Here is a 72089-nt window from a genome sequence, read left to right on the forward strand (position 1 = left end):
TGTCGTCGTCTCTTTACAGTAACGCTTGTGACCTTTAGATGATGAAGCACTGAGAAGCGCAGTGCTGACATGTCTCTCTGTCTTGGGAACATGTGGTAGGATGTTTCTTTGGCCCTCCTCAGTGCAAGGATGCATGGAAGAGGCTTGGGGCAAAGCAAAGGCCACTATTTATCTCTCTTACACCCACTCAGAGATTTAAAAAGGCTTCGGTTTTGCACAGAGCAAAACTTCCGACTGCTTACATTTTTCCACCGTAGCCTCAAGAGTCATGGAAAGCAAAACAATACAATTTGTCACGATTCGATTTGGGTTAAACGAGCAGATATCCTCGAGAATACCGTCGGAACATCCGTGCTGAAACTCTCCCTGTTTGCTGAGAATGTCAGCTTGTGTCTTCTGTCCTTGAAGTGATGTAGGAGAAGCAACGTGCCGACAGCTACAAGAACACTTTTATTACCTTCTCTTTCCCCCAGAGTGTTTTTCTTCTTTTCTTGAAGCGAGCGGTACGGTTTTACACGCCCAAACAAACCTGAGGTTACCTCGTCTTTACCAGACAAATCCCTGCTAGCACCCTGCTTTCCCCTCTGCCCCTGCACTTCCTTTTAGCACAGGAACACCGGAGTGCACTTTCGCCGTCTGACACGCTTGTTTATTTAAAGCCAGATCTGCATGCTCTAACTTATTCATGCCGTGTTTCATATTTCAGCGACTTGCCTGGAAAATTGAATGCCCTCTTTTCCTTTCTAAAACGCAGGATCATCGCTGAAGGAGAAAGCAGGCTTTCCTTTAGATGAATAACGGTTTATTTCCATGATTACTGAGCCGGCTGCGATCGAGCGTCAAACGTGTGTGTAAATAAAAAAAAAAAAAGAAAAGAAAAGAAAGAGGGAAAAAAAAACAATTAATCACTCAGACGTTGTATATTTCGTGCTCAGATGGTAACAGATGCCTTTTTTTCTATATTATAAATACAGTCCATATTGTACATTTCCTCAGGATGAAATCTGAATGATTCAATTGATTATTTCCTGCCTGTGTGATATGTGCTTCTAATATTTAACATTAAAAACGTCCCTTTCGTCGTAGCCTTGTAACGATTACGGTTTGTTTCTGGGTGCTGCGTGATGGATATGTTCTCCTCACCGCACAGACACCCAGGTGATGAAGAGAGATAAATTACAGGAACCAGTGTTTTAGCTGAGTATAGATGCTGAGTCTGTGTTGACCTTGTGTCGAACTGGGTACTGATACTCCTACTGTTCCTCATCTGAGGGCCAGGTTCTGTGTCTTGAGCTTTATCGACATGTCCTCCGGCCCTGTGTGCGTGTGTGTGTGTGTGTGTGTGTGTGTGTGTGTGTGTGTGTGTGGACTACCTGAAAGACTCAGTGTCTCACCGCAGGGGTTGTTTTTCAAAGGCCTCAGAGCAGCAATCTGCACTTCCTAACCCATTCTGCCACCAGCACACCATCTCTAATGTCACGTTCTACATCGACACAACAATTAAACCGTAGAATTTTCCCTCTTTACATTATTCTGTACATTTATGTACATTTTCTGCCTCGCCCCGCCTCAGCAACAGACCCTCGAATAGTATAAATCGAATGATACAGGGCTGAAAAAAAAAAAAAATTATCTCATTTTTTATTGTGCTATCTATCTATCTATCTATCTATCTATCTATCTATCTATCTATCTATCTATCTATCTATCTATCTATCTATCTATCATAGCAGTCTGAAAATTTCCGGATTTTAAAGCGAGATAACTTAACAATTTTGTTTTGTCACTTTTCATGTAGTGCTTGAAATAAAATAAAACAAAAAACCTTCGCTTTTAAATTAACTTCAGTCCGTGTTAATTTAACTCGGACGAAAGAAGTTTCTGAAAAGCCGTCGCAGTTTGCCACACGGAAACATGCGAATCGCTAAAGTTTGTCAGCCTGTGAGAGTTTTAAGTCATCTGACTCAGCGATGCTAAATATAGGTCATCTGTCTCTCAGTGAAACTGGATACTCTATGAAATGAATCCTCTTTCTTTCTGAGGTGGGGAAATGAAATGTCACCAGGAAAGAAAGCCTTGATAGGAACGCAGCACGGCACAGGAGTCGCTGGTCGTAAAATGGGCCGTGAAGGTCTACAATAAATTCCCTGCCTGCAGGCTCTGATCCATCAGGATGCTTTGTGCCTTCAGCCTCACTGTAACATTCTTCTCAAGTTTGCAAAGAAAACCATTAGACCTATTGTTATGGGCTGTATATTACTGAATTGTAGCTGCTTGTGCAGTAACGCATACACAATAACGCTCAACGAGTAAGCCGTAATAGCGCCGTAGATTATTTCCAACATGTTTATCGTCCAGTCCCTGAGTAGAAGAAACTAATGGCGAACTTATTACTATGCATTAGCAGCTTACATCTATACCCCGAAGCATTTCTAAAATGATCTCTGATTAGTCTTTGTCTAATAATGAAAGTTCATTCAGCTTTGACGTTACCTGAGACTCTGATTAGCGTCCTGCTGTATCATTAAGGGGTCATTAAGCAGTCTCGAGCTGAGCCGTAAATATGCAATGCACACTTTGTATGCTACAATTAAGTTCATTTGTCCTTGTTCATTTGTTTGCATCGCACAGGATAAAAACAAAAAACAAAACAAAACAAAAAAAAACGAGGGAACGGTCAAGGTGGAAATTTGAAGAAAAATGAAGGCGCGGCGATGTGCATGATGAAGAACACCCAGCTGCTGTGCTTCATTTCAATGTGAGAAAATCTTCTGCGCAGTCTCTCAGCAGACGAGCGAATGTGGGAAGTAGCTAATGTGCTGGCATTACCTCTATTGTGTAATGAGTTGATGCATCATTCGGAGGAGAGGTGGCTGGAACGGTTCTGTGAAAATGTATGTAGTGTTGAAAAGGGAGCCTTGCAAATGGTGTGGAATTGCTAGATTTTCTCTTCTTCTTCTTCTTCTTCTTTTTTTTTTCTTGAGGTGATGCATAAGATTAAGATTTTAAAACTTATTAAATTTTGCTACGATTTTGCACCTCAAGTCCATTTTTTCCCATAATACCAGTACACGCTTATTATATTACACAAAAATAGAACAAATACCTCAGAAATGATTTAAATAAGTAATTTCGATATAAATAACTGACACCCATGTGATATATCATACCGTGTAAGAAGTAAATATCGCTTTATTTCTAGTCTTTTTTCTACAATTTCGATCCACTTCATGATCCTTTTGACGTGTGATGTGATGTGTAAAGATGACAAGAAGACGTCAGAACGACCAGCAGCGAGGAGACGGAGATTATTAAAGCCTGAGCTGCATTGTAGTTTTGCGAGTGTCCTCAATATAGAGTCTGTGACAGAAAATATTGCCTCTCTCATTCATCAGCTATCTCTCGCACTAAGCTTGTGCAATCCCTCTCAGCTTGTCATAAAAATGTTCCCAACTTACCTGAGAGCCCAGGGGGACTTAATAGCACATAGACTATAATAGCATGCAAATGGGATACACACACACACACACACTAACAGACACACATTTACACACTTAGACACGAATTTGGGACAAGATAGCCATGACCCACAGAGGTCTTCTTTCTGAGTAAAGTATCTGGGGATTCGGTATTCTCTCCAGCCGGAGCTTAATTAGCCTGTCTGTGTGCCGGGAGAAGTGTTCTGCGGTTGACCTTTCCTAAAGGTAAGCGGTCGACGCGTGTTCAACAGAGCCACAGGAAAATGAGCAGCGGAGGGGAGGAAGCTGACAAGTCTGTCTTGGGCATGCCAGTGCACCCACAGCTCACACAGAGCCTGACTAAATAGTGTGATGGAGAGAAAGATATTTCCAAAAGGGCATCTATCCGGATTATTATCCGAACAAGGACACATCCGTAAAAGTGAAGCTTCATACGTCAGTTGTGCCTGCCTTCATCTCCACCATCTGTCACTCCAGGCCATAGATATGGGCTGGAAATTGCAATAGACATTTTAAACAAAGTTCATTTGTCTCTTGTTCTTCATAATATATGTTACAGCAAGCAGTGTTGTAGTAATGCAACCTTTTTTTAAACATTTTTTTATTTATTGTTCTTTTTCATGATTGATAAAGGGGGGCACGGTGGCTTAGTGGTTAGCACGTTAGCCTCACACCTCCAGGGTTGGGGGTTCGATTCCCGCCTCCGCCTTGTGTGTGTGTGGAGTTTGCATGTTCTCCCCGTGCCTCGGGGGTTTCCTCCGGGTACTCCGGTTTCCTCCCCCGGTCCAAAGACATGCATGGTAGGTTGATTGGCATCTCTGGAAAATTGTCCGCAGTGTGTGATTGCGTGAGTGAATGAGTGTGTGTGTGTGTGCCCTGTGATGGGTTGGCACTCCGTTCAGGGTGTATCCTGCCTTGATGCCCGATGACACCTGAGATAGTCACAGGCTCCCCGTGACCCGAGGTAGTTTGGATAAAGCGGAAGAAAATGAATGAATGAATGAATGATAAACTAAAAATTCAGCTATTCCTATTAGACTTCAATTCAACTGCTTAAAGCAACCAAAGCATATATTTCTTATATATAATTATTAAGAAGCCAGAAAACAATGAAGACAGTGAAATAAAATCAGTGCATCTGTGACATATTCTTTTGCAATCAATTGAAATACGTTCATTGCATTGTTGCATGTTTAAAAATAAATAAATAAATAAATAACCACTTTAAATGCAAATACTTCACCAAATCAACTCTACACCTTTTATCTGCTTACTTGTTCTAAGACTAAAAATGTATTCTGAATTAGATCAAGCTCCATTTGCATAAATAAATAAATATCACTTTTTGTACATCCTTGTCTAAAGGTCTTGTAGTATCTTGTCTTGAATCCTCAATCCTGAATGAAAAGGTTTGTGGATTGTTATTAAGGACATAAAGCAGTAAATAATTTTAGCTTGATTAAACCTTATGCTAAACATTCCAGAATCATTATAATCCATCTAATTATAATCCACTTTCTTTTTTATGAATAAAACACCGCGAGTTTATCTTTCCGTCAGAAGATCGTCCATCTTGTGATAGACTGGCAGGTACTGATAACAGGGGTTGGTCGGTGATCTGATTCTAACGCTGTCTGATGTTCATGATATGAGAGCAGGGGTATTGAGCGCAGTGTTAACAGGTTAAACTCTGGAATTGTGTTATAAAGTTATTCATATAGCTCAGATGATGTTTGTGCTGCCTTTTTGGATGGCGCACTTAAATTTGGATAAAAGCGTTTACCCAATAAACACATGTACGTGTGTGTGTGTGTGTGTGTGTGTGTGTGTGAATGTCCATTTTCTGTTCTGTCTTCTTAAATGTGCAGAATTTCCAACTCGACTCCTGACACTGCTGCCTGCCTGTACTCGCTTTTCAGCTCGCGGCTCTGGCCTTGTGGTGTCGAGGTGTTGGCCGTCGGCGGCTCGGTGACCTGAATACACAACAGCTTTTGAGAACTCAATTCTCCAGTCATTCGGTTTTAGATTTGTTGCCTTGTGTCTGTGTTTGTGCTGACAGTCCTGTTCTGGCCTGTAAGTGCTACTTAAAGAAAACGTAATATTCTTATGGAAACGTAGAGAAAGACCCTAAACCCATGAAGATTCACTGAAGCTTGGAATGAATTTCCTTATGATTGGATTTCAACCTTTTCCGCTCTGCTTGATTTCTATTATGTGCGCAGGCTAAGCTAACACGTGTTAGTCATCGTTTAGCGAGGATATTTGACCAAATTAGCAGTTAAGGTCAACGATATTATGAGTAGCTTAATATGTTATCGTGTCCTAACTTAATGCACAAATCAGATATTCTGCTGCATCAAGATTTAAGATCAGGTTTGAAGTTTTATAATGTTACAAAACAACAATTAGCATCTAATTTAAAACATTAAACACATCTCAGCAGCCTGTATAACGTGTTTAAGCTCTTCTTTATAAAATGAAATCCACTGGATATCTAGACTTCTGTAAAGCTGCTTTGTAACAATGAGTTTTCAGGCACTGCTCAACTGGTCCCACCATCTCTCAGGTTAAGAGGTAGGTACTCATCGAGACTCTTCATTGTTCTGGCAATGAAGTGGTGGAATGAACTTTCCCTAGATGTCAGAACAGCCGAGTCACATTTACCCCTTTTCCACCAAAAAGAACCGGGTGCTGGTTCAGAGCTAGCACTGGTGCTGGTTCAAAGTTGGTTCCACTGGCGAACCTTCTAAGAACCGGTTTGCCTTTCCATTGGCTAGAGAGCCGTCACAGAGCCGAGTCTGTCACTGTATACGTGTCATGTTACACAGCAATGTTAGCGCAGCAGCGGCAAACACATGAAGCCCTGAAGAAGTCTTGCTTCCATCATACCCAATAAACCTGAGTTTGGTCAAACATGTCGTAGTTAAAGTCCTTAATTTCGCTAGTTGAAACAACTGCTGTGCAGCCGTCATCCAGGTACCTCACGTATGCAAACATTCTGATTCCCAGTGATCAGCAGATTCGTCGTGTCGAAGTGGAAGCTTTTTATTTACCCCAAAACAAAATCCTAATTACGGTGGCAAAAACAAGATGATCTGGAACACGTGCACTTATACTAAATTCGATAAACACTGTAAGGTATATAATGTAGTCGAAAACATTGCGATATTTATTTTAGGAAAGTGCAGGAACTACATTTACCTTCGTGAACATAGTTGCTTTAAAGGTTGCATAGCAACGCGGATGCTGGGTAATATCTCTTCACGTTACCCTAAAAAAACAAACAAACAACTTAACTACCTCTTAATTGAGACAAAATGGATTATATCTATATATATCTTTCAAAAACCATCATTCTGTATGATTTACATGCTGCTTCCCTCATGGAGCCCGAGAAGTCAGCATTTGTTGGTATTACTATATTTAATTTGTGGAGACATTTTAATCTCTAACAAACTATTTTTAAATGTTTTTATTCTTTGTTATTCAAACCTTTTGAGCTTTGTTATTTCAGTTCTTTATTCAAAAGAGGGAGCAAAAGAAATAACACACTTATAATTAAATATGAAAATTGTCCCTAGTGTGTGATTGTGTGAGTGAATGAGAGTGTGTGTGTGTGTGCCCTGCGATGGGTTGGCACTCCGTCCAGGGTGTATCCTGCCTTGATGCCCGATGACGCCTGAGATAGGCACAGGCTCCCCGTGACCCGAGGTAGTTCGGATAAGCGGTAGAAGATGAGTGAGTAAGTAATTAAATATAATCCAATATACTGTGTTTTAATCTTATATTAATGTGTTACATAGAAACATACACAAGCAAAAATAAAGCTTGTTCCCATGAAGCTCATTCCAGCAAGATCATACTGGTTAACCAGCTACACCAGCCCCGTTTTGCTTGATAACACCATGACTATGCTGGCCACCCAGCTATACCAGCATTATACCAGCACTATACCAGCACTGACCAGCACTATACCAGCACTATAACCAGCACTATAACCAGCACTATACCAGCACTATACCAGCACTGACCAGCACTATACCAGCACTATAACCAGCACTATACCAGCACTGACCAGCACTATACCAGCACTATACCAGCACTGACCAGCACTATACCAGCATGAACCAGTAAAAACTAGCCTGGACCAGCATGGAATTCATGCTGGTTTATGCTGGATTTTTCAGCAGGGTTGGCTCCGATTGGCTAACCGCTATATGAGGATATGAGCGCATGACTATTCATTCACCCAGCGCAATAAGTAGCCTAGGCTAGAGGAAATTTGTTTACAATCACCTTGAATTGCGGCAGAATGGCTTCTTCACAAGCCCGTTGACATTCAGCCATCCTTGCTGTATAGGAAACTCACTGAGCTACACGAATTCTGGGCACGCGGTCTCAAGTGGGAGAGCTCATGAATAGTAATGAGCTCAGTCACTCTGACGTCACACTGACCAGCTTTTCCAACTGACCTGATTTCTCCACTTATTTCTTTTAAGTGGCTAGAACTGACCGGGGAGGTAGCAGTTCGTTTTCACATTCACGCCACAACACAAACACATATGGACCTAACACATATCAAAAAATACAAGTAAAAACGGTTTTGTGTGGAAGCTCACCTGGCAGCAGTTTATCAGAGAACTACTCACCCCAAATGACTTCGGTGCCGTCCATAGTGCACTAGTTGCTAGACCACTCTGGAGAATTCAGCCACATGCAGGATATTATTACAGTAATACACCTTTTCCCCCTTTGCTTTATGTAGAGGAAGATGGGAAGGAAAAAGCCATCAGAGGTGTCAGCATTTCAGACCGATCGTTGCAGTGGAAATAAGCCGAGCATTTCTCTGGTCTTAATGTAAATGTTCGGTTTAACCTGTAAGATTAAAATACTTTATTTTGTCTCATGTACATTACAGCACAGTGAAATTCTTTCTTCACATATCCCAACTTTGGAGGTTGGGGTCAGAGCACAGGGTCAGCCATGATACAGCATCACTGGAGCAGAGAGGGTTAAGAGCCTTGTTCAAGGGCCCAACAGTGACAGATTGGCAGTGCTGGGGATTGAACCCCTGATCCTCTGATCAACCAACCAGAGGCTAAAGGATGTACAGTACGAGGACTGATTGCATTTGGAGAAACAGCTCTACTCTGATCTGCTCCTGAACGTGAGCTCTGCTCTGCTCTCTGTTTCATTTACAGCCAAAGCACGTTCAAAATAATTGACAGGCAGCAACAACCACCTGCTTGCAAAGAACTTCCTTAATTGGTTAATACAGATTACAGACCCCGGAGCAGTCAGAGAGAGTTTCAATATCAAACCGTGCACTTCAGTGATTTAGCTATCGAGAAGTAGGGACAGTTCAAATTCTGAAGGCGCTCGGGTCGAATTACAGGTGTATCGCAGCTTTAAGATTAATTGCTACCTCACTGCTGCGTCTCTGTCTGTGCGTTTTAAATTGTGTTTCTCTATCACTACACGATGACGTTCACGTGCTGATCTTCATCAAAGCCGCACTGCCCCATTGTGCTGCGGCTTTAATAGCTCATACTTCATTAGCGTTTCATGAGACCTGTCAGACCGATACGGCTAATCGACGCCAAGCAAAAGGGAGTACGAGCCGGCTTCTGGATCACACGCTCTTATCAGACAATTTTACCAGCGCTAGTGCTTTATAACGTTTTGTTTATTCATCTATTGTAGTTTGTTTGTAGCTCAAAATGTCATATCAGAGCGTCTATTCACGCTCAGAGGCTCGTAGAAGGTGGAAGCTTTTTGCCAGCTTGGTTTTCAGCACATAATGAGAAATCTGTTGCATGTTATAAATCATGTGCTCCTCTCATTATCTTTTGGTTTCTGGCCTCAGGAAGAGGAAGAGGAAGGTAAAAAAAAAAACAGAGCAACCAAACACTGGCCTACAGCTGTGCTGATGGCTAACGGCTGTGCGTTGAAAATTAGCGTAATGGAGGTATGGAGCAAAAAAAAGGAACAGTCTCAACCACTCTTACTGTAGGTGCGTCTTAATCCCTTAGTACGCTGAGTCGTTAACCCCACAGATATCAGAAGGATGTTTCCAGATGTTTCCAGACGTTATTCTAATTAATGAATAACTAACTAATGAACCGGTGATGAATTAACTCACCTTATTTGTCTCATTTAACCAACATACCCAGAGTCAAATAGCAGACAGTGGTGTTCAGGTGAAAATTCAGCTTTTTTTTTTTTTTTTTAATCAATTTTTTAACAAGGATGGATAAATATGAAATGAAAACAGACATTATTCAGACTCTCTGCTCATTAAGTGAGACAGCATGGTGACACTGGCTCAGCCCCTCGCCGTATAGCAGTCAGAGCTCGCAATACTCCAACTGCTTCAGGACACCAATTTGGCCCTGACCAGGAAGAGATGTAGCGGCGAAGCAGCCGTCGTGCATGAAACCTGAATGCTAATTGAGAGTTATCACTTCAGGGTTGATATATGTAGCTCCCACTCACATTTATGTAGGACAACAGATATCAAAAAAATAATGTTTGAAACGCAAAGAATCGTCACGTTTTAATACTTTTCTGGTTTTTAAATTGAAACGAAATGAAATCTGTTGAAATTCTGCGTCAGTGTGTTAGACTGCAGTTTAAACCTGGTGTATTTCTGCTGTTTGTTTGAGACTCACAAAGGTTAGACTATTCATGTGAGGTTTTCACAAACGAAGCTGGGCCATAAATAAACTCCAGCGAATGCTATAACTGGATGATTCCTCAAGGACTGGATTCTACCTCTGTCTCGCATGCTGGCTACATACTGCTTTAACTTTTCCCTCATTAACACATTTCACAGAGATACGGGGTTATGGTGTGAAGATCCACCACTTTGCCCCTATCAGCTCTGGCACTGTCTTTCGTGTGTGCGTGTGTGTGTGTGTGTGTTTTTATATCTTGATCTTGGTAGCGATCTTGTGCAGATATTTGGCTGCTCTTCTCTGTGTTTTTGTTGCTAAAACAGCAGCATTTATTCACCATATACATTTTTAAAAACATGGTTACTGAGCTTAAATTTAGGGCTCAGTTTAGGTTTAGGCATTGCGTTATTTACCAACATAAACGGATTAACTCGCGATCAGTAGTGGTTCATCCAACCAGCCATTTAAACAGTTAATCTTCATAAAATCCTGGTTCTATTCCACAGAAATACTAATGAACTCTTTTGAGTTGTCTGTGATTTTGAAAAAAAAAGTTGCAATTCAACATTATACACAAGGTGAGGTTTCATTGATATGCTCGCCTTTTTAATTGGTAATGTCATTTAGCTCCATAGAGTTATTAATGGGGAAATTGTGGCTTAATGGTTTCCTCCAGGGTCGAGGGTTCAAATTCCTGTTTCTGCTTCGTGTGTGTGTGTGTGTGTGTGTGTGTGTGTGTGTGGGTGTGTGTGTGAAGTTTGCATGTCCTCCATGTGCTTCAGGGGTTTCCTCCTGGTTCTCCAGTTTCCTCCCCCAGTTCAAATACATGTGTTGTAGGCTGACTGGCATCTTTAAATTTTCCGTAGAGAGTGTATAGGTGTGTGTGTGGGGACAATCCATCCAGGGTGATCCTCTGCCTTGAGCCCCGAGTCCCCAGGACCAGGTTCCCAACGACTATAAACAGGACCATTAATGACAGGGTGCCAGGGTAGTAATCAGAATTAAATCTAATCAATTTCCTTTTCCTTTTCCAGTGGGCAATTATTTCAGGTGTTTCGTGTTGTTTTTGGGATGAATTTGGTCCTTAAGTTTTGCTGGAACTTGTCAACCCTGGTTAATGATATCACCTCGAACACAGTTGACGGTATGTCAAGAGCAGTGCAGCCAGGTATAACGATCTTGGATAACAATCGGTTACAGTTACATGAACATTAATAAATATGTGCAAAAGAAAAAAAAAAGGTGCTATGCTTTTAGCTTTAAATGTCATGTTTTAAAGCTGTGGGAAGAGGTGCGATGTGATTTTAACATGCCAGCTGTATTCCGTGTTTAGTGTGAGAGTGTCGATGCATGTTACGGCCAGAATGTGTGGCTTTATGACCTGTAGATTTTCTGGCGGATCATTACTTTGGCCAGAGCAGGACATCAAGGGGTCAATGTCAGCCTCTGTGTGGCACATGAGAAACAAACTCCAGTAGTTTCACGCGATCAAAGCAGCTGTCTCAGAGAGCATTGTGTTTCTGTGATTAGATGCAAGCTTTTTTATTTCTTTATTTTTTTGGATAAACCAGAGCATAATGATGGAAAACAGAAAAGAGAACGCCTTGAAAAGGAGCAGGCCTTGAGCCACAACTGAAGCACCTTTTAAACACCGATGTGAATAAAACACCAGGGTACTTAGGTCTAGATATTCAATTACATGAGGAGTTGATTTGCTTGCAGTGTTGCTAAGCACACACACATACTGTACCAGATTACTACTGATTCGTGCTTCCTGTCCTTTATGCTGAAACATCAAATATAATTTTAAAAACAAAAGTTAAATGAATGAAAAAACAGACAAATGAACAATAATCACCCAGAGAGCTGAAACATATAAATGGGGAACATCGATAGACACCAATTACTAATAAACTAAGCTCATCAAATTTATAGTCTATTATTTACTAAATTGATAAAGATAAATATTGATAACGTTTAAATACGATTAAGTGCAGTCCTAATACTGTATATGTCTAATCTGCCTTTTTTAGGGTTGGATTACAGCTAATACTGAATGTAGTAGTTCATGCGCTCAAAAAAGCATATTAATATCTACTATTTGCTGTGATTCAGTGTAAAATATGAAAAGCTGCCTTCTATCTATACTGGAGTTTTCATTAACATCAAATCTATTAAAGTGCAAAATTTTCCCCAAACATTATTCATTTCAGATCATGGTCATTTTGATGTGTATTACTGACTTAATATGTTTCAATAATGTAAATAATAATAATAAATGGCTAATAGTACAACACAAATGATATCCAACCTTTTTTTTCTATTGAATGAATTGAGCTGTAGGCTCATTTCTATGTACTATTAGTTTTCCTCTCAGATGCTACGCTGCTGTAGATGTGGCATACTTCATCTAAAGTAAGCCAGCCATCATAGAGTAACACAAGAGTGTGCCTCAGCAGCACTGGTGTAAGTGCTGCGGACTGATAATAACATTAGTCTAGTGGAACTGATGCTGGATCTTACTCTAAACACAGCTAATTGAATGCATGGCCAATTTGCGGTTTAGTTGTCCAACATGCATCAAGAGGATCTTTATGTAGACAAAAAATTGTACTGAAGTTAAAACCTTAAAAAAGGGCATGTATACTGCTGCACTGGCAAAAGCAGAAGCACAAGGTTGAAATAAATGCCTCTGGTAAAAGACACTGATTATCTCAGTAGTGGAAAGTCTTAAAGATAAAGGCTGATCAGTTAGCCATTAAACTAAATATTATGATCTGACAGAACAGTTGGTAAAATGTACCTTGCATAAGTATTATGTCTATTTTAAAGCCTAAGGCAATGTGGAAATGTTGAAGTGGGTCGAATACTTACGCAAGGAACTCTATTACACTACAGTGAAGCAAAAAGAAACAAAGCAGTGAAGTGCAGTGGACCATTGGGATTGTTGACACACATGATCACACATGAGAAGTTTGCTGATGTAAATGCCAGTGCTGGGAGTCTTGTAAAGACCCACTGAGTCACCAGCAGCTAATACAGTGAAGACCTTTGGCAGACAGGGAGACAGGGTCAGGAGACATCACCAAGTTTGATGTACCAAAACCAACACAACCAAGGTAATAACAACCAAGGAACTAGTTCAGCTAATGCGGAACAGATGCAGCACAGAAGAAGTTGTATACATACAGAAAATTGATTGTGATATTGTTTTTTTTTTTTTTTTTTTAGACAGGGATGTGACAAATTATGTTTGGTGCATGATTGGTGGTTATTATTGGATAGGAGATGGCCTGAAAATACCAGGTGCCGTAGAAAGAAAGAATGCTTGCTTAGACTATTGAAATTGCCAACTATTCAAACCAGGAATTGCTTATGGCCATGTCACTCTGAGTATGCCTGATCTCGTCTGATCTGATCTTGGAAGATAAGCAGACTTGGCCCTCATTAGTACCTGGATGAGAATCGCCTGGGAATACCAGGTGCTGTACGATTGTCAGTTAGGCTTTTATTTGTTTTTGTGTTTGAATTCTGTCATGAAAACATCCAATTATGGGCAGCTGTATGAATTGCTGCTCTGGACACTGTAGAGCCTCAAACAGGCTATGCAACCAGTGTGTTTATAACCCCTGCTTCACCTTTACCTGATGCTATTGTTACTGGCAGACCTTCTGTTACCACTGCACTACAGATTGGACCTGTGGTGCCAGATGAATGGGTCACTGTGGTACAGCAGTTCATACACCATGAAATTCTGGCTTTGTCTAATGGGAGTGATCCCAGCAAACTGGCATGTACGCAAGGGGTGAGTGAATGTTTTCCATCCGCCGGTATGCAGGTTATTAGAAACTTTTCTCATTATGTGTGAAATACTCTTCTTTCATCATTCACTGTTCTGGTTTTTATTTGCAGAGTTGGATAGAAGAATTTCTTTCTGGCTCTATAAGTGTATGTGGCAGCATTGTCTGTACACAGTTGACAGACTGCTGGTTTGAGACTAGTAGAGCATTAATTAGTAAAAACTTTTTCTAAAAGTAGAGTGTCTTCGATGATCCCACAGAGGATCTTCATTCTAAAGTTTCTGTACAAGTTTCCATATTTACCAATAGAAGATACAGGTATAAAATGTCCTTTGACGAACAAAGCTTTTTTGATGCTATCACCATGGCTTACACTGGAGATTGGACATCAACTCAGTCAGACAATATCTGAATCCAGCATCTTTGCTAAATATGTTGGTGATCTGGTATATTACTAAACCTGCTATTTCTGTCATTCTTCCTATCTGTTGTTTGAAAATGTACGAGTAGTACGTCTCAAACGATACAGGTCAGAGTCAGGCGACCTGGGTCACTCGAATTGATACGGTGCCCGTAAATCCTGGTGAACGGCAGCCATTCACTCACTTACAGAACCAAGGTTATCTACAGTATGAAACCTTCCATTATCATGGAGAGATGGATAACAACCGTAGCTTGTTGCTTGTTGATCTTGATCATTTTATTTAGTCACATAGACTGTTTAAAAGATCTAAATACCTATAAAAAGGCTGCACACAATGCAGTACTTTGAAATTATTTAAGAATCTCCTGTATATGGTTGTGCAGTTGACGAGGCATTTTCCACGTCATTTCGGTTGATGTAGCCCAATAAGGCGAAAGGTTGAAGTTGTTCCTGAGATGCTCAAAGTTCATGACATTTATAACATGGCCTGTTTGTTTCTCGGTATTTACTTTGAAGGTTAAACTGGCCTGTAGAGGTAATTACATTGTTGCCTCCCAGATGATCATATCAAATCGATGGAAGACCTTTTATGAGGACTCAGAGAGATCCAAGGCTCAGTCTGTAGCACTGCTAATTAATATCAGCGTCTTATTCGATTCCTCATGCTCCGAAGCATTACAGAAACTTAACAGCATCTCATGACTGGTCAACATTCGAGTTTAATAGTGATCTATTAGAGGAACGGTTTACGCAGAGAGGATGGTTTATGCAAGGCCGGTCTTCTGTACAAAGACTGGCATAACTAGAGAATAAATTGGATGGTCCTTTGGGATTCTATTACTAACTGAAAAAGGAAAAAAAAAAACAGCTCTTAGAATCTTGCCAGTTATTCCACAAGGGTGTGACAGGGGTATCAGTCTTCTTTGAAGATCACATCTGTTATCAGATGCAAAACATCTGCTGATGGCATGCGGTTTCAGATATCTGCTGAGAGAAAAAGTTACATACACATTAAAAAAAAAAGATGTAATTCCACACAAGAAAGTCAAACATGATCACGGTGTGCCGTTTCCCATCGCCGGAATAATAAAACCACGAATCAATCAGCTTCTCTGGTAAGAACAGCCTTAAAGAAAAATCGTGTTGAAGCTGTGTTTAATTTGTTTTCCATTTCACATTTTTAATAACACACTGCAGTCCTATGCTGTATGGGCTTCAGTTTCATAACGAGATGAAGTATTTTAAATAGTAACAGGAGGACAGTGAACAGACACAGTGCTGTGCATTACAAGTACTTAGAAACCGAATGACAGCTTCTCAGTTATTCTCTTGATTTAATGAGCAAGTGTCAATCCTAAATGTAGTAAAGGATTTCAAGTGGATGGCACAGTGTCCTGAGCTACAGTATAGAATAGCTATGGATTTTGCCTGTGTAGAATCATTCAGTAAGCTTATAAGCTAGTTTTTATATCTTAAGAGCATTTGGTCTTCGTTTGTTTAAGGTGTCCTTTGAGGTTTTCTGTTTTCATTCTCTCCTTCTGTCAGTGATCTTATCTGGCTGACAGATCTGATCCAATGACTCATTCATCATTTAAGAAATGATACCATGTCAGTCCCATCTGAAGTCATGTCCTACCATTTCATAAAATTTCACATTGAAAGGTCTATAAAAGTCATGCAACTGCTCGATGACCTCCTGGTCGATTTGCACATGCGTCCTGCCCTTGGACTTGCCAAGGCACCGAGGAGTGCTGCTGCTCTCAGGCTTCTTTAAACATGGGAAGCCTTTTGTTCGGTTAAAATAGAAGTGCTTGTCTGTGATGATGCGTTTCAGTCCCAAGAAGTCTTGCACGCGGCCCAGTTCGCCTGCCGGGTCTGTGATGAGCCGTTCACCGCTTACAAAGTGGATCTGGGAGAGTCGGAAGTACTGCAGCCAGTTCTCTAGGTGCAGGATGTACATGCCTATGCGGATGGCATTCCACGAAGTGTCCACCAATCCCTGGCTTCTGTTCTTGAAGGCGAGCTCCTCGAAGCTGGGGATGTCTGGTTTTTTGGACAGTGTCTGAGTGTAGTCAGAGATGGCTCGTGTCACCGGATTTCGCACCACCACGATGAGCTTGGTGTCTTGGGACATTGTGGCTATGCGGCGTGGAGCCTCGTGTGTTACAAAGTAGCTGGGTGTTTTCTCCATGGTGATTTGGCTGTCCAGTGTTCGTGGCATTAGGCCTCTAGAGAGGAAAAGAAAGAAATGACACTGGTGAAAGACCTGGATGTTCCTGGTTATTAACTGGTATTTCTATCTTTGTATCTTTGAGGTATGTAGGATATGTGACAAAATAAATGAATAAACAAACAAATAATATAATAATAGCTGATAAAACTACACTTTATTCATAAACACACTATATTCATATCATATTCATATACATATCATAAGTCAGTGGATTGAATTATTATGCTGTATTTTTTATATTTTTACTATTTTTTCCTCTGCTCTGTACAAATTCCATTTTTGACTCTATTTTAATTCACTCACTCATTTTCTACCGCTTATCCGAACTACCTCGGGTCACGTGGAGCCTGTGCCTATCTCAGGCGTCATCGGGCATCAAGGCAGGATACACCCTGGACGGAGTGCCAACCCATCACAGGGCACACACACACACACACACACACTCTCATTCACTCACACAATCACACACTACGGACAATTTTCCAGAGATGCCAATCAACCTACCATGCATGTCTTTGGACCGAGGGAGGAAACCGGAGTACCCGGAGGAAACCCCCGAGGCACGGGGAGAACATGCAAACTCCACACACACAAGGTGGAGGTGGGAATCGAACCCCCAACCCTGGATTGTGTGAGGCGAACGTGCTAACCACTAAGCCACCGTGCCCCCCACTCTATTTTAATTTTGACTTTATTTTTTATGAAGTCATAAAAAGCATTTACCTACTATGACTAATACAATTTGATTTTAACCATTAAAATGACATCTACAGTAAGCAATTTTTCATATTCTGTGCTTCTTTACTTCCTATTTTACACTAAGCAGTAGAATATACAGTTAAAACACACAGCCAAACGATTGTTATCTCAGAACGAGATGTCTGCTTTGGTTGCTTATCTGAAAAAAATCTATTTCAACCACTCAAAATGGAAAGAAAGCAGAAAATCCAGCAAGATCCTCTAACATGTCCGAGTCTCGTGTTTCACGAAGCCAAAGAACGATGCACTATGCAGAATATGTAATTACTCCAGCCAATTTTCCTGATGAAGAAGTAAAAATAACACTGGCCTTTGGGCTTTATTTATAGAAGAAAAAAAAAATCAAGAGGATAAAAGAAAACAGCCAGTGCACATAGGTGCAAGACTCCGTGAAAAATTGAGATTCTGTTACAGTCACAAAATCAGTGCACATACCCAAACACACACACAGAAGCTTTTAATACTTTCAGCCAATATTTCCAGTCCCTTATCTCCCCAGTGTGTTTGATGCTGAAGGGCATGGGGAAATTATCAAATCTCAGCCACATCCTGCACTCTTAGTCATAAATCACCATCACCTGCATTACAGATGCACAATACCGAGAGAGGCTTTGGGAAATCTAGGACACTTGAAATAGGTCATTATTATCACAAAGTTTTCCAGTAGAAAACCATCAAATCCTTTAAACTTCAAAGTTGTAGAAACATGAACTGGTGAACTACAGAAAGGGAGAATTTTTTTATTCTTCCTTTTTTTTTTTTAAAAAAACAAAACAAAACAAAAACAGTATAATAATCAGGACTGTGCCATGCAGGTTTTCTGTATTAGTATTAATCTGAAAATTGAGGTATATTTTTTATCCCCTGCTCAACATTTCCCTCACAATTGGATAACATTGTTTTCAACAATATTGATTTTAGATATGTCTCAAAAAAGGTTTTCCACACTGCTCTTAACACCAGCTTATTGCGGCTCTAAACCCCAGGTTATGGTGTCTCTAAACCCCACCCTTAATCACAGATTATGGTGTCTCTAAACCCCACCCTTAATCACATGTTATGGTGTCTCTAAACCCCACCCTTAATCACATGTTATGGTGTCTCTAAACCCCACCCTTAATTACATGTTATGGTGTCTCTAAACCCCACCCTTAATCACATGTTATGGTGTCTCTAAACCCCGCTTTAAACCACGGGTTATTGTTTCTCTAAACCCCACCCTTTACCCCAGGTTATGGTGGCTCTAAACCCCACCCTTTACCCCAGGTTATGGTGGCTCTAAACCCTGTCCTTTACCCCAGGTTATGGTGGCTCTAAACCCTGCCCTTTACACCAGGTTATGGTGGCTCTAAATCCCACCCTTTACCCCAGGTTATGGTGGCTCTAAACCCTGCCCTTTACCCCAGGTTATGATGGCTCTAAACCCGGCCTTTAACCCCCGGTGATGGTGGCTCTAAACCCCACCCTTTACCCCAGGTTATGGTGGCTCTAAACCGCACCCTTTACCCCAGGTTATGGTGGCTCTAAACCCCACCCTTTACCCCAGGTTATGGTGGCTCTAAACCGCACCCTTTACCCCAGGTTATGGTGGCTCTAAATCCCACCCTTTACCCCAGGTTATGGTGGCTCTAAACCCCACCCTTTACCCCAGGTTATGGTGGCTCTAAATCCCACCCTTTACCCCAGGTTATGGTGGCTCTAAATCCCACCCTTTACCCCGGGTTATGGTGGCTCTAAACCCGACAAATGTCTGGTCGACTACACGACAAATTTCAAAATAACAAAAAAAAATGAGAAAGAAACTACTTTAGGATATTTTTCATAATACTGAAATACTAAAACAGAGCAGTGTGTAAGATGTTTTATTAAAGCGTAAAAAAAAAAAAAGCCAGGAAAGAATCTAACACTGGTGTAAGAGCTGTCCCAGATGGCACACTCCCGGCTTCGTGGACCTGGTTTGTTCATGCCCAGGAAGCCGCAGGATGTCCCGTTTCTCATTTACGGATCCTAAAGGATTCTCACACGCACCCTTTGAGATGCCTGAATCAAAGCAGACTCACAGCGGTCTCTTACCCTGAACCCCTTGCGATTACTACAGAGCACCAATCACTCTGAAAGGGTTTGTTAAGAGAAAGGAGCACTGCCAGGTTTTTCAAATGAGAGAACAGACTCCTCAATAAAGACTGTCTACAGTTCATATGTTTCTTCATTAAGAATTACAAATAACATAAAAACAAACCAACAAAGATCATCAATTTAAACTGAGGATGTACTAAATGAATGTTGATAATTAGCGATAATTAGTGTTGATAATTAAATAAGGAAAATCTCTAACATAACACGACCGATACGCTACGCTTCAAATCATACACTTGCCATGAGCTACTGTAATTGTCTATACAAATTCATCAAACAAAAAAACATTTAATTTACAATGAAAATAAAATAAAATGGAAATAAAATATACAACGAGAATATAAAGTAATATTATTCTGTCAAGTTGAACCTGATTAATGAATTGAACGAGCGCTGAACACAGTGAAACTGCACCTGACAAACGTTGATGAAAATTATTTCATAGTAAGAAGGTGAAAGAGACCAAAGCAAAACAAGTCATAAATTCTGAATTTCTTTTGGAAAACAAATACAATAGATTTTACATTTAAGTCATACACCTTTATCCAGAGCGACTTACATTTATCTCATTTATACAGCTGAGCAATTGAGGGATAAGGACCTTGCTCAGGGGCCCCAGTAGCCCCAGCACGGTGGCCCTGGGATTCAAACTCAAGACCTTTCAATCAGTAGTCTAACACCTTAACCACTTCCCACATAATAGAGTCCCACAATAGAGTTACTTCCATCTACACCTTTAACAGTCGGTTATTCTTAACTTGCATCCAAACTGGTCCCAAATACCACGGACTGAAATGTGTCCTTGTGTCAGTGGAGGGTGTTGAGTCATTAACCCACTGAGAGTGTAGGATATTTCTATTTTTTCTGTTTCCGTGTTATTATGTCTGTTAATGCTGCTACAGAAATCCTTGCTACTAAAATAGTCCAAACGCTAGATTGATGATCATTACATAATCAGAGAATGTTTCTTTTAGATTTGCATTAACAGTAGGTTTTTCTCATGTTTATGCTAATAGTTGAGTATACGCTGAGTTTATGCTTTATTATTGGGACATAGATAAAGATGTATCCTGATAAGAAAGTGCATCCTGTCAGTTTTCAGTATTTACCCTTTACAGTTTGTTATTGATGGCATAATCTTTTCTGAACGACCGAATATTTTTTTAAGAGTAACTAAGGGTTATCAGCTACTTAGACCTGACCTTGATGTCTTTATAATAGAACAGGGCTTACCTAATCACAGCTAATCCTTTATTCGTTTCCTCTAACGTGCACACACACCAACGACTAAAGGTGTAGCGACACACAAAAATCACAATACGCAAATGTGGTGTCTCACCGATATAAAAAAGAGAATATAAGAAATGCCTGAACATGTTCATTAGGTTTTCATTATTAAACAATTTAACCATTCAGCAAGATACAAGTACAATATTGATAGAGTTTGTGTGCTGCAAAGCAAATGTTGAGCTTAGATGTACAACAGAATAAACCACAGATAAGTTTTAGCTAACATTAGCTCTCTAGCTAAGTGTTACTCTCTGAACGGTGAAGCTTTTTATTTCCGGTCCTGACGTTAGCTAGTTGTGCTGTCAAAGTCACGTAGCTCTTTGTAGAGATTGAATCCTGTTTCTCTGTCATCGAGAAGTGTCTCATATCTGCAGCTATGAACTTCGCAAAATTGTGCTGGATTGAATTAGCGAGGAAAGGCTGTCATACAGCAGAGAGAGAGAGGCTGCTCTGCGTGTGTGTGTGTGTGTGTGTGTGTGTGTGTGTGTGTGTGTGTGTTGAGTTGTGTTTTCTAGTTTTAGACCCAGACACAGAAGGAAGATGTCAGACATGTTTGTGATGTAATGCTGCCTTCAAGTCCTGTCATAATTACGAAATGAGTGTACGGCACCTAAAGAGAAGCTCGTATTTGTCCACGAAACCCGACTTTTCTGAGACAGAGGCGCCGATAACAAGAAATCTACAGCTGACAGGCAGATATAAAGTGTCAATATTACATGGCATGTTAGTAAACATTAGTATAGATTACCAGTGTATAAACCCTCTTGTTGTTGATGATAACTAAATAAGACATTTTCTTATGCCGTCTATTTTTTCCGACAAAAAACACATGAACACAGATCATTTACACACAAACTCCTGGGGAGAAAACCAATACTCACTATTATAACTTACTAGTAAGCCACAAAGCCCCCTTTTTACATCATACTGTCAGACCAGACCCATTCATGTCTAATTTACAGAACACACCACCACGGCCTACAAACATGGTCGTCCCCGAACTACACACTCCAGTCACACACACATACTGAACACACATTTACTGTACACACATTTATCTCTCAGTTTGTCCTGTTTATCTGTTCTTACCAGCTTGTATTTTTATATTTTTTTTGTCATGCTAGCTACCTACTGTAGCTACCCAATATTATCTCAGTCCCTCCTCTTTTGCTACCTAGTCTCCTCTTAAAATACTTAAAAATACTCATTTACAATCTTCACAATCACAACTTTTCCCATCTGAATAAACCTGTTTGACGCAGGCTAGATTCTCGGTAAAGAATGAATGAATAATAGATATATTAGAAAATTAAATCAAACAGTTTAACAAATAACTTAGTTTATATACAGTGACCTCACCATAAATGTGATTAGGTAAAAAACCCAGCCACTTATATGTGGTTTCACGGGTCCAGAATTAAACCTCACACCTTCTCAATACTACTATAAAAAAAATCATATGAGCTGAATATGAAAAAATGAGAAAGAGCCACGTGTAAGGCGGACATTTCCACGTCCTCCTTGCTGCAGTCAGGAGCTTGTTGCTGTTTTTTCTCCACCAGCTCACCTGTAGCCTCTCCTGATTCAAGCTACTTTTCAGAAGGTCTTTGGTATTGATTAAGTTGAAATCGTTGTCCCAATTTGTTATGTAATATAAGTGGAATTTAATGATGAATAGCCTACTTTTCTATGTAGCCTGTTTAATGTATTGTTCGATACAGATATATTGAACTCAGATCCTGGTATTGAACAAACTTTGAAAAAAAAAAGACCACAAAAAGATGAAATATAACTGCAAGGGGTCACATATTATTCATGCTATTTTGTCATATTTTAATTGCCGTTTCATCTTGTTGATCCGTTTACGATTTATTGAAGTAGATAAGAGCCTGGTCTTGGATGAGTGAAAATAAGTGCCTGGGAACGTTGCCAAGATGGCCGCCGAGTGAACAGAAGGACTTTGGTACAAACGGTGTTAGAATTGTTTCTTCCACAAGGAAAAAGTGTTTAGCATGTTTCTACCAGACAGTGCTTTCAAGGCTCTGAATGATACACACAGCAGTGTTAGCCTTGCTGAATTGAAATATATATTTTTATTCCCCTGGAAGCCACTGATATAATATCATATAATTGCCAGTCCTTCCATTGCAGGCTCTGAAGTGTCATTTGCACATGTTAAGATAAGTTTTATTGCTATAGGTCAGTGTATGCTAAGGGATATTTCTACCATTAGCGAAAATAATATAGATTAATATTTTACTGACTGCCTCATGGCAATGAAAGTCCATGTTAAAGAATAAGTTCAAGCATCCATCAGTTGTGAGTCATTCCCAGTTTTTAATAGGCTTTCCTTGGATGGGAATACTATAATTTACCTCCACGGTCCACAGAAATATCGATCCGTTTAGCTTGATTTATGAACAGTGTTCTGCTGGCCAGGTTGTCTCAGTTAGCCTTACCAGCTCAAGGCCAGGGGCAACAATTAATCTTGTAGACAATGGAGCAGTAGCTCTTCCCCAAACAGCTTAACGGCATCTTTAAATACATGCCACTAATCATAACTTTATGTTGATAGAAAACACAATAAAGTAGCACGATCACTCCGGTCTGTTTGGCTCCGAGTGCAGCGTAATTGTAAGTTTGAATGATAGTTTTATTTCTCGACAGCAGCTCCTATAGCTCAAAACTCATATCGGTCATGTTGTTTGTAATAAATCTTAATGAACTGATTGTGTTGAAAGAGATAAATCCTCATTATAATCACGTTGCCAGATAGCACACAAACCCTACTGGGTAATATTCATATATGTCTTAATCATGCATGTTGGGGGAAAGTCCATAAGCTAAAGGGTGGATTTGATGATCTCTGAGATATAGATACATTTTTTTAGGTACCTGCCTCTATCTCTGAATGAAAGACCCACCTGCCTGCTCATGTGCACCTGCTGGTGAACAGAAAGGTAGAAAATATCTTGATATATATAAAAATGATCTATAATAGATAACATAATTAAAGAAAAAATATATTTTTTGTCATGTCCAAAAAAATGAAACATCATATCAGAACACCAAAATAGGTAAATACAATAGCCTGGTTGCATAAGTATGTAAACTCTTAAACTAATACTATATTAAAGCAGCTTTTGATTAAACCACTCAGATTCTATCAGCATGGAGCATCTTGACTGGACAGCCAATTACAGGTCACTAGATCCAGAGGTGGGAGTAAGTCACACGTGTGCAAGTCACAAGTAAGTCTCAAGTCATGAATGTCAAGTCAAAGTCAAGTCGAGTCTTTTTTCAATATTTGTCAAGCAAGTCTCAAGTCTCAAATTTGCGACTTAAGTCTGACTCGAGTCGAGTCCCCCATCTCTGAGTCATTTAACTCAAGTCTGAGTCAAGTCTCAAGTCATGAATGTCAAGTCAACGTCGAGTCTTTATTTGTCAAGCAAGTCTCAAGTCTCAAATTTGTGACTTAAGTCTGACTCGAGTCAAGTCATATGACTCGAGTCCCCCATCTCTGACTAGATCAGATTTGTATCGGTGGTTTTGTGGTTATCCAGTTTACATGTTCTTCTTGTGCTTCAGGAAGTTCCTCCTGGTTCTCTGTTTTTTTCTCCAGTCCAAAGACACATGCTGTAAGCTGACTAGCATCTCTAAATTGCACTTAGTGTGTTCCATGCCTTGTACCCAGAGTCCCCTGGGATAGAATCCAAGTTCCCTCCAACCCCGTATAAGAAAATATAAATATAAAAATAAGTAAATAAGAATGTGTGGAAGGATGAATGGCTGTAATTACAAAGTACTATGTGTAATGCTGATACATGTACAGTGTCGCTTGAAAGTTTTTGAACCCTTTAGAAATTTCTATATTTCTGCCTAAATAAGACCCAAAACATCATCAGATTTTCACAAAATCCTAGAAGAAGACAAAGTGAACACAATCAAACAAACCAGACAAACATATTATACTTCTTCATTTAATTATTGAGAAAAATGATCCAGCTTTCCATACAGTATCTGTGACTGGCAAAAGTATGTGAACCTTTCAGTTCAGTATTTGTTGTGAGCCCTCGTGCAGCAATAACTGCATGTACAGTTTCTGGTAACATTTGATCAGTCCTGCACAACAGCTTGGAAGAATTTTATCTCATTCCTCGGTACAGAACAGTTTTAACACTGGGATTTTGAACTTACTTGCTTCAGGTCTGTCCACCATTTTTCTTATAGATTAAGGACAGGACTTTGACTTGAGTATTCTAAAACATTATCACAGGTCACTCGATCATTCAGAAACATTGATAGTCTTTTAGTTAAGCCGTTCCCTTGTTGATTTGTATCAGTGATTTTCCTTTTCCTTTTCAGTTTAATAGCAGACCTCCATCCATGTTGCTAAATTTTCCCAGTTCTGGCTGAGGAAAAGCAGCCATAAAGCATGATGCTAACACCACCATGCTGCACTGTGTGTATGGTGTCCTTTAGGTCATGTTTTTTTTTTTTTTTTTTGCACCAAACCTACCTTCTGATGGGATTATTATACCTTTTAGATTTAGCTATACCTTACACAACATTTCTTTTGGATTAAGGTCAGGACTTTAATGAAAAGTCTTTGTTCCTCTTTAATCATTCTTTGGTAAACAAACTTGGGTGCTTGTGGTCGTTGTCCTGGTGTATGACCCATTTTTTTTTTGAGATTCAGTTGGACAGATGTCTTGCCATTTTCATTTAGAGAATTCAATCACTGGCATGATTCTGAATTCATTGTTCCATCAATGATGGCAAACTGGCCTGGCCCAGATGCAGCAATACAGGCCCAAAGCATAATACTACCATCACCATGATTCACAGATGGTATAAGATTCTTATGCTGAAATACAATATTCTCCTTTCTCCAAAAATAACACCTCATTTAAACCAAAACATTTTATTTTGGTTTGTTTTCATACCTCCACAAATTATTTTTCCAATAGTCCTTGATCTTTAGCAAACTTCATGGGCAGCAATGTTCTTTTTGTAGAGTAGTGGCTTTCTCCTCATAAATCTGCCTTGTACATCAAGGATGTTCAGTGTTCACCTTATAACAGACTCATGAACATTAACATCATCCAAAGTAAAAGAGGCCTTTAGTTTCTTTGAAGTTACCTTAGGTTCCTTTCTGACCCCACAGACTCTTACATTTCTTGCTTTTTGAGTGATCTTTGTTGGTTGAACACTTCTGAGTAGTGTTGCAATGGTCTTAAATTTTCTCCATTTGTACAGAATGTGTCTGATTATAGATTTGTAGAGTTCAAACTCTTTAGAGATGATTTTGTAACCTTTTCCAGCCCAAAAAGTAACAATAACCTTTCTGAAGTCCTCAGAAATCTCCCTTGTTTATACCATGATCCAATACCACAAACACACGCATTGAACAACAGACTTTAATATATCTCTGTTCTTTAAATAAATCAGGACACTCACAGAGACCTGATTGTCATCCCATTGACTGAAATCAGATGGACTCTAATTTAACCTTTAAATTAAACACTAATCCTAGAGGTTTTCATACTTTTGCCTCTCACAGATATATAATATAAAAATGAGTATAATGTAAGTATGATATATTTTTCTGATTTGTTTGATTGGGTTCACTTTTTCTTTTTTTCTGCAGACTTGTATGAAACTCTGATGAACTTTTTAAAGGGTTCACGAACCTTCAAGTGACATTGAAATGCAATGGTTCAAATTTTTGTTACCATTTTTTTTTTTTAGCAAAACAATTAATCAATTAATTAAAAACAATTAATTTAATATTAATTAGCAAATCATTACACTGTAGTCAACATTATTACATTATGAACTTTATTACAATAAGTAGTGATTATTCAGGAATTACTGTGCTAAGGCTTTATTTCTTACTGCTAAGTTAATTAAACATGTGAAATGAACTGTTCTGAACTATTATACAGTAAGATCTGACAAGAGATTTATACGCCCACTTCATACTGCTCCTGCTACAATGCTGGGAGATGGTGAGTTTATTTTGTGTTTTTTAAAGGCAGCATGTACATGGGGGATGTGGTAGCCTTATGCTTAATGTGTTGGACAACCGAATGGAAGGTTGTGAGTTCAAACCTCAGGCTTTCTAATCTGACAATTCCTTATGCCTTAATTGCTCAGTTGTTTATTCATTCATTCATTCATTTTCTACCGTTTAGCTGAACTACCTCAGGTCACAGGGAGCCTGTGCCTATCTCAGGCGTCATCGGGCATCAAGGCAGGATACACCCTGGACGGAGTGCCAACCCATCGCAGGGCACACACACACTCATTCTCTCACACAATCACACACTACGGACAATTTTCCAGAGATGCCAATCAACCTACCATGCATGTCTCCCTTTGTTTCAACTCACAAGTAGACAAGACATGGATTACATATACAAAACACTAGATATTTTTGTCAGTCTTCTCTGAATCATCTTTAGACAGAATGATATACGAGTCCTGAGTTAAAAGTAGACTGGCTATGAATTATCAATGGTTTAATTCTCAGTGGTTTACTGACCAGTCTAAACAATTAAAACAATCCTAAAGGAACACTGAAAAGTCCAATGATGTTAATAAGCTGCTAAGTTTAAAAAGAGAGGATCAATTTTCTATTAAATAGCCTCCAGTTTTCAATTTGTTCACCATCTTAAACAGTCATAGACGCATATAATTGATTACTTTCATTAAAAAGGAGAACTGAGATTTATCATCACCCTGCTGTGTCCTTATCGTTTGTCTCCTTGCTCAAAGACACAGGCTAGCGGAGTAGTCCATTGATTTTGATCGCCTTTTATCCAAAACTACCAAGACAAACAATTTGAAGAGCCAAACACCGTTTCCTGCACCGACCCGTCACTGTTCAACATCGCTAACCTTCTAACGATCAACATCTGTTCCGGTCTCATCTGTGCACATCTGTTTAACTGAATTTGATTGGATTCTAAGAAAGACGTTGAATGACTATATCTCTTTTACAGCTCTGATTAAATCCTGGAAAAGACGTTAAAGCGGAGGAAAACAAAATATCATCGGAGTTGAGTGGATTCGAAAAGCAAAGTGGTTTTAAAAAAACTTCTATACGGTTTTATTACATTCCTCTTCTCTCTTCTAAGAAAGACTGTTCTTTAACAAGACTCACGATGGTACAGTGTACAGGCTGAAAAGAAGACACCATTAAAATATATTCTGCTCTTTTCACTTCATTCACATCAGAGGAAGTGTTTGGTCGTAACTCGATCAAAAAGAAATTGTGTAGTCTAGAAATTAATAATAATTCATTATTAATAATTATAATAATTAAAAAAACTCAATTAGCTCATCACAAAACTACACAAGACACAGCACCCAAACCTTTTTATCTTTATCCTGAAGTTGGTATTCCATTGCAGTGGGATGGATTAAACCTTAATTGAATTTCCACCCTTCTTCAACAAGTTACAATTACTATAAACCAAGGCTGTCATATCAGAAATTGGCATTCTTCATGATAAATTCCTGCCAAACAATTACTTCTGAGACCACAGACCACACACTGTATCCCTGCAACCCCCAGAAACGGGGATTCCTGATGGACGCTATCAGTGGATTTCTCTTGATAGAGATTGGCATTTCAATTCATCCAAAGGCTTACTCGGTTTATTACTTCAGACCCATCTACCTTCTTAATGTAATGAGAACTGACACCAGGCCATGGTTTAATATTACATCTGAAACATACAGAGTTGTTAATTGTTTGCCGTTTATACGCCCTTGTTTTCTCCGCTACCTTTTTTAGTTACGATAGATGGCTTGAGGAGAGCTGGACCTCTGTGTTAAGTAGATATTAATAAATGAAATAGATGGCTGGTATCCCTGTCCAGAGGAACATCCGTACACCTGCTCATTTATGCAGATGTCCAATTACCAATCATGGATAAAAAGAACAAAATCCTGCAAATATAGTTTACAAGCTAACTAGCTAGCTCGTGTCCTGTGTCTTCATAATTTTGTGCTGCTGCAACATGTTAATGTACAGGAGTACAAGTGTTCCTAAAAAAAATGGACAGTGACTATGTCATAAGTCCATGCGTCCTTCAGTTTGTTGTCATAATTTTGTATCTATGTGTCACGACATCCGCTGTCTCACCTCCGCACCGCCAGAGGGAGCCATCACCCGTGTCACTCAGATCACTTCTGGCATTTACAGATATTAAACCATGTGCGCACGACACAATGACTCGAAGTATTGCCCATGTTTCCCCATGCATACAGTACCAAGCCATTCTATAGTTCGGTTTTGCCACTGTGATTTTGACCCTTGTTACGTTTTTCTGTTTTTTTGTGCTGCCGTTTTTTTTTTGTTTGCTTTGCTAATTATCTTTTCCGGTAATTTGACGTCCTTCCTGTTCTTCTCAACTCTACATTGTTCTGCAGTTTTGGATTCTGTTGTACTAATCTCTTGAATGAATTCAAACCAAACCAATGCGTCATTACACTATATCGGGGCGGCCAACCCGCGGCTCCCGAGCCGCATGCGTCTCTTTGCCCAGTTTCATGCGGCTCTTACGTTCATATCGAAGTTTGTATTTGTGTCTTTTTAATATTCGTGTTCGCTTCGCTTGAGTTCAATACGGTATTTTTGTCAAATGCAAATGTGAGCGGGATGAAAATACCTCAAAATTTCCCAGCCCAAGTTTTCTCAAAATGGCAGGGGAAAAAAGGTGATGTTCATGTGTGCCCATGTGTATGATGCGGCTCTTTGCGGTAACACAGTAAAAAATGTGGATCTTGCTCTCTGACTGGTTGGACAACACTGCACTATATGAACTGCAAGCTGGATGAGTCTTTTACGCCAGATAGAATAAATAAGAAAGTAACTGAAACATGTTTCATTTATTGTATTGACATGATTTAGACTAAATTACATTACCGCATCAGGCAAAATGTCATGCACTAATTCTCAAGCCCTTTGTAATCATGCTGACAAGAGAGAACTTGAAACTGTGCAGGGCGGTCGATCCTCAGGACTGCAGTAAGGAAACCTGAGCTGAAAGAACTAGGGCTGTCCCACTAATGTAAAGTTTGAGTGCACAAAGTTCTACTCGCTCTGTCTAGCTTTAGTGGTGAGTGCTGCACAATGGGTGGCACACAAAACACACACCTTTTCCAAATCTCTTCCCAGTACTCGGGTTTGACAGACTGTGCTGTTCTTGCATTTTTCATACATAGAGTGCATATTAAAAAAAATTTCTTTGTGATGTGAAAAAAATTAAACCAAGATCACGCATGTTAGATCTCTACCCACCATTAATGTGATAGAACCAACCAATTCATGCGACAAACAAAAATGTTTGAGGGAAAAGAAAATAACCTACAATATACAATAAGCTGTTGCACAAGTTTGCACATAATACAACACTCATTTCGGCTCCAGAGTCTACCAATTAACACATCCTAATTTAGCTATTTTATTTCACTGCTCTTTATACAACGCTCTTGATCTCTAAATCTGTGACGGGATCTCATGCACACCCTCATCAATAGCAATCTTCAAGTCATTCCACAGATTTTCAGTAGGATTTAGATCTAATCTCTGACTGGACCATTCCACAATGTTGAACTTCTTCTGAAGCTGTTCCTTTGTTGACCTTCTTCTTCTTTCGGCTTTTCCCTTCAGGGGTCGCCACAGCGAATCATCTCTCTCCACCTAACCCTATCTTCTGCATCCTCAACACTTGCACCCACTAGCTTCAAATCCTCATTAATTACATCCATACTTACTGACAACTCGCATGGTTAGATTTGGCAATGTTTTATGCCGGATGCCCTTCCTGACGCAACCCTCTCTATTTATCCGGGCTTGGGACCGGCACAGAAGTCACTGGACTGTGACCCCCATGGCTAGATTCTGTTCCTTTGTTGACCGAAGTGTCATATATAAGACAGGGTGTGCACGCAGGTGACCTCATTATTACAGGATGGCATCATGAAAATATCCAGGTTGAGACAAAAAAACAGTATCATTAGCTATTACGCTGACAAACAGTAAGTGCTGTTAGATCAGAAAAACAGTGATAGAGTGAGAATGTAATTGAGGATCAAAATAGTACCAAAATTAGCAGAGACACATCTCTGTTAGCACTTCAAATTAACACAGAATGTGTTCAGAAGCATCGCTTTTGGATAAATACATACCCTTGTAAAAGTAGGCTGATTAAAAAAAAATCATATCCAAGTATACAATAGTTCTTTTGTGTGTGTGTTAAAAAACACACTCGTTGTATTGCTGGTATTTACAATAGACAGGCTTTCACTTAAAGATGAATACTAGGGTGAATCTGTGTCTTTCAGCAATTAAAGCAAAATTCTTTAGTGATTTAACGATCAGAATTAAACGAAGGAATTGCGATGACAGAAGCTAAAGTGTATGAAGTGTTGTGGGGTTTCGTTTTTGGCAATTTAAAGGGTATAGGATACAATGTGGTATCTGTACATGATAAAAAGGCTAGCAATGCCTTCCCAAAGAGAAAAGAGTGAAGGCTGATCCAAAGCCAAGATTCCAGGTGCCATGGAGTTTTTTTTTTGCAATCTATAAAATAACGGATGCTATAGATGTATAAAAATACACTCACCATGCCAGAAGAGACGTTTTTATTTCTATAATGTTGATTTATGACAATGCACATTACTGCAGTCAATAGGCACTATTCGGCTTTATCCGTATGGTGTACTTGTGTTCCTTTTTGTGTAATAAATGAGAAAAAGAAATGATAGATAGCTGTGTGATGTCTGTATTTACAGAGACTTTTCTGGAAAGTCTATGAATGTTTGCAAAAGTAGCTATCCAGGTAGACTGCATAGTGCCATGTATGGACAGGTGATATGGATACAGATGCATTAATTAACAACCATAGGTAATGGTCAGGCAACCACAATACTGAGGAAAGCCATAGTACACAAAACGGAAATAGAACTAGATCCATAACCAGAGTAGCACTACACAAGACAAATAGCTGGGTAAACCCTGCTGAAAATTCCAGCATATACCAGCATGAATTCCATGCCGGTCCAGGCTGGTTTTTACTGGTTCATGCTGGTATAGTGCTGGTATAATGCTGGTATAGTGCTGTTATAGTGCTGGTATAGTGCTGGTATAGTGCTGGTATAGTGCTGGTATAGCTGGGTGGCCAGCATAGTCATGGTGTTATCAAGTAAAACGGGGCTGGTGTAGCTGGTTAACCAGTATGATCTTGCTGGAATGAGCTTCATGGGAACAACCTTTATTTTTGCTTGTGTATGTTTCTATGTAACACATTAATATAAGATTAAAACATAATATATTGGAATATATTTAATTCTAAGTGTGTTATTTCTTTTGCTCCCTCTTTTGAATAAAGAACTGAAAAAAAAAACAAAGCTCAAAAAGCTTTGAATAACTAAGAATAAAAACATTTAAAAATCGTTCATTAGAGATTAAAGTGTCTCTACAAATTAAATATAGTAATACCAACAAATGCTGACTTCCCGGTCTCCATGAGGGAAGCAGCATGTAAATCATACAGAATGATGGTTTTTGAAATATATATATATATATATATATATATATATATATATATATATATATATATATATATATATATAATCCATTTGTCTCAATTAAGAGGTAGTTAAGTTGTTTGTTTGTTTTTTTAGTAAAGCGGTAATGTGAAGAGATATTACCCAGCATCAGCGTTGCTATGCAACCTTTAAAGCAACTATGTTCACGAAGGTAAATGTAGTTCCTGCACTTTCCTAAAATAAATATCGCAATGTTTTCGACTACTTTATATACCTTACAGTGTTTATCGAATTTAGTATAAGTGCACGTGTTACAGATCATCTTGTTTTTGCCACCGTAATTAGGATTGTTTTGGGGTAAATAAAAAGCTTCCGCTTCGACACGACGAATCTGCTGATCACTGGGAATCAGAATGTTGGCATACGTGAGGTACCTGGATGACGGCTGCACAGCAGTTGTTTCAACTATCGATATTAAGGACTTTAACTACGACATGTTTGACCAAACTCAGGTTTATTGGGTACGATGGAAGCAAGACTTCTTCAGGGCACAAATACTGAAGCTTAAAGGTATGTAACTTAAGCAGTAGCTGTTTTATCGTAACTCGTTCACTGCACAATATAAACAAATGAGTGATATATAGTTTTGTTTCTTATTTTGTTTCTATTATTTTTCAGAGAATAAAGAAGATATAGAGCAGAAGTTGTCTACAGGCAAACGACTCCGGGTAGCACCTCTTAAAGCACATGGTCATCTCCACCACAAACTACTCGTTCCTCACTAAAAGAGAGAGTGAGAGGCTAAGACCAAAAATGTGTGTTGTAAAGGTTATATTGTGTAACGTTATTTGTGCACGTGTGTATATTACAGTGTGATGGCAAATGTCATTGTGCAATAAATATTTTAAACAAACTTATATATATGTAAATGATAGGAATATCCAGAATGTTTTTCTTTATTAAAAAGTGAATTACAATTCTCTAGAAAATTGTCTTGGTATTTATTTAACTATGAATATGCACTAAGAAATGTGAAATGTAACAAATGGGTTTTGTTGTGGTCTTGCTGGGATTATACTAGCATCCACCATCCCAGGCTGGTCGGCCAGCAAACCACCATCCCAGGCTGGTCGGCCAGCACACCAGCATCCCAGGCTGGTCGGCCAGAACACCAGCATCCCAGGCTGGTCGGCCAGCACACCAGCATCCCAGGCTGGTCGGCCAGAACACCAGCATCCCAGCAACCAGCACCTAATGCTGGACCAGCATACTGTACCACCATCCCAAGCTGGTCCCAGCATGCAAAACATACCTTATGCTGGACCAGCAATGCTGGTTTTTTAGCAGGGAAGACAGGTAAACACTGAACAACACTTTGCCAGGAGCAAAGGAACACGAGTGTAAAATGTCCAAGCAAAACACGAACGGCAATGCTGAAGCTTGAGGAGCCAGGGAACAGACATGGAGTCTGGAGATGATGTACTGCCCCAGGCAAGGGCAGGATGTGGGAGGCAGCAATGTCATTGTCATGCAGGAGGAGGACTAAGTTAGTAACTGTAAGAGACTTTTGGAGGCCACGCCAAAGGCAGGAAGGAGCAATGCTGAGGAGGCCTCATTCTCATGTAGTAACTTGTGCTACTTGAGGCCAACTGGGTTTGGTTGGGTTTTTACACCCCGTACCCCAAAATGTCTCAAGGGAGCTAAATCCTCAGCAGCCAAAACACTCTTTTTGAGTATGGGTCTCCCATAGTGACCAGGATTGGTAGAAATGAATCAGCACTACTCCAACTCCTCAGGCTTGGGGTTGACTGGGCTTTCCAATTAAAAATTTGCAGTAAAACAGAAATTCATCTGGAACAAATTTAGTGCTGGGGTCCATGAAGATAATTCGAGGGACATGGTTCAAGCCGAATGCTGGCATGATCAGCTTGGATATAAGCTGCTCTTGCCTTCCTGCTGCATTCATGGCAGTAGTTTAATATTCTGTCATCTATAGAGAGGTGAGACAGAGTTCATAGGTCAGGAGATCAACAAACAGCAATATTAAGGAAATCCAAAGTACACAAAACAGGAAACAGATCCAAAACCGGAGTACTAGTACACACAACGTATGGCCTTAATAAAGACTGGTGTGTAGACACTGAGCGATACTTTGCCACGATCAGGTGCAAGTAATTGAGTCATTTGGAAAAGACCACCAATGATAGGACAAAGTTGGAAATAAGACATGAAAACAGAGGAGCACTCTGTACCTCTGTGGGCTGCTCTGAATGATTACCACTTTAGCAGACAGCGTTTGGCACAAGGAGGAAATTCCTGACACATAGCTTGAATCGGGATAAAACAGTACTTGGAAAAAGACAAGGGATTTAAAGAGCACAGCCTTTTAAAGCTTCCTCCAAGTTCTGGTGTAGTATTAGCTTTAGCCTGGCAGACAGATTTTATGTCAAATCTCTAAAGCCTTGTTACGAGTATGTTTGCATTTCCTCTTTAATACAGTTCAGTATATGGATGACTTTTGTCTCGCATTTGTTTAGATCGTTCTTACACCGTTCATTCAAACATGTACACAGATATTGCACCTTGAACCAGAGGTTAACCTTAGCATATTTGTATAATGCATACTTATAGGCTTAGCAATTCTGTACTACTTACAGGCTGAATAGCAAAAAAGATAACCAGTTTCTCAACAGAATTAATCTGTCCTAATGAATGCATTTTATGATGAGGTAAAGGTCTGGACAGTCATGTTGACGATGCTAGAAATCTGATTGTTATTTAAAAACAATGAAAGCATCAATCATGGTCAGTTAGCAGAGATACACTGAGACTTTAACAAAGTCCTCCTTTTCCTATAGGAGAGCAGATGCTACTAATTAACTAGGCAGCCCAGAGCCCAACATTATCATAAACTAAAGGCTCAGACGATTATGCAAACACGGGCTACATGCTGCCTTCAAGCTGCTGTTCACATATCCAGACTTGATCAATAAATCTTCATCCTGCATCAAGTCTCATCAGAATTCTATACAGATTAATAGACCGTTCTAATAAATTGATTTTTCAAGGAGTCTTACATAAGCATACAAACCTGCTTGTGTTTTAAACCTGTTCTTGTAGTAATAAATGCAGCTCTCATACATCCAAGAGCCTCTGCCTCATGTTTCTGCCTCTGTCACGGAGCAGCAGCTCGTTAAATACACAAAGGATACGACAGAATGATTGTGCCTGAGTCTACCTGAAACGAGCCTGGACCTGACAAATCATGAACATGTGGAGGGGAAAAAAAACGGTGAAATGCTCTAATAAACAAGGTCTGAAATAATCCTGCAGCCAGTGAACAAACTAATTACTAATTGCAGACCACACTCCCCTAGACTGATAAAGAGGAATGGCTTAATTTTGGCTCCTCTGGAATACATTAGCTCATTAATATTTCATTCACTCACATTTTCTTCTGGGAGGATGTCTGACCATTAATCACCAGCCACTGAGCCACAGTGGGAAAAAGAAGCCAACAATAGTGAATTCAGAGTCATTCAGACAGCTCATAGGTGAGCTTTAATATGAACATAAATAAAATGTCATTCCAACAATAAGAAGACATTTAACATGCATTAAACACCATACTATTTTCTATGTTGAGTCTGTATAACACATTTATTGAGGTTACTTTAACTGTCTGAAAACAATAAACACAACCAACCAACCAACCAACCTCCCTAAAGGTTTGTGCACCCCTGACCATCACACCTATCTCATTCCAGACCTGCTGTTATAATCAGCTCCACTCTTCTCTTCTCTTCTGTTGTTCTGTGACGTCTTTCCACTAGATGCTGTAGTGTCTGTGTGGATTTGTGTTCATTCAGCTACAAGAGCATTAGTGAGATCAGACACTGATGGTGTAAGAGTGAGAAGGTCTGGGGTTCAGTCGGTGTTCAGTGGGGTTGAGTCAGAGTCAGGGCTCAGTGCAGGACACTTGAGATCTTCTACTCCAACCTTCACACACCATGTCTTCATGGAGCTCTGTGCTTTGTGTACATCCATGACATCCAGAAAAGGTAAGTTGTCATAGCAAAGCGTACAAAGACATTCTATACAATTGTATGCTTTCATATTTGTGGCAACATTTTTTGGTAAGAACCTCATATGTGTATGATGGTCAAGTGGTCACATATTTTTGGCATTGAAAATCAAAGTTATTGATGATTCACTCATTCTGTTAAAGTCAATGTGGATCCAGAGCTTATCCCTGAGCCGGGAATACATCCAGGATGAGGCTCAAATTCAATACAGAAAGCCATGAACACACATTCACACCTAGAGGCAATTTAGTGTATCCTATTCATCTACATACTTGTTTTGAGAGGTGAGGAAACCAGAGCACTCTGAAATATGGAGACAGTAACCTGAACTCAGGATTGAGCTGGAGCTGTGATGTGGAAATGCTGCTTCGAACGACGGTGAAGGAATGATGAATGAACTCAAATCTAATCTAAACTCATTTCAGTGAACGTTTCTTCTTCCCTTTTTGCAGCATTATGCATCTAGAGTAAAAGCAATACATTTCCCATACGTTAAAACAGGAACAGCTTGCGGTTATTTACGTAGCTGTAATATTAACCTTTTACTCTTCTGAAGAAGAGGAATAAAATGAAGTGTGAAGTGAAGTGAAGTGTTTTGCCTTTAATGTAGACAGCAGTATTTCATTCTGCACCTTTCTACACAATTAAAAGTATTTCTAATGGTTGATCTTAACTGCTTTGAAACCATCGACTTCTGTCTTACTGATTTCCGAAAAAACTATATTAATGCCATCCATCATCACCATCATCATCAGCATCATCCTCCACAGTCCTGTCTGTGTAAATAATATATCACATTATATTCAGATGATAGAAGGTCACTAGATTTTTAATGACGTGTATGGATTATATTTTCACTGAAACCCAAAATGAATCCAAAAAACAATGGTTTCATTGCTCTTCCAATTAGATTAGAGTTTTACTGCAGCTTCCACCAAAAGTGTCTGCACTGACAAACCGAGTGATCTGAGCCTTCTTTATACTTCACTGTGAAACATTTCCCTTTGCATTGAAGCTCCACTTTAACTCAGAAGAGAGAAGGATCCCTGGGTTTTTATCTCAAAGAGACTCTTCAGTATAGACTATAAAATCCTAGAGGTCTTCAACTTGTCAGCCCGCAAACTCATTTGTGCTGCAGCGGAAATGTCTTTTTTTTTTGCTCTTTGGTGCTGCTGCGATATTTTTGGTATCATTTACTTCAGCTATGGTCCCAGAGAGGGGAAGCTCTGGAAGAGATGGTGTCTACCGGATGATGGATGGAATACCGCGTAGGTTGCACTCATACAGTCATTTTTCAAAGAAATGGGTGCTTGTACAATAACACGTCATGACTCAGGCTTACAGCATATTGAGATAAGAGTTCTTTAGAGAATTAGAGTTGTATGATTTGTAATGTAAGTATGCCATCTAGACTTTTTCCCTCAAACCAGTGTGTAACCAGTGCTGCTGTAAAAATATACAAATATACAAAATTTTTCATTCATGAAAAAATACAATACCATAATAATTATAATAGCACTGATACACTCACTCATTTTCTACCGCTTATCCGAACTACCTCGGGTCACGGGGAGCCTGTGCCTATCTCAGGCGTCATCGGGCATCAAGGCAGGATACACCCTGGACGGAGTGCCAACCCAACACAGGGCACACACACACTCTCATTCACTCACACAATCACACACTACGGACAATTTTTCCAGAGATGCCAATCAACCTACCATGCATGTCTTTGGACCGGGGGAGGAAACCGGAGTACCCGGAGAAAACCCCCGAGGCACTGGGAGAACATGCAAACTCCACACACACAAGGTGGAGGCGGGAATCGAACCCCCAACCCTGGAGGTGTGAGGGGAATGTGCTAACCACTAAGACACCGTGCCCCCAGCACTGATACAGATATTTACTTCTTCTATATTATTTATTCTTCCTTTTTTCTTTTAATCAGATAAACCTCTATGCTTGACTTTTCTTCAGCTTTTTTAGGCAAAAAAGTCAAACTTTGTTGTGCTTTGAAGATCTTGAAAACCTGAAATCTGAAAAGCTCCTCTGAATATTTTGAAGTTAGCTTGGACTGATTTATGCCTCCTCTACTAAAAAGGTTTCCTTGCTAACATAATATCCAAATAACTAGTGTTGTAATGTTGGTAGGATGTACAGTATCTGGTATTGTCACTGTAACCAGCAGATGACCTGGTTCGATGTTGAAGCTGATCCAGAAAGGGTTGAGGTCACAACAAGGTCAAAATCTGTCAACCATGAAGCCTTGAATCTCTATGAGTAACTGAAGTTTGCTTAGGAAGCTTGTGCAAGTCTCAAGTACGTCTCATGTCATGAATGTCAAGTCAGAGTCAAGTCAAGTCTTTTTTTTATCATTTGTCAAACAAGTCTCAAGTCTCAAATTTTCGACTTAAGTCTGACTCGAGTCAAGTCATATGACTCGAGTCCCCTATCTCTGGGACTCATCATTATTAAGTTGAATATGAACTATTGAATATCTGAGATTTCTGAAATGTTTTTATTGTGAGATTATTATAAACCAACTATTTGATTATTCTCCTGTTTTAGATACTGCTACACATGTCAACCATTAATAATAAAACATTTCAACTTAAATTTTCATTTATTGGAATTTAAGAACAGCTCAGGTTGATAAGTTTTTAAAAAATAAACACACAGCAACAAAAATACAATCATTTATTACTAACAAATAATTATTATTTCACCAAGCTATGTAGTTCTTAAGGAACATTTAGCGGTATGGTTGCCAAGCAACACAATGCAGCTCTTTATACTCGGTTATACTCCAGTCCAGTAGGTGGCGTTAATGCACCTTTCAGCATGACATCCAATTCTTTTATCTTCCTCTTCTATACTGTCGATCTCTTTCGTCCACATTTAGCTGACCGAGTAAATCCAAATCCATAATAAAATCGTACATTTTAAACCATTTATTTATCTCAGTAATGTTGAGGTAATGAGGTCACAGATGTGGGACGTGTAAAGAGTCGTTTACAACGAACACGGCTCAGCCAATCAGAATCAAGGACAGGAATCATCCTTTTTATATAATTAGTGAAAAAGAGTAAAAATAAGCTTAATGACCTTAGTCTAGCTCATAAAAAAACAATATTTAGTATAAAGAATCGAGTGGTAGCTGATTCCCTAAACATACAGTGCCTTGTGAAGGTATTCAACCCTCATAAGAATCGTCTGGATGACAAATGGATAACATAATATTTTGTGCTGTCGTATTTTCTTTTAAAACACTGATTTATTCATGGGGGCACGGTGGCTTAGTGGTTAGCACGTTCGCCTCACACCTCCAGGGTTGGGGGTTCGATTCCCGCCTCCACCTTGTGTGTGTGGAGTTTGCATGTTCTCCTCGTGCCTCGGGGGTAAAGACATGCAAAGACATGCATGGTAGGTTGATTAGCATCTCTGGAAAATTGTCCGTAGTATGAGAGTGTGTGTGTGTGTGCCCTGTGATGGGTTGGCACTCCGTCCAGGGTGTATCCTGCCTTGATGCCCGATGACGTCTGAGATAGGCACAGGCTCCCCGTGACCCAAGGTAGTTCGGATAAGTGGTAGAAGATGAATGAATGAATGAATGATTTATTCATAGTGACAACTGATTGGTGTTTGGTTTTATGTAAGAAAATAAGTCTGTGATAAACAGATTATAATCAACCCTTGTGCTGTGGAAGTTTCAAGATTACACACATATACACAAATATGGTCCTAATGAGGACACAATTGTCTTCTACCTTTGAATCATTAACAAAGTTCACCTTTACTGGATTAAAGACCAAGTCAAGAACTGTTGGTCTGAATCGGTGTGAAAATGAAAACCGCACAGCATTCTAGGAAAATTACAGAGAAACTTATAGACATGCATAAAACACATGACATGGCCAAAAGTATGAGGAATCCTGAACATCTCACCCAGATGTGGTTTTACCCCAAACTGTTATCACCTGCGAAGGTTGGAGTAGAAGATCTGGAGTGTCCTGCACTGAGCCCTGACTCTGACTCAACCCCACTGAACACCGACTGAACCCCAGACCTCCTCACTCTTACACCATCAGTGTCTGATCTCACTAATGCTCTTGTAGCTGAATGAACACAAATCCACACAGACTCGCTCCAACATCTAGTGGAAAGACCTCACAGAACAGAAGCTGATTATAACAGTAAAAAGGGATTAATCTGTATTAAGACACATGGTTTTCATTGCAGATACCAAAAGTTTGATGTTCAAGTGTTACTTTAGTATAGTAAGGAGACTAAGGAGGCAGAAGCTACAGTGAAGCCAACAATCACATTGAAGGCTCTACAGAGTTCAGGGGTTGATTTCAAAGGCTCTTCCTACAACTGGCTTATATGTGAGAGTGTCAAGAAAGAAGCCATTACTGTGGACACAAATCTGGAGAACATCTGGAGTTACAGATTATACCTATGGTATAAGGTTTTGTGGTTACATGAGAGCTTTTTGGCCAAAATTCAAAAAAACTATGTGTGGCACAAACATAACACTTTCCATTCGTCAGTAAACACCGTTCCAGCAGTGAAACATGGGGGTGGCAGCATCATGCTGTGGGGATGATTTTCCTCAGCAGGGACTGAGCATTTTGTTAAAATTGAAAGGAGAATGGATGAAACAATAAACAGGGAAATAATACAAGACAATTTGATGACTCAGTCTAAAAAGTTAAAAACTCAGTTAAAAAAATAAAGCTTGGAAAAATTTCATATAAGATTCTGTAAGGGTCATGAAACCAACCTGAAGAAACTGGAGCAAGTCTGCCCGGACTTATGGGCAGGAACATCTCTAACAGACTTAAAGGTGTTAACGTAGTAGTTTATTATTATTATTATTATTATTATTATTATTATCTGTTCAGTTGGTTTTAGGACAGACGGTGACTCGAGGAGTGTCTTCCAGGTGACTACATTATTATTGTATCCTTCACGTCAATACAACATTACAAAAGAAACATGATGAAAGTCAACAGAAACTCAGAAGACAGTAGACCCAGTTGTGAACTTTCTGAGAGACATTTCAAAAGAAATCTACCTTTAAAAAAAAATTCTGAAACCTTTATATCACATCAAGAGATACGATCCACGTGAGCGGCAGAGCCACACAGAGCAGGTCGTAGCTAAACCAAGCCAGAGTCTACAGCCTTCCTCTCAACACAATTCAAGGAGCATATGAAGATGACAATCTTGTTAGGTTGGTACGTGTCCTCCGGGCATCGGGTTCATCACTGTTACTGTGTATGTGTTACTGTGTGTGTGTGTGTGTTTGTCGCTTCTTCTTCTGTGTTGTAGTTCTGCTCACTCGGTATGGCTCTGATTCGAGAGCCTTTGCATCTGAAAGCTTTTCTGAAAGTCTCTTCACTTCTCTGTGACAGACAGAAGAGACGTTTACGACTCACTTCATGCAAGTCTCTCAGTGCAGTTTAGTGAACTTCAGTTAAAACTGAACAATCGCTACATGAAGGTGTTTTACTACCTAACAACATCGCTGTATTATTACTATATCACTGCGGTGTTATTTCCAGGGAATGTACTGTAATGCCAGAAACTACACCAATTAAATTTACACCTACAACCATGTTCGTGTGGAGAAAAATACCGGTTGCCAGACCAACACAAATCTCATCTTTACAAACTACACACTAAAAAAACAACTCACACACTTTAACACATGCTCCCACATTCAGCAATGCCAAACGATTCCAAACGAGCTAATCTGATGAATGTTCTATTTCGAATTTATATCCTAAACTGCTATGTTCTGGTAAATAAAGTCGATTTGTTAAATGTGCTACACAAATAAAACTGAATTGAACTGAACGCAAATAAATTGCTTTTATTTATTTTTCTGGTCACGCACCACAAACCTCGAGAAACATGAAAGATCACTACACTAAAATCCACAGCGTTGTAAAAGCCAACAAAAACTGGAACGCTATCTGACTCACATCTGTGCTAATTGCGCAATATATCATTGAAGAAATTAATCTGGAAAATGGCAAAAATCTGGAGCCAAATTCCAGAAAAGGTTCTTTTAATGTGAATTAAGTGAGAATAAGAGAGAAAAATCTTCTGTGACTCTGAACACCAAATACATCATGTCAGGAAAATAATTAGTATTATTTTTATTAATTTAATAGCATCTCATCTCAGGGGTCCTCACCAAGGCTGAGTTCAAACAGAATCGACTTAAACATCAGCGTTTCTTCTCATTCGTCTTCATTTGTGAATTCACGTTGGCTCGACGTCTTTTTAAAATCTTCATGAAATGTCGAACAACATCATTACATCAGTTACTGAAATCCTGACTGAATAATCTGCACATAAACGTCACTAACTCGCTGCTATGATATGATTTAAAGGCTGAAGTTTAAATGCTCCGACGTGTAAAGTGTGACGGTCAATACACAATACACGTGTGTATTTGATGATGTGGCAGAACAGAACAGAAAGACGTTCGTCAAAATCTAGTGCTGTAAACTAGAGACTGAAGAAAAGTGAGAGACAACAACAACAACAACAACAACAACAAAAGAGTCTCATTAGTTAACTGTGTCTCTTATAGGCACCGGGGCAGGTGTGTAGTGATGGTGGGATCTGGGAAGGGTTTGATACAGTAAGTCTGTGTGTGTGTGTGTGTGTGTGTGTGTGGGTGTGTGTGTGTGTGGGTGTGTGTGTGTGTGTGTGTGTGTGTGTGTGTGACTGCCTCAGGAAAAAGCTGTTGTGAAGGCTGGTGGCGGCAGCATGGATTCTCCTGTACAGTCTACAAGATGGTGGGAGTGTAAGTAAGCGAGATAAATAAATAAATAAACAAACAAACAAATAAATAAATAAAGAGAAACCTTGTACTGTTTTCTTTGCTGTACTAAATGTTATGTAACTGATTTTTAGTCCTTGTTATTCTTAGTCCAAGCCTATTTTCAGACTTCAGTGCACCTCTTTAAGTAACAGAAGTATTAGGGTCAGTGTTTTGCCTTGAAAAGCATTGTGGGAGAAATAAAGAGCACAAACACACACACACACACACACACGTAACATTAAGCTTTGTTTAAGTGCACCTACTAACAGTATATCTTCGTCTATATCTCCGTGAACTCGAGCTAGATTAAAATCTAATCCCCATTAAAACTACTCTTACATTTTATCTTTAAAAGCCGGAGCTGCTTGAAACATTATAAAAAAACTTCTGACTCAGGTGGCTATTTCATTTAAAACTGAAGTGCCTGTAGAGACATGCCTCCACTTTTCAGTACTAATTCGTCCTCTCTAAATTGCTCCGTGAATTTCTCCATCTGACGCTCGGGCTAACGGCGCTCACAGGTTTCGGTCTAATAGCTAACGACAGACAGCGGTGGCTGTTCACGTGTGTGTTTTGGTTCTGCTGTCATACACTAATGATGCCACCTACACACACACAGAGTGCAAGAGCTGTATTGCCTACAGTATGTATTTAGACATAAAACAAACTAACACATAAAAATACACTAAACCAAATGTTAGATTATTAAATCAGCATTTTTTTTTTCTAATTCCAGGATTGAAATAGTTTTGCTTTATTGGTTTTATCGTTCTTTCGAACAATTTCTTCAAAGAAAGAATGTAAATAAAATAATAAAAGTCTGGAATAACTTTAATCTTCTCATATATGCTTTAGTAAACTCTTGCAATAAGAGAAACTTGATCCATTTGAATTCAAGATGTTTTCACTTACTGAGATGTTTTTTCTCCCCCAGTGTGCAGTAGACAAGTTTAATACAGAAAGATCAATAACCCCGGGTTTTTCTTCAGGACGAAACAACAACCGAAAACGACAAGCTGACAGCGACAAACCTCAACCTGTCGTGCTGCAGGCCGGTTACGGTTGGTCCGACATCATCATCATCATCATCATCATCATCATCACCATCATCATCATTTTTAATCGTTTCTATCATGACACATCTGTGTGTGAATGTGGGTGTAGAGAGAAAGAAAGCTAAGCTGAGCCATCTGTGCTGAACAGAAAGCAAATGAGGGACAATAAACAACATTTCAGTAGGCATGGTAGCGTCAGTGTCCTAATAACGCCTTCACTGTGTCTACTGTGTGAGAATAAACAGAGCCGCTCTTCTGTGCTGACGGACATTTTATTCTGGTAAAGAACGTATAAGACCAAACTTTCTAGATGTTTCATTGGTGCAGGAAATTATCGAACGCGTCGTATATATGGCATCGTTTCGAAAAGCATAAAGACGCTTCCTCCTTGCACTGGAGATGAAAAGAGGAGAAAAGCAACAAGACAAAATTCATTTGGAGTTTCATTTCCTGTCAGCGCTCTCAGGACAGCCTTCTCCATCAGACCGCTTATCACCCAGTGAGCTTTTTTGCTTAATTGTCTCTGTGGTTTAGATGGATTTCTTCATAGCTTCATATAAATCTTGCACTTTTCCTAAGGACTCGTCAGTTCAGCTTAACTTTCCACACTGTTTACTTGCTTCTATAGAGGTTTCTTCTTCTTCCTTTTTTTTTTTCCTTCTTCTCTGCTCTCAGCTAAAGACCGCATGCAAAGCTGCAGAAAATAATGGGAACATTAGCATGGCATAATGAGAGGCAGACTGGCTTCACTCATTGTGAGGTAGAAATGCAAATGCCTGGCAGGGCCACCTGAAAGCACACGAGTCATGCATTAATGCCTGTACTTTATTTAATGCTTGAGCTCTGAGTGCCACCGAGGACATTCATGAGGTGCAGAAGTGACAGTTTCATTACGTATTTAGTCGCTGCACTAACAATCTTAGATGGTAATAATGGTGCGTTTGTGTGTGTGTACGTGTGTGTGTGTGTTAGACTGCTGCACAGATTTATACAACCGAGCTGAGTTTGTTAAACGCAGTGTTGTTGACTGCTGTTGTTGTAGCTTTTAGAGCTGCACAATATGAACAAAATATGATACTGCAGTATAATTGCTCTATATTCCAAGTCTGTAGGTTTTTTTTTAAATTTTTTTTTTTTAGAACGAAATGTTGCCACTCAGCCTTAATGAGTAATTTAAGCCAAAACCGACCATATAAAAATATCTCTGAGTGCTACGGGCAAATCTGCGTGAGTGTAGATAGAGATGGTTGTGTTACAGTAATCTCACCATCTCTCAGACTTCGTCTTAGATCAGGAATTCCCATTAGTGAAGGTGGCAGGCTAAGTCATATGTTCGAGAAAGGATATGTTGTGTTTTTTTTTTCCCCCAGCTAAATGAGCTTCACCCAACTTTCTGTCCTTGTCAACTTCTGACTCTGACTGCAGCATTTCTCCCCTGCCTCCTCCTCCTCCTCCTCCTCCTCCGAGCCAATTAACGCAAGACCAGGAGGAAAGTCTGGGCCTGCAGAAAATGTTAAAAGGCTTCTCTCACAATCTGAGCACTTTTTATGAAAATCTACTTGAAGGGATTCAGTAAAAAAATCAATAGAAGCATGACGAACCTTTTAAGATTTTCATGGTGTGTAGCATTATTTATTTGTCGCGCTTTAAAAATCAGCAGAAAATCGAACTTTTGGAAAATCTATCGTGGTTCCTTTCTCTAGACGGTGAAAAGGCGACTGGTGGTTGTCCAAAAATACGAAAAATACAATTTTTTTCCCCCATTTTGGAAAGACACTAATAAATTTTGCTGCGTTTATCTTGTTCATAACTCAACAATTAACCAAATGGCCCTGGTGCAGTTCTCGGGCTTATGGGGATCTCATTATTTCAGAAAGCTCATAGGTGAGCCCCATTGACCAGCGTTCCGGACGTCGCGCACTGAATTTTACAGATGTCATTAACCAGACTGGAGGTGAAATGGATAATAAGATTGCGAAACATTGTTAGGCAACTTTCCGAGGAACTTTTGACTTAATCGACCAATCATCTTTTCATTACGTGTGGCCTTTATCGCAAGATGTCACAAGCTAAAAGAAAATTGCTTTCAGGGACAATTAGAGGAACTGTTTCAGTGTCTTGGCCTCTGTGGCATTTTAACTAAGCAGTCTACAAATAGTATTGATAGCTCTGAGTGTGTGTGTGTGTGTGTGTGTGTGTGTGTGTGTGTGTGTGTGTTTCCTGAAACACGAGGTGGTACAGATGTCATGAGAATGTGGAGTACATTAATAAGTACATTTTTGTATGATAGGCCCCATGTAAAAATCCTTAATAAAAACATATAATAAAACCCAAAGCTTTACAGAGGTTCTGATGATACAATGTTCTCAGCATGTACAATTTTAGCATGATGTTTATATCATATTTTTATGAGCCAGCATATCTATTATTGGGCAGCATATATTTTGCAGCTCATTACCCCTACACCTAGACACAGTCATATCCTGTTTGTCAGCCCCTCTTCTCTATAACATTTATTTGGGTCTTAATCCCTTTTTTCTTGCAGCGTTTCCAAGCACGGTGAAGCCGTCGAGCAGACAACTTCTGACTGAACAGAATTCTTTCTCTTTAGTGTTTCCTGAAATCTCCTGAAAAAGGTGGGTTGCGTTCTGACGCTCACCGTCCGACTCTTTCCAGAGGTGCGATGTATGTGTAATTACTGAGCTGTGAGCCCTGCACTGCTAGTGGGAGGTCTGACACACTCTTAAAGACTATCACACTCCCTAGCCTCGTATACCACGCAGCCATGGCAGGCTCAGCTACGAGCTCGATGGCTCCCGAAGGTGCATTTCAGTGGCTGGCCATCACGTCAGATGGAAGACTCTGATCTGAACGGTGCTCCACAACTTCCAATGACAGGAGGAGTATAATGTACAGTAACTTTACTACTATAAGGAAAAGGCCTCCTATTTATCCTGTGGTATTATTTCCCCATGACTCCATGGAGAACGCATCCTCTAATATGACTCACTTCCTACCAGATTAGCTTGTCTTTCATTTTATGTTCATCAGGATTTATTCATATGTGTATATCATCATTCTGATTGATGAGATTAAAATTGTATTATATATCTTTTACCTGGAGATGTAGATATATTGTACCTTTAAGGCTCACAACTGGACGGAATTTCTCACCTTAAAGATACAGAAAATCCACTTTCTAACTAAGAGATTCATATTAAAAGTACATATATAACATAGTATATAAATATAAAAATTTTATATTAAAATAAATAAACATGATAAATATTTTAATCTAGTCTTTAAACTTGCAAATAACAAATAAATGCTGTTAATAATTCAGAAATGTAGCAAATTGGTTATTTTCGAGCATGACTTTGGTGGTGTACAGAACACCGAGCACGTTCTACCTGCAATAAGAACACGTGAGTAAATCAATCAAACAAACAAACAAACAAACAAACAAACAAACAAACAGTGCAGGAGTTCAATCACAGAGACAGTTTGGGTCAGTGAATGGGTTCCCGTGCTCTTAGTCCTTACCTGTACCAGTCCATTCCTTTGTCGTAGTTCCGGTCGAAGAAGTGCGGCTCGGTGCCGAGCGCACGCACATCCGGATGTATGCGGATGAACTCCAGCACGGCGCGCGTGCCGCCCTTCTTCACACCCACGATCATCGCGTTGGGCAGCTTCTTGTTTCCGTACCGCTGCGCGCTCGCGCTAATGGTGGAAGCGTTGGCCGGTTTAGAGCGCGTCACGTCGGGACCGCGCACACGCGAGTTCCGCATGCTTGACTGCTCGCTCCGGTTCAGAGCCACACGCATTGGGGCCGCCGTGGCTTTTAGTTCACTTCGGTTCGAGTTCGCGTCCGTGCAAGCGGCTGAATTCTGCAGCAGCTTCTTGGCGCCGGCGCTCTCTCCACGCGCGCACCGTCGCTCCTCAAAGCGGCTGCTCGGTATAACCGGAGCCGAGCAGAAGAGCACGCTGTAGCACACGTACGTGAAGGACAGCGAGAGCGTAAAGATGAACATGAACCTGCTGCTGAACTTGGAGCTGGAGGACGGCGCCGCGCGGCTGGACAGAAACCTATAGGCCATTTCTCCATGCGTTAAAGCGCAGCATGGTTTTAGCCTTCGAGTTGCTCCTTGATTCTCGCGCGCCACATTTTGCCTACGGAGTAAACTCCGAGCGTGCGGCGGTGACACCTCCACTCAAATCTCATTCTGCAAACCGGATGAAATCAAACCTTTTATTTACTTATTATTATTTTTAAAAGTGACACGTTTGTTGAAAACACTTTCAACTCACGTAGTGTTGCGCACTCACAAAGCGCAGAGAAACGCGGTCTACTTTAATTGTGCACGCAGGAGAACCCAGTCCTGCTCCTGCACTTGACTCCTGCAGTCGTATGCAATCTGTGCGATACTCCCGTGTACGACCACACGCTTCGTCCCGCTACGCATAATAATCCACACAATCCGTGCTGAGGGCTGAACATCCCGCACTGTAACGAACCATTCTTCTTCAAAGTTTCCCAAAACATGTCGTCGTCCCAAAGCCACGGCGCTTCCTCCAGCTTGCGTGGCGTCTCCTCCAAAGTTCTCCGCAGCAGCTCCGACACCCGTCCACCGCCTGACACACACTTAAAGACGACGCCTGACGTCACGTCGTGTTCTCGTATTCATTACGCGTTTGGGTTTTATTTTTATATTTACACGCTGTGCACGTGTCCACACATTTTAATCTAAAACTAGCTTTACATCTGCAGAGGCTTTGGGTTCCTTTACTGATGATGCGATTTCATTTCATCTTCTGCAAGGTGTGTGTGTGTGTGTGTGTGTGTGTGTGTGTGTACGAGAGAGAGAGAGAAAGAGAGAAACTCTGTCTCTCTCCTTGCAGACAATCAGAAGACAGTAGGAGAAAGTATTGAAAAAGGACATTTAAGGTGAAATATATTGAAAAGAGAGAAGCAAGGCTCTCTCTCTCTCTCTCTCTCTCTCTCTCTCTCTCTCTCTCTCTCTCTCTCACTCACTTTCCCCCTTCCCCCCCTCTCTCTCCCTTTCTCACCCTCCCCCCCAATAGAGTTGTCAAGACATCAAGACAAATAGGCATGAAGCCCCTTTAATCCTCATTATCTAATCTGCTGCTTTGCCACTGGATTGTGTACTTGGTTCCCGGAGCTTTAAAGTCGACAGGTCTCATTCCCCGCTGGGTAAGACTGTATCAGACGAAGCTTACGTTTGCACAGCTTTTCATGTTGGGAGGTCTTAGTGTGAATCCTCCAGGTTTGATTTGATGCTAAGAGCAGAAGCTGCTTATTAAGCTTCCACTTCAGCATGTCCATTTTTAGTCGCCACGATCACGAGAGAATACTTCACCCCAATGTCAGATTTATGACAAGTCCAGTGACTTGTTGAGCAAAGCGTTGAGATTTTCCGTCAGCAATTCTGACTAAGTCATTTCTCACTAGGATGAGTCTGGAAAAAGAAACACTGAATGTGCAGATTATATTTATATAAATGATGACAATCCTGTATGAAATGTGAAAGGAGGTCTTTCACTGGTCAGAGTCTGACACTGTGAATCATTTTGCTTGGACACAGCTGACATTTTCTTTCTATTTGTTTGGATAGATAGATGTAAAATATTCCAACTCCTCCTTGCCTCATCAAACACTGTCACCAGCTCTGTTGTTTGCGACATGTCACGTATTTATAGCTGACTGATATCTGAACACGGCATTCAAAGCCCAAATGTTGTGTGTGTATATGAGAGAGAGAGAGAGAGAGAGAGAGAAGGGAAAAAAGAGACAAACATAATTTTTCCCCCAATTACCTGGGCCCCATACAGTCTGTCTCTATAATCTGCAGAATCATACAGTGAATCTGTTATGGGTGTAATATAATCAGAAATGAGATCAATTAGGTTAACAGTCTCCATCAAGCTAACACTGATACAATTAATGGAGGTTCATTAACCTTTTCCTCCTGGTAAGTCTAGAAAGCCTTGTACGCAACGTCTCCAAATGCTCCAGGCGCCACTTTCAAAGGTAAGCACAAAGGTTACTGGTTCTAGAATTTAGCATTGTGTGGTACTTCAATAAAAAAAAATCTAACAGCTTGAAATAAACCCATGTCTGTCTGGAGCTGTCAGACAGAAAGGTGTTGCAGATGTATGATTTTAGTGTCTTTTGACTGCAGTGCAATTTAGCACTTTGGTACAGCTTGCAATTAACTTCCTCTGGCTTGTAATGGAACGATCGCTAGGATGTGGTTTGCTTCCTCGTTTGTGTATTTGGTTGAGTGCTGTAGTGGCTTCATTCTTTTTTTCTGCCTCGTCTGGTCAGAATAACCTGATATGCACTCAAGTTCCAGAGAATGACTGTTGTCTAAATTATATTTAATGCCTGTTGTAGCTGAGAGCTGACAGGTAATGCTGACTGGTAACATGCCTACTCTGCTGGGATCAGTAGGAAAGCTCTTTTTCAATATGAAATATGCAGGACAGCAAATCTAATTTCAGGTATGTCTCTGAATGTAGACAATAGTCTCCACTAGGTCTAATCTAGGAGTCCAGGACTTGGATCAACAAACATGTCAAACTGAATCTCTGTTATTACAGCTAAATATTACCTGCTGAGGTGTTGAATAAATTAGGGAGTTATGATGGCTCTAATCCCTGCCCTTAACCCTGGGTTATTGTGGCTCTAATCCTTGCCCTTAATCCTGGATTACTGTGGCTCTAATCCCTGCCCTTAACCCTGGGTTATTGTGGCTCTAATCCTTGCCCTTAACCCTGGGTTACTGTGGCTCTAATCCCTGCCCTTAACCCCGGTTTACTGTGGCTCTAATCCCTGCCCTTAACCCTGGGTTTTTGTGGCTCTAATCCCTGCCCTTAACCCTGGGTTTTTGTGGCTCTAATCCCTGCCCTTAATGTTATTTAAAGCGGCCGCACGCTGGATTTATCCAATCAGGGTTGTTGACGCTGCGAATATGCAAATGAGAAGAAGGTTGGGAATGGTTAGGAATGTACTGTGTGACACAAGGTCAGATTATAAAGAGCCAGGATTCAGTGTTAACCCCGGGGAAAGTAGGAGCAGTGTGAAACCTCCAACTACATCAATCCAGGACTGAGTTTAACCCCAGTTTATCATCATACAGGGAAAGATTTCACATCTGAAAAGTTTTATTTTGGATTTTGGCGTGTTATCTCTGTGTCCAGGTAGATTGCCTATTGCTGTATACTGGCTGCTCTAAATTGCCCTTAGGTGTGAATGGATATGCGTGTGTGTGTGAATGGATATACTGTATGTGTGTGTGAATGGATATGTGTGTGTGTTCACTGCCTCAGGCCCAGTGTTCCTAGTACTGTCTCTGTGGTTACTGAAAATAAATGAATATATTCTATGTTTTTCTTTTTCTGCGCATCAGTTGATTTTTAAAATAAGACTGTTGCAGATAAAATAATCCTCCCTCCATGTTCCAGAGTTTGATAGAACCGTGTTTCAGTCATTAACACCTGCATGTGACTGCTTTCCTGGGCCTCATCACTCAGACTCACAGGAACTGAGTTATGAAGACGGATGTTCTTTGTTTTACTTCCTCATCCTGGCTTCTGAGAAGCAGGATCCTACCTCTGGGGCTCAGTCACAGTAGCGTGCACGTTGTTTCTCTGAATTTGGTTGTCATGCTATCACTCAGCCGTAATTTGATTACAGAGCTCACCGCATGCATCACCGCTAGCCGAAAAAGACATAAGGAAATTCAGTCATAGGTGTAAAAATCACAAGGGCAAAATCATTCGTTATAGAACCATTGCCTCTTGGTCCAGGAATCTAAAAGCCACAGACACTTATTCAGTTATGTAGCTTTTGGCCTCCGTTACGACCTCGTCTTCTGTGTCTGAATTAATATCGCGGAGGCCAGACTCCAACCAAAGGCCATTGAACAGCAGGTCATTTCTTCCCCTGCCAACAAGCCACTGGGCTAATTGTTACTGACATTTCGCCTGTGTTGTTCAAATCCGAACTGTTTTGATGCATCGATCCCTAATGTTGTTCACAAGAAGGGGACATGAGCTAGAAATGTCACCCTTTTGGTCGTCAGCTGGCTGTCTCACCGGAGCTGTTGCTTGGAACCTGGTAATTGTCCTACAGTCTGTATTGGCAGGAGTCAGTGGGGTGCTCAGCAGGGAGGGGTATATCCTTCTGACAAGTCTCTCGATACTTGAGCTCTCACTGGAGTCCTGAGCTCTCACTGAACAAATCTGGACATATCTGCTCCTATATGGTTAAAATATGAGAGATTTTGGAGAAACATATTCCTTTACAGTGACAGTGACGTGACTTACGGCTAAGTACGGTGACCTATACTCAGAATTCGTTCTCTGCATTTAACCCATCCAAAGTGCACACACACAGCAGTGAACACACACACACCGTGAACACACACCCGGAGCAGTGGGCAGCCATTTATGCTGCGGGGCCCGGGGAGCAGTTGGGGGGTTCGGTGCCTTGCTCAAGGGCACCTCAGTCGTGGCCGGCTTGAGACTCGAACCCACAACCTTAGGGTTATGAGTCAGACTCTCTAACCATTAGGCCACGAATTAAGGACCTTAACACTCCCTGCCAGGCCCTGTATCAGATCTGCCCCTGTGCTTTGACCCCAACCTCCTTGCGAAATACACGAAGAATAGAATTCCACTGTGCTGTAATGTACATGTGGCGATAATAAAGGCTTCTATGTCCCCCTTATTATATTGGCTTTGTTTTCCTATTTAAGCTTAGACAAAAATTTATAAATAGTAACTCCTCCTAGGGCTTTCGAGCCACATGCACAAATTCGGATATGTTGTAGTCCCTGGTCTGAAGTTTGTTGCTATTACTTTTCTAAGCGATCTGAGTACCAGTACTTCTGGTACCGGGTCTCAGAATGGCCTTTTTTCCCATAGACTCCCATTATAAACTTTGGATGTTTATAACTCGACAAGCTTTTGAACTATCTACACCAAACTCGGCCAGCTCCTTTAGGGTGAGACTCTGAACAAACTTTTAAACTGGTGTACCGACTGGCCTTTCGGTTGTGCCACAGCCCCGCCCCCAAAATATGCAAAATCAAAAAACCTTTTACAACATGGACATGTGACATATCAAAACACTCAGAACAATGAGGGGAACTTCATCACGTGTATTCTGATGACATCACGTGAAAATAAAAAATTGCACAACATGGGCATGTGGCATATCAAAACACTCAGCCCAAGGAGGGGAATTGCACAGGTTTTCAGAGGGGAATTGCGTCACAGGTTTTCAGATGACGTCACATGCTCGTCTCCACTTGCGTCCAAATGTTTTGGCATCCTAGCGCTCCACTAGATTTCACAAGTTTTATGTCCACTTGCCTCCAAAAGTAACACTGACCCTTATGTCCACTCGCCTCCAAAAAGCACCGGCCTTTGCGAATACTTGCCTCGTCAAAGCCAACATCAAAGTTTGTCGTGATGAACTTTACAAATCTAGATTCTATTTCTATTTATTTATATTCAAATTTAATTCAATTCAATTGTGTATTGTGGGTAATTGTTTGGGCTTGAGATTATTGCTAGAATTTGCCTCAGACGTTAATAAATCGTGAGTAAATAGACGTCACGACAAGCATTTACACATGTCAACATATCGCAAGACCATAATAATACCATATCTGTTTTATTTTTTTTAACAGGACAGAACAGATCTCCAACTCCGATGAAGGAGTCACTGTAAAATGCCTACACAGTTGTGAATGTTTTGTGGCCAGTGACGGAAGAATTAAATTTTTTTTTGATGGATGCTTTCGTGACACTAACAACAGCACACAAGATTCTTTATCTAAAAACGTCAAGTTGGAAATTACATGTAATTTATCTAGTCTGCGCTGCCTCTCCACCAGACAACTGAGCATTTTGCTGTAAAATATTATTACAGGGCTGTAAAGGTTTTCCCCATACATCACAAATGTGTCAGCCATGTGTTTGATTCTCCTCTGAAGTACAGCACATGCTGATATGAGTAATATTTCACAATGCTAATGCATGACTAAATCGTCAAAGATACCGTCAAACTCGGTGTCCACTTTATTAGGAACACCTGGTCTATAGCACTACCCTTTGGGCATCACTATAAACCACCTCAGACTGAACTGCACATAAGTCATTATTTTTTTTTGTGCATAGAAATTCATATACACATATATGCAAAGATTTGCAAATATATTCATAAAGCCGAAGCCTGTGATGGAAAGCATCTTAATTTGTTTTGTATCATACATAATTAAAGGAGTTAGCTACAGAAGCAGGAAATTAAATCCCTCTTCATGTGAAATAAATCAGTCTGTTGTTTTCATTTCGAATTGCTCATATAGGTAACCCTTAGGCTAGGCTCTAAATGAACGACGAGAGATGTGCTAGCTTGATTGAATAAGAGATAAACCTACGATTATGGATTCAGTGCCAGAGCGGGCTAATATTCCACCAAGAAGTTTTAATTCCACAAAAACTTTACCAGAAGGATATTCAGGGAATAATAACTAAAAATGTTACTGACATTTTTATTGTATTTGTATTTCATAGCCTGTTCCTTTGCTAAACATCAAAACATCTAAAGTAAGGAGACAGTGAGACTTTTTCATCATAGTGGAACAGAACATTTTGACTTCCCTGCAGCAGAATGCTTTGGGGTGTGAAGATAAAGCGCGAGAATACTTAGCTATCCAGTGTAAAGCGCATGCCGAGCTGTAGGTTTGTTCTGTGAATGAGCAAGGATAATTTCACAGACTGGATATTTTGCAGTTTTGTAATATCTGTGCTTCTGAAAATAAATGAAACTACAGCCATTGTCCTTCTAAATTGTTACACATATTTTGAATATATCTCTCGCTTGATTAAGCGCAATATTTATTTGATTTTTTTTTTAAAAATAAAACCTGCCTTTAAGTTGTTGCGCTTCCATGTTCTTGTACTACACACATTCTCATGTGTGGGCTGAGTGTGAGCATGGCCATGACACATAACATGGGTTATATCACATTCAGTAATCTAATTGCCAGCCTCCAGGTCTACAGTATCTGATTAACCAGGCTGCATATATTAAGAAGTGACAGTAAAATGAACCCAGTTGACATTGACAGCATTTTTTATCTCATTTTATACAACTGATAATTGAGCGTTAATGGCCTTGCTCAGGGGCTCAGCAATGGCGGATCTGGGATTTGATCTCACAACATTCCGATTGGTAATCCAACACGTTAACATCTAGGCTACCACATCCCTAGTCCAAGCTAAACCAATCAGGTTTGGATTTTTATGTGATTCATGAGTAAAAAAACAATGGCTGTATTTATAAATATTCAACATGGTGCCATCTAATTGCGTTCTGATGTGAGGTCAAACTGTGACAGTGACAAAAACACAGTGACACTGGCTCATCACACACACTACAGACAATATAGAGATGACAATCAGCTTAAAACACATGTCTCTGGACTGGTGGAGGAAACCAGAGTACCATGAGGAAACCCCTGAAGCACAGGGAGAATATACAGACTCCAGACACTAAAAAGAACGGTGAGAACTAAACTCCCTACCTGAGAGGGGTGAGGCAATCATGCTAAGAAGCTAAGCTACTGTACTCCTAGCTTATGATTTAAACACCTCAAGTCTGTTAGAACATGTGTATTGTGTGTTTACTGTCCCACCTAAAAGTGTCAATCACCTCATCAACCAAGCCTTTTTATTTATCTTGTAAAAAAGGAAAAAATTGTGCACCCCAAAACCTGACATGAACACTGAGTACAACTCTTTTTACACAAAAATCTTCCATTGTAAAAGAAATAAAAAGAAATGAAATACAATTGCAAGTGTCGCAATAGCAGTGGAAATCTAGCAGGATCTCAAAAAGCCAGTATAATTAGTTATTAGGAAAAGTGTTAGTGTTAGGAAATCTGTTAACAAACTGTTATACTACAATAAATAACACCAAAGACAGTGAAAATATCTTGTATACAGGTAAATGTGTTCAATTTTAATTGAAGAAAATGTAAAGCTCCAAGAAATAATAATAATAATAATAATAATAATAATAATAATAATAATAATAATAATAATGGGGCACGGTGGCTTAGTGGTTAGCACGTTTGCCTCACACCTCCAGGGTCGGGGTTCGATTCCCGCCTCCACCTTGTGTGTGTGGAGTTTGCATGTTCTCCCCGTGCCTCGGGGGTTTCCTCCGGGTACTCCGGTTTCCTCCCCTGGTCCAAAGACATGCATGGTAGGTTGATTGGCATCTCTGGAAAATTGTCCCTAGTGTGTGAGAGCGTGAGTGAATGAGAGTGTGTGTGTGTGCCCAGTGATGGGTTGGCACTCCGTCCAGGGTGCATCCTGCCTTGATGCCCAATGACGCCTGAGATAGGCACAGGCTCCCCGTGACCCGAGGTAGTTCGGATAAGCGGTCGAAGATGAATGAATGAATGAATAATAATAATAATAATGATAATAATGATAATGATGGTAATAATAATGATAATAATAATAATAATAATAATAATAATGATGATGATGATGATGATTATGATAATAATAATAACGATGATGATGATGATAATAATAATAACAACAACAATAATAATAGGAAATACTCAATACATTTGACTATATTCCAGATATTTTCCCTTGTTAAGCAGTGTAAAAAAATTTTGCTGGAGAATAAATGTGAATTTTTACACCTTCTTATGATACAGATGACAGATTTTCAGATTTGTTGCTTAACAGGTCTTTAATTAACCTGATTTAACACCCATCTGGCTTGCTGGAGGTCTACTGGTTCTGTGTAATTATTTTTGTTGGTGGCTGTGCATGGATGCTCGCTGAGAGCCAATGAAAGCCACTGTTGCTTATTTAAGGAGGTGGTTCATTAGAAATCTGCAGTGTGAGATTAAATGGTTTGGAATAAGCTGAAGGCCTGGATCTAAAGTACACAGTTCACTAGTTTACACTTACACACAAACAAAAAACCCTAATCACTGAATACCCCTGGGATACAGTATATTATTCATCAGTCTAGAATAACTGAATTGAAGTTAGGGTTTGTTTGATGAGATGTTGAGAAATTTAAGAGAAGAAAGTTTGATCTGGGTTTAAACTAGTATTATTTGAGTAAACTTGAGTCAGATGAATTGTGCATATTGAAAATTTCCATACATCCAATCAGCCACCAGTGCAATGCATCCACGCATCTTTCCACCCATCCCTCCATCCATCCACCATCTATCTATCCCTTGACTCCCTTCATAAAAAAATCCACCCACCCATCGCTCTTTCCATACATCTATCCATCTATCCGTTGACCTCCTCTATCCTCCACCCCTCTATGAGACCTTTTCTTCCCCACCTACCCATCCCTCCCTATATCCATCCATCCATCCATCCATCCATCCATCCATCCATACATACATACATACATACATACATACACCCATCCATCTCTCCCCTGACCCCCTTTATTTCCCATCCAACCTTCCAATTATCCATCCAGCCATCCATCCACCCACCCCATCATTCACCACCCACCCATCCCTCCCTTTACTTCCTCCATCACTCAAATCCATCCATCCATCCATCCATCCATCCATCCATCCATCCATCCATCCATCCATCCCCCTCCACCCCTCCATACAAAAATCCACCCATCCCTAAACTCCCTCCATCTTTTAAATCAATTCATCCATCCATCCATCCATCCATCCATCCAACCCTCCATCCATTCAGTCATTCATTCTTCATTAAATGCTTTAAACTATTATTTTTGTAATTAAAGCTTGAGTCAGATGAATTGTGGTTGAGTAAAATTTCACACTCAATCCGATAAACAATGTTTGATTGCTGACTTCTGAGTTCTCATAACATTGTTAAGATAAGTAAATCTGTTATTTAAACATGTTGGAGTAGTGATCACTTATTTTATTCAGTCATTCCCACTGCTTTAACAATCAATCTAGAAGGAGTGATACGTGATCAACAAAACGTGGTGTGCTAGATGTATCACGACTAAGCTTTTATGTAAAACCCATCAGTTCTTTGGACAGCAGGTGTGTTCATTTATCATCTATTTCTTAATGCATCTGGATCTCACACTACTTACCACCCTGCACGTCCCTCATGCATGCTTTCAATTCCCAGAAAAATGAGAGTGGCTACATGATGTTTTTGAGACATTTTAAACCCCTTTCCTCCCCCATCTTTTTTTAGATTGCAATCTAACATATTCGCTTTAGCATCTGCCTCTCTGACATGTCTGTGAAAGGCATGCTAACAAGAAGCTCCCCCACTGAAGTGTCACCCACTCGGTGCGTTCAGCAAAATTGAATCCAAACAAAATGGAGGAGAGATGAGAGTTGCCCCTCATTGGTGCCATCTATCACCCAGCCTCCACTGGCAAGCCTGGAAATGATTCCTGAAGTGATTTATGCTGAATCTGGCCTTGTGCACATGGATCCGTAGGGCAGCTTTGGATCTCGGGGTGACGATTAGAAAGGTGTTCATGTTTGCTTTGCAGATGGTACTTGTTGATTTCCATGCTTCCACATGAGCTGCATGCATGACCTGTGTTTATATGGGAAGATTAGCAATTACAATACAGGATTTGAAGCATGCTGTTTACATAGATTTGATCAGAATGAGTACAAAATTGAGATGATGTGGATGCCAACTGAAACTGTAGAGCTATTGTGACTTGATGTTGTGACTTCTGATTGTATATAACAAAAAAAAAAAGTTGAAAAGCACAGTGAAATGCTTTTCTTTGCATATCCCAGATTAGAAAGCTGGAGTCAGCCATGATACAGCACACCTAGAGCGGTGAAAGTTAAAGACCTTACTTACAGTAAGGGCCTGACCATGATAGCTGGGCCATGCTGGGGCCTGAACCCTAATCTTCTCCTCAACAACCTAGAGCATTAACTGCTTAGGCCACTGCCCTTACAGCATGAAAGTAACAGAAGAGCAGAAAAGTAAAGAAGAACATAAGTGTAAATGAAAAAGAGCCAATAAAAGATGGGGATGCTTGAGAGTCTAGGAAGAGTAAGTGCAGTAAGGAAGCATACGTGAGCGATGTGGTGAAAAGCACAGCATGATGTATTAGAGCAGATCTGTGATGTGGGTAGGGGGCCAATCAGGAGGTTTTAAAGATAAGGAGAAGAAAGTTGAAGTAAATTCTGCAGTTGACCATGAGGCAGGGTATGTGGCAGAGAGAAAAAGTTGAATTGATCACCAACTTTGATGTGGGTATGGATAGAAACGGCACAGATGGAGTTTATTGATGAGCTTGGTAGGGTGCCAGATAGCAGACAAGTGCAGTGAGCCAGTTGCGACTATACGTGAGTACTTGTGAGTGAGTAAGCGATAAACTGTGGTAATTTTACAGAAATGAGAAAAGGTTGCCCGAGAAGTCATATTTTTTTTACAAGAAAAGCTAAATTTAGAGAGCTGCTGTTGGGAATAGTAAAGTTATATAAATGATCAGGGTAAACATAAAGCAAATAAATGTGATGTTTTTTTTTCAAATATAAAATTTTTGCATATTATTTTTGCATACATGCATTACGCTATATTTGTGTTTCCTTTCACAATCTCTTAATGCCATTCTTTTAATTTGCATTAAATTGAAGAAATGTCATGCTTCATTCTTGTTGTGTCCAGATGGTCTTGGTGTTTATTATTATTTTTTGTAGAGAAACATAGCTTTAGAAGAGGCTATATTGCTTTAGGTTTTAGATTGCTCTGGGCTGTTAGTGTACCCAGAAGTAGTTTGTGTCAAAAAGCAGACAGCAATGTTAGAAACTTAAGGATAATTCAGCAGTATTATGTTCACAGGCAGTGGGAATTCTCCATCTATTTGAAGTTGCAAGGCTAGATCCTGCTTTGCTTTTAACAGTTTTTTACACAACATTGATCGGCCACAACATTTAAAACAGCTGTTAAGAATTAGCATGGGCATAATGACATAATTTTAGCATGGACACCAATGTCAGCAAAGACACTAATAGCGTGGACACTAATGTCAGCATGGTCACTAATGTCAACATGGTCTCTAATCTCAGCATGGACACTAATGTCAGCATGGACACTTATGTCAGCATGGACACTGTTGTCAACATGGTCTCTAATGCCAGCAAGGACACTACAGGGAGTGCAGAATTATTAGGGAAGTTGTATTTTTGAGGATTAATTTTATTATTGAACAACAACCATGTTCTCAATGAACCCAAAAAACTCATTAATAGCAAAGCTGAATATTTTTGGAAGTAGTTTTTAGTTTGTTTGTAGTTTTAGCTATTTTAGGAGGATATCTGTGTGTGCAGGTGACTATTACTGTGCATAATTATTAGGCAACTTAACAAAAAACAAATATATACCCATTTCAATTATTTATTTTCACCAGTGAAACCAATATTACATCTCAACATTCACTAATATACATTTCTGACATTCAAAAACAAAACAAAAACAAATCAGTGACCAATATAGCCACCTTTCTTTGCAAGGACACTCAAAAGCCTGCCATCCATGGATTCTGTCAGTGTTTTGATCTGTTCACCGTCAACATTGCGTGCAGCAGCAACCACAGCCCCCCAGACACTCTTCAGAGAGGTGTACTGTTTTCCCTCCTTGTAAATCTCACATTTGATGATGGACCACAGGTTCTCTATGGGGTTCAGATCAGGTGAACAAGGAGGCCATGTCATTAGTTTTTCTTCTTTTAGACCCTTTCTTGCCAGCCATGCTGTGGAGTACTTGGACGCGTGTGATGGAGCATTGTCCTGCATGAAAATCATGTTTTTCTTGAAGGATGCAGACTTCTTCCTGTACCACTGCTTGAAGAAGGTGTCTTCCAGAAACTGGCAGTAGGACTGGGAGTTGAGCTTGACCCCATCCTCAACCCGAAAAGGCCCCACAAGCTCATCTTTGATGATACCAGCCCAAACCAGTACTCCACCTCCACCTTGCTGGCGTCTCAGTCGGACTGGAGCTCTCTGCCCTTTACCGATCCAGCCACGAGCCCATCCATCTGGCCCATCAAGACTCACTCTCATTTCATCAGTCCATAAAACCTTAGAAAAATCAGTCTTCAGATATTTCTTGGCCCAGTCTTGACGTTTCAGCTTGTGTGTCTTGTTCAGTGGTGGTCGTTTTTCAGCCTTTCTTACCTTGGCCATGTCTCTGAGTATTGCACACCTTGTGCTTTTGGGCACTCCAGTGATGTTGCAGCTCTGAAATATGGCAAAACTGGTGGCAAGTGGCATCTTGGCAGCTGCATGCTTGACTTTTCTCAGTTCATGGGCAGTTATTTTGCGCCTTGGTTTTTCCACACGCTTCTTGCGACCCTGTTGACTATTTTGAATGAAACGCTTGATTGTTCGATGATCACGCTTCAGAAGCTTGGCAATTTTAAGAGTGCTGCATCCCTCTGCAAGATATCTCACTATTTTTGACTTTTCGGAGCCTGTCAAGTCCTTCTTTTGACCCATTTTGCCAAAGGAAAGGAAGTTGCCTAATAATTATGCACACCTGATATAGGGTGTAGATGTCATTAGACCACACCCCTTCTCATTACAGAGATGCACATCACCTAATATGCTTAATTGGTTGTAGGCTTTCGAGCCTATACAGCTTGGAGTAAGACAACATGCATAAAGAGGATGATGTGGTCAAAATACTCATTTGCCTAATAATTCTGCACTCCCTGTAATGTCAGCATGGACACTTATGTCAGAATGGACACTTATGTCAGCATGGACACTAATGTCAACATGGTCTCTAATGCCAGCAAGGACACTAATGTCAGCATGGACACTAATGTCAGCATGGTCTCTAATGTCAGCATGGACACTAATGTCAGCATGGACACTTATGTCAGCATGGTCTCTAATGTCAGCATGGACACTAATGTCAGCATGGTCTCTAATGTCATCATGGACACTAATGTCAGCATGGTCTCTAATGTCAGCATGGACACTAATGTCAGCATGGACACTTATGTCAGCATGGTCTCTAATGTCAGCATGGACACTAATGTCAGCATGGTCTCTAATGTCAGCATGGACACTAATGTCAGCATGGTCTCTAATGTCAGCATGGACACTAATGTCAGCATGGACACTAATGTCAGAATGGACACTAATGTCAGCATGGTCTCTAATGTCAGCATGGTCTCTAATGTCAGCAAGGACACTAATAGTGTGGACACTAATGTCAGCATGGTCACTTATGTCAACATGGTCTCTAATGCCAGAATGGACACTAATGTCAGCATGGTCTCTAATATCATCATGGTCACTTATGTCAGCATGGTCACTAATAGCATGGGCACTAATGTCAGCGTGGTCTCTAATGTCACCATGGCTCCTAATGCCAGAATGGACACTAATGTCAGCATGGTCTCTAATATCATCATGGTCACTTATGTCATCATGGTCACTAATGTCAGCATAGTCACTAATGTCAGCGTGGTCTCTAATGTCAGCATAGTCACTAATATCATCATGGTCACTAATGTCAGCATGGTCACTAATATCATCATGGTCACTAATGTCAGCATGGACACTAATGTCAGCATGGTCTCTAATGTCAGCATGGACACTTATGTCAGCATGGTCTCTAATGTCTGCATGGACACTAATGTCAGCATGGTCTCTAATGTCAGCATGGACACTTATGTCAGCATGGTTTCTAATGTCAGCATGGACACTAATGTCAGCATGGCCTCTAATGTCAGCATGGACACTAATGTCATCATGGACACTAATGTCAGCATGGTCACTAATGTCAGCATGTACACTAATGTCAGCATGGACACTAATGTCAGCATGATCACTAATGTCAGCATGGTCACTGATGTCAGCATGGTCTCTAATGTCAGCATGGACACTAATAGTGTGGACACTAATGTCAGCATGGTCACTTATGTCAGCATGGTTTCTAATGTCAGCATGGACACTAATGTCAGCATGGCCCCTAATGTCAGCATGGACACTAATGTCAGCATGGTCTCTAATGTCAGCATGGACACTAATAGTGTGGACACTAATGTCAGCATGGACACTTATGTCAGCATGGTTTCTAATGTCAGCATGGACACTAATGTCAGCATGGCCCCTAATGTCAGCATGGACACTAATGTCAGCATGGTCTCTAATGTCAGCATGGTCACTGATGTCAGCATGGGCGCTAATGTCAGCATGGACACTAATGTCAGCATGGTCACTGATGTCAGCATGGTCACTGATGTCAGCATGGTCTCTAATGTCAGCATGGACACTAATGTCAGCATAGTCACTGATGTCAGTATAGATGCTAATGTCAGCATGGATGCTAATGTCAGCATGGCTACCAGTGTCAGCATGGACACTAATATCAGCATGAACACTAATGTCAGCATGGTTACTGATGTCAGCAAAGACACTAATGTCAGCATGGTCACTAATGTCAGCACGGTCACTCTGCAGGTATGCAGCTCCATATGCAGCAAGTTGTGATAGTAAGCAAGGTAGATCTTGACTTTTACCATACACTCCTGGCCAAGTTCTCTTCAGATGGGAATTCTGCCAACACTTCCTTCTACAAGGAAAAGCTTGAAGCTTCAGCACAAGACCCTCGTAAGCTCCACAACATCATCTCTTCTCTACTTAACCCAGATGAGAGATGGTCTTCATTAAACTTCATTAAACTTTCTGTGGAAGTACAGAACATCTTTCTACTATGGTATGGTGCTGTTCTGATTACCTGGAAAAAATATTCAAAAAATATTTAAATATGTCTTTAGTGATTTGAAAAGTTACAAAACTACAAAACTAAAAACTAGTATCAGCATATCAACAGCCAAGATATTTTAGTGTATCAATACATATATATATATATATATATATATATATATATATATATATATATATATATATATATATATACACAATGTACACACAAGTACATTGTGATGGGCAAATGGTCTGTATTGTGGGGAAACCATCAGCAGAAGCACACACAATGTTTATTGGGAACCCCAGTATCTGTGATTTGGAATTGATCATTTTAAAGTGGCCTAAACTTTGCCTTTTAAATCCAATCTTGTAACCTTTTTGTTACCTTTAATCTCATACATTAGGCATCTTGCTCATAGCGATTCTGCAACTTTCAGCATTGGCTATGTAAATCAGCAGTATTTGTGCCATTGACTCTGGCCACAGGGAAAAGCACTTGTCTGTGAAATAGGTTGACACAGGCCATTGATCACAATTATAGCAGGTGATGTGCTTCAAGCCCTGGTCAGAATACCGCTCTGAAATGAGCAAGACTGGAATCCATATTGTGTCCTGAGGTAATTAACACGGCCCAAACCCCTGTGGGCTTGTGCAAGTGATAATGAGAGGAATTTCAGCCAAGTTTAAAGTAGTAGTAGTAATCTGAGCCTTAAGAGAGGTAGAAAATCTGTTCACAGTCGTAAAGTCATGAAGTGTTCTGGAGCTGCTGAGCACATTGCATTTTCCTTATAGAAATGCCATCACAGCCTGTATTGTTTCCCCATGAGACCTCAGGACGGCTGCGCGAAAGGAACAAGTGCAGCAGGTTGTGATACAGCATCTAGTTATCACTTTAGTGAGCTGTCTTCAGTCTTAGGCACAAAAATAGGCCCAATTATTTGACTTTTGGCTATATAAAGAGTTTACCGCAACGTGAACTCGACTAAAATGGACCGTATAGAAATAAATCTACAGCAAAGCTCTGTAACCCGTGTTCCTACTGAATGTCATTCATCTCCGGTTTGTGCAGTCTGCGTGCTCAATAACATTTCAAGCAAATAGAACACAGACTGTTTGGCTCTTTCCTGTCACAAACACCAATGCTGATGTCTAAAATGGACCGGCCGAACACTAAAGTGCATTCATAATTCATATGTAAGGGAGAAATTTAAGAGCCCACAGAGGCTGGCTGTATTTATTATTAATGTGAGGATCCTGCTCGAATCACTCTTTGCGTATTCACCACCCATTTACTCGAGCAATAACAACACCTTCATCCGGCACACATCAGCTCTTAATTAATGTTAAAGTTGGGATTTTGGGATTGGGCTTCAATGAAAATGCTTACTATTAACATTTTAATATCCTATTATAACAGAGAGCACAGCTGTGTGAATTATGTTGGCATTCTTTGCTCTGGTTTTAAGTGCCATAGTTTGTCATCCATACAGCCATCCATTTATCCACTCATTAGTCTTCCATCCCTCTCTTCATCCATTCATCCATCTATTCATCCAAACATTCATTATTCATCCATCCATCAACCCATCCATCCATCCATCCATCCATCCATCCATCCATCCATCAATCCATCCATCCATCCATCATTAACTGCTTTATCCCAGTCAGGGTCATGACGGATCCATCTCTCTTTTTCTCCCTCTCTCTCTCTCGCTCTCTCTCTCTCACACACACACACACACACACACACACACACACACACACACACACACACACACACACAAACACACACACACACAGACATGTTCATTCACACCTAGAGAGTAAGAGAAAACCCATGTGGATATTTGGCAAATTAGTGAAGCTCTTCACAGACAGAAACCCAAGCTTAGATCCTTTTGCTGCACTAATGGTATGCACATTTTCTAAAATAAGCTGTAAAATCGCTACCATCAACAGCATAAATATCCTAAATCACCAGAGGTTAAATCTGAAAGATCCAAGATGCAGTGGTATGCAGCGACCACTCCGAATACAAAATGGTGCTATTTAAGTTTTTAGCGTGACTATTTGTGGTACATGGACACCAGAGGAAGCGGTGTTCATGTATGCGACCACCATACACTAACACAGTACAGAAATCATGCAGCAGCCAACCTACTTGATGATGTACTGAAGATGGAAAACAACCCCTAGCTGGCCGGCTCTCCTGTTCATAGTACTCTCCAAAGTTTGGACAATGAACTGGACTACATCTCACTTCTGCGGACCACACAGCAAGAGTTTACATACTGTTGCGGCTTTGCTTTTACCAAGACGTGGCTCAGCTCAGAGTTCTGGACACTGCCATTCAGCTAGAGAGGCTCACTCACTGTTTGGAGGGACTGGCTTTGAGGAAACAACTAGAACTTGTTCAGGTAGGCTGCAACCAAAGGCAATTATTCATTCATTCATTCATTCATTCATTCATTCATTCATTCATTTTCTACCGCTTATCCAAACTACTTCGGGTCACGGGGAGCCTGTGCCTTTCCCAGGCGTCATTGGGCATCAAGGCAGGATACACCCTGGACGGAGTGCCAACCCATCGCAGGGCACACACACACACTCTCATTCACTCACGCAATCACACACTAGGGACAATTTTCCAAAGATGCCAATCAACCTACCATGCATGTCTTTGGACCGGGGGAGCAAACCGGAGTACCCGGAGGAAACCCCCAAGGCACGGGGAGAACATGCAAACTCCACACACACAAGGTGGAGGCGGGAATCGAACCCCGACCCTGGAGGTGTGAGGCGAACGTGCTAACCACTAAGCCACCGTGCCCCCCCCAAAGGCAATTAGAAAGTTACAAAAAAGTACACAGCAGCAGTGACCAGCTACATACCAAATTCCTTTGTGTAGACCTGATGGAGAACCTCGCCTGCTCACTTAAGACCAGCTCCATCACCAAGAAAGCACAGCAGCTTCTCTACTTCTTACCCAGTCTAAGGAAAGCCCATCTCCCTCCCCTCATCCTTACTACTTTCTACAGAGGGATCAATGAGCTCATCCTGAGCAGCTGCATCACTGTCTGGTTTGGGAACTGCACCATCTCGGATCGCAAGTCCCTGCAGTGGATAGTGAGAACAGTGGAGAAGATCTTTGGAGTCTCTTTTCCCTCTATCACAGATATTGACACCACATGCTGCATCCGCAAAGCCAACAGCATTGTGGACGACCCCACACACCCTTCACACACACATTTCACCCTCCTGCTGTCAGGAAAAAATTTCAGAAGCATTCGAGGCCTCATGACCAGACTGTATAACATATTCTTTGCTCAAGCCATCAGACAAAACTGAACACATACACACACATTCAATATACATCAATGTTTACAGCTCCACTCATATACTGTTTACATGCTGTTTTTCACCCCACAATTCAATGCTGGCACCAACTGCTGCTATTAAATATACAGTGGTGTAAAAAAGTGTTTGCCCCATGACAGATTTCTTTGCACGTTTGTCAGACTTTAATGTTTCAGATCATAAAACGAATTTAAATGTTAGTCAAAGATAACAAGTAAACACAACATTCAGTTTTTAAATGAAGGTTTTTATTATTAAGGGAAAACAAAATCCAAACCTACATGGCCCTGTGTGAAAAAGTGTTTGCCCCCTAAACCTAATAACTGGTTAAGCCACCCTTAACCAGTCAAGCGTTTGTGATAACTTGCAATGAGTCTGTTACAGCACTGTGGAGGAATTTTCGTCCAAGTCATCTTTGCAGAATTGTTGTAATTCAGCCACATTGGAGGGCTTTGAGCATGAACCACCTTTTTAAGGTCATGCCACAGCATCTCAATAGGATTCAGGTCAGGATATTGACTCAGCCACTCCAAAGTCTTCATTTTGTTTTTCTTCAGCCATTCAGACGTGGACTTTCTGGTGTGTTTTGGATCGTTGTCCTGCTGCAGAACACAAGTTCGCTTCAGCTTAAGGTAACGAACAGATGGCAGCACTTTGTCCTTTAGTATTTTTCGGTAGACAGCAGAATTCATGGTTCCATTTATCACATCAAGTCTTCCAGGCCCTGAATAAGCAAAACAGCCCCAGACCATCACACCATCACACTACCACCACCATATTTTACTGTTGTTATGATGTTCTTTTTCTGAAATGCGGTGTTACTTTTACACCAGATGTAATGGGACACACACCTTCCAAAAAGTTCAATTTTTGTCTCGTCAGTCCACAGAGTATTTTTCCAAAAGTCTTTCGGATCATCAAGGTGTTTTCTGGCAAATATGAGACGAGCCTTTATGTACTTTTTGCTCAGCAGCGGTTTTTATCTTGGAATTCTGCCATGCAGGCCATTTATTCTGAGACTCTTTCTTATGGTGGAGTCATGAACATAGGCAAGTGACGCATAGCCTGACCTTAAACATAGGCAAGTGAGGCCTGCAGTTCTTTGGATGTTGTTGTGGGGTCTTTTGTGACATCTTGGATGAGTCGTCGCTGCGCTCTTGGGGTAATTTTGGTCAGCCGTCCACTCCTGGGAAGCTTCACAACTGTTCCATGTTTTCACCATTTGTGGATAATGGCTCTTACTGTGTTTCGCTGCAGTCCCAAAGCTTTAGAAATGGCTTTATAACATTTTCCAGACTAATAGATCTCAATTACTTTCTTTCTCATTTGTTCCTGAATTTCTTTGGATCTCGGTATGATGTGTAACTTTTGAGGATCTTTTGGTCTACTTCACTTCGTCAGTCAGGTCTTATTTAAGTGATTTCATGATTGTGAACAGTTGTGGCAGTAATCAGGCCTGAGTGTGACTAGAGAAAGTGAACTCAGGTGAGATAAACCACAGTTATGTTTTAACAGGGGGGCAAACACTTTTTCCACACAGGGCCATGTGGGTTTGGATTTTGTTTTCCCTTCATTTAAAGAAAACTGCATGTTGTGTTTACTTGTGTTATAATTTAAATTTAAATTTGTTTGATGATCTGAAACATTGAAGTTTGGAAAATGTGCAAAAAAATAAAAAATTAGGAAGTTGCAAAGACTTTGATCCAGCACCATGGTCCTAGAGACCTCACTCGGAAGTGTGTCAGCTATATATGGTTGAAATGATAATAAAAGCTTCTTGACTTGACTAAATTGGGATTTAGGAGGTTCTCTGCTTCCTTTATTGGTGTGAAAGTGATATTAATTGGAGTTCTCAACACCAATATTATATAAAATATGTTCTCAGTATTTCTGTTTCAGTTTTCTGTCTTAGGAGCTTTATTTAGCTAGCCACATGTGGCATAATCTTATGTTTTGTCAGTTATGTCAGTTTAATCATGGTTATCACCATTATGCCATGCTGTGATTTACATTTCCATTAAGTTATACTGCCAGAGCTCAGATATGAACCTGCTCCCTTCTGACAAGCAAAATCATAATTAAACGACAGTTTGGAATTACAATATCAGCTTGTTTATTTAGTGTAAAGAGATTTGCTCTAATTACATAATGCAACATTTAATTCAGATATTAGTTTTCTTTCTAGCTATCTTGACTAGTTATAGCTGTCTGAGGAAATGCAATGTCATTTCAAATTATTACAGATTATTAAAGATAACCGCGGGGTCCCGAGTCCCCGGGATATGCAAATCCGTCACATTACAGACACACACATTCACAATCTATTAGACATTTAACCCTTGTATGATGTTCGGGTCTGTGGGACCCATATTCATAAACATCAATAGTTTTGAAAAACTTTGCTTCCTTGTAAATTTGTTGTTTTTTTTCCACTCATAACTTGATTCAATTTGATTTTCTTTTTTTTTTTTATTACATTTTATTAAAAAAACAACAAAAAAACGAGCAGCACTTTAATTAAAGAATGTGATGTAATAAAGGTAAAGGGCAAATATTAACCATATATGCTGTTTATATTGCTTGTAATTGGGATGAAGTAAACATCTGTACAGTATTTTAACATAAAATTGTTGATTGTGTTGAATTAAAAACCCAAAAATGCAGCGGGTCCAGCAGACCCACGAACACTGGCTGAGTAACAAAAATATGAACACCATACAAGGGTTAAGGCATGTATTTAGACTGCGGTAAGAAACCCCTAAAGAACAGGGAGAACATGCAAAGTTCACACATGCAGTTTGGGAATCAAACCTCCAAAACATTCTGAAGATACAGATGGATGGAGTTCTGTATTCCTTAAGGAATAAATGTACAGCTATCTTTTTTTGCCTTTAGCAAAAAGTGAAGTCCATATTAATATGTAGATTAAAGATAAATATAGTTTTCCCTGCTATCTGAAAGGGAAACTTGCACACCTTCAATAAGGGCAGAGGTGACTTAGTGTGCCCACAGTTAATAATGAGAGCGCTAATGCACTAAATGGACTAGCGGCTAGCTTTTATCGGGGTGCCAGCGGTTTCAAGAGACATGAATTTTTAATAGCAACATGATGGTTATAGCAAATACTGATGGAGGTGTTTTCCATTTTCTGTACAATTTGTCTTCTCGCAGAGGCCCAATTTCATATTCCAGCTTGTGTGCGGTTGACCCTGGGATGACTGGTGGCTGTGGGTTGAGATGTCTGGAACCTTCCGTTATGAGGTAAGATGATGAACAGAATGAACATAAGAGCATGGGACATAATAAACTTTGGCTGAATCCCAAAATGCAATCCTACTCTCTGAATGTGTGTAGAAGCATAGGGAATGAAATATCCACAACATTTAGTGCACTTTACGTTCACTAGGGAGGGAACGGATACTGAGATAATCTCCTGGTGTGACAGACAGAATGTTTCTGTGAACAACCTAAAGAAGATCCCAACTCGCTTCAGAGCTTGCTGAAACCAATAAATAGATTCATGCAATTTGTGACTTATTTGTTTCTCTCTGCAACGCTTGTTTTCTGTGATCATGCACTCTGGGGCAGGAAGAGAAAATCAATACGCATGATTTTTTTTTTTTTTTTTTTTGGTCCTTGCAACTTCCAAAGTAACAGATTATTCTGCACAGGATCATGGTATTTGAGACAAGAAATATGGCCTCTATTTATCAATTTCTGTGCGGTCGTTGTTGTAAATAAATTGAGCAAAAGCAGTAATAAATCATACTGTATTGAGCAGAGGATCTCAAATTATTCTACAATTGATTAGTAGTACAAACTTTTAAGGTCAAGTCAAACGATGAGATCTCTGTTCTTACCTCTGCTGGACTTTCTCACTGAATAACACTTCAAACTACTTGGGAATTCAATTTAATTCATAGTCCAAAATCTTCATGAAGCCAAACACAACTGAAGCTCTGGATGCCTCGAGATGGGTACAAAAATGAGTAGAAGCAGTTGAAAAAAAAAAAAGCAGTGTTTATGCCATGTTTCCATCTGTCCACAGAAGTAAAGTACAACCACAGTGCTGCATGCTTTCACTTGCGATCTCAGCGGTTCACATGCTCAGGAGCAGCTCTTGAGCGCCTGTCTAATAAGGCCTTAAGGGCTCTCCTGGTGCTTCATTCCAAGGACATAATGTCCTTCTGTCTGTCTCCATGGTGCATTATAGTCATACTAATCATAACAACATCTCCTGTCTTACTTAATGTCTGATTCAGATGACAGAAAAACAAAAGGCATTTTTGAGAATCAACTTTGCGAATCATCTGTATATGTGGGAGGAACCTAAACATGGCCAGTGATCATTTATTTTCAGCGAGAGCTTTTAATTAGATGTGGGCATGTCCAGAAACATTTCGGCAAATACAGAGCGTCTCTGTGCATGGAGTACCAAGGAGAGTGAAGATAATACGTTTGCATGTGATTCGACAAACCAAATGTTTCCTTTTAGCCACAAGAAAACTGATTCCGAATGCTACTTGCTCCGCTGATAAACGTTATTACTACTGTATGGCAAGCAGTAGAAAGATAGGAATGCCTACAGGATACTTCATAGTACAGAG

General features: G+C 40.2%; 1 protein-coding gene across 1 annotated transcript; it reads right to left on the reverse strand.

Annotated features, from left to right (window-relative positions):
* Window positions 1-15812: 15812 nt before the first annotated feature.
* On the reverse strand, window positions 15813-48487 carry hs3st2 (heparan sulfate (glucosamine) 3-O-sulfotransferase 2). The gene is made up of 2 exons (XM_060897443.1): window positions 47888-48487; window positions 15813-16608 (listed from the first exon to the last, which is right to left on the reverse strand). The coding sequence occupies exons 1-2, from the start codon at window positions 48439-48441 to the stop codon at window positions 15990-15992; spliced, it is 1173 nt and encodes a 390-aa protein (XP_060753426.1). The 5' UTR covers window positions 48442-48487; the 3' UTR covers window positions 15813-15989.
* Window positions 48488-72089: the final 23602 nt, after the last annotated feature.

This window comes from Tachysurus vachellii, chromosome 21 (genome assembly GCF_030014155.1).
Source record: "Tachysurus vachellii isolate PV-2020 chromosome 21, HZAU_Pvac_v1, whole genome shotgun sequence".
Taxonomy (NCBI): Eukaryota; Metazoa; Chordata; class Actinopteri; order Siluriformes; family Bagridae; genus Tachysurus; species Tachysurus vachellii.

Bases quoted from the DNA above. Each gene is read 5' to 3' on its own strand.
- hs3st2 (XM_060897443.1), bottom strand. From the start codon at position 48,441: ATGGCCTATAGGTTTCTGTCCAGCCGCGCGGCGCCGTCCTCCAGCTCC. The intron at 16,609-47,887 runs GTAAGGACTAAG...TTTCCTCTCTAG, and splicing joins AAAGGAATGGACTGGTACAG to AGGCCTAATGCCACGAACAC.